Source organism: Peromyscus maniculatus, chromosome X, assembly GCF_049852395.1.
Source record: "Peromyscus maniculatus bairdii isolate BWxNUB_F1_BW_parent chromosome X, HU_Pman_BW_mat_3.1, whole genome shotgun sequence".
Lineage (NCBI taxonomy): Eukaryota > Metazoa > Chordata > Mammalia > Rodentia > Cricetidae > Peromyscus > Peromyscus maniculatus.
In genome coordinates this window covers 42,048,049-42,120,137 of record NC_134875.1, presented here as the reverse complement: position 1 = coordinate 42,120,137, position 72,089 = coordinate 42,048,049, and the positions used below count along the sequence as shown (strand labels likewise).

Below are 72,089 nucleotides of genomic sequence, written 5' to 3'. Positions count from 1 at the left end.
AACACTTATTCTTTCTTATGAAGGTAGCATTACTTTGCCCTTAAAACTCGGGAAAAAGCAGTATAGGAAAAAACAAAACGTCCACAAAAACATGACAACCAAAAAGACTCAAATGACATCATTTTTACTAATTATTTTTTTATTCATTTTACATACCAACCACAGATCCCCTCTCTTTCCTCTTTCCACTCCCTCCAGCCTTCCACACAAACCCATCCCCCATGCCCTCCTCTGAAAAGGTAAGACCTCTCATGGGGAGTCAGCAGAGCCTGGTACATTCAGTGGAGGCTGGTCCAAGACCCTCCCCCTGGATCAAGGCATTGCAATGCATCCCACCATGGGTAGTGGGCTCCAAAAAGCCTGCTCATGCAGCAGGGATGCATGACATGAACAAATGTGATTCACCAACATAGAAGTAGAATTATCTACCACAACGATTGGGTTTATTGTAGGAATATAATGCTCATCCATTAAAAAGAATGAATGTATGTAAGCTGCAATATTAAGAGACTAAAGAGGGAAATTATTGTCATATCAATTGATGAAGAAAAGTTTTTTGACAAAATGTGATGCCTGCTCATAATAATCCCAAGAAACTCAAGAAAAGAGAACTTTCCTAACTTGATAAATTAATAAAAATTACACAACTGGTGTCATATTTACAGAAGAATAAGTCAAAGAACCATAACTGCTGTCGTATTCTAATTTTGCATAGTACAGGAAGTGTTAGCTTGTGCAGTTAAGTCAAAGGATGGAGAACGTAGGAGTTGAGGTACCTGTACCCAGCCCCTACCCAGGGTTCCTTAAGAGAAATGCTTCCAGGAGCGAGGGAAGAAGATTTCTATAATAATTTCATACACACAGGCAAATGCTCTTCGTTCTATGTGCTCTTTACTCTTGTGTTCTTTGTTTCATCCATCTTTATTCTTCTCTTCATTTTTATTCTTCTACCCATTACAAATTCCCGAGTGCATATATGTATACACACACACACACACACACACACACACACACACACACACATTCATTAGTAACTTATTACTAAAAACTGCAAAGCAACTCTCAGGGGCAAGCATTCTGATAAGAGTCACAATTGGCAAAGACTTGGTCGGTTCAATTGGTGAGTGAAAACAGCTGCAAATTGTAAAATGTTCTGGCTCATCTCTTAAAGGGATAGCTACAAGGGTACAAGAGAAGAAACTAAACAAATAAGAGATTTAAGGAAAAGGCAAAGAATACGTGTACTATTCTATATTTCTTAAGTGTGGTTAATAATATCTGGACATGGTGAGTCAGTTAACAGCCTTTTCCTATTAATTACCTGAATCTCAGGACCTAAACAGTCTACTGAGTCTAAAATCTTGCATTAAAATTTGGTGTAGAAGTATATACAAAGTGTTCATTGCTTTTTGAATCGGATTGGGGAGGTGCCAGTGGAGGAAGCTGAGGGCAGCATAGGTGTTATTGATCTCTTGAAGGGTATAACACGGCCAGACGCCTGCACTATCACTTCTAGTTTGCTATAATTCTTCTGAAGGGTTTGGATCCAACAAGGCCAGCCACCTGCTGTTCCACTCTGTAAAACTTCCACAAGGACATTTCATTTGGCCAATTTGCCTTGTCAGTGACTGAGGATGGAGAACAAAACTTCCAAGTGTCTACAGTCCACATGGAACAATAGATATAGTTATGAAGCGTATTTTAGTATTTTTCTATTCATCAAACTGATACAGCGACATGAGAAAACATCTTCTTGACTATCCACAATTATGTGTGCCCATAAGATTGAGATGTAATCATGAGAGTACATGTACACATTACATGAAAATGCATGGTGATGGAGAGCTACCACAGCTGTTATTGCACAAGAAACTACAGATGGGAGCAACAGTACTGATAGTCAGTGGCCAACAAAGCCTTCGATGAACAGTATACTCCATCTGAGAGACTGGTGGGTCGACCTGATGAACACTAGTTGTCACCTGCTGTATACTCCCATGGCCTTTTACTGCCAGCAGCTGTCAATAAAACATACTAATGGGAGAATAGAGAAATTAGGTAAACTCTAATAGTCCTTCTTGATTGTCAACTTGATGGGAGTTAGAATCACCATGGAAATCTCTCTCCTAACATGACTTTGAGAAACTTTCTAGACTGGGCTAATTGTGGTGGGAAGACCTATTCTAACTACAGGAGACACCATTTAGTAGGCTGGGGTTCTGACTAATTCAAAAGGAGAAAATCAACTCAACTCCAGCATTCATTTCCCTCTCTGCTTCCTGTCTACAGATACAAAGTGACCTCTAACATCTAGTTGCTGCTACCATGACTTCTCTGTCATCATGGACTGTGCCCTGAAGTGATGAGCCAAATAAACCAATCTTCCTTAAACTGTTTTTGTCATGTATTCTGTTACAAGAATTGCAAAAGAAACTAATACACTATTTCTTTCTGCAGAAAACAAAATATTTTCAAAGTAAGTTCGCTAGAGTCTACATAATTATACTTCTACCATCAATATGTAAATTCAGTGGGATCACAAAATCAAAGATTAAAATTCTGTTGTGTATCTTGTGTATTGGCAATAGTAGATGGAATCCAAATAAGTAGCGATATTTATAATCACTCAAAAATAAAATTAAATACTTAGGGTTTAATTCAGTAGACATATAAGCTAAAAACTTTGATAAAAACAGAAAAAAACATACATAAATTTAAAGGTATGCAATGCTTAAAAATTAAAAGATTTGATATTGAAAAAGATAAAGTTTTCTAACAATATATACATATTAAGTACATTTCATATAAATATCATAACAACATTGTCATAAAGAGATTAATGAAGGAAAGTAAAATATAGAGGCAGAATTATTTGTATCACTGAAATATTTTTGTCTTCTACTTGATCCAATCTACTGATAGAGCTTTCCTCCTGCGTTTTCTTTTCAATTCCTCTTAATTTTTGCTCATTTTCTTCAGTATTTCTGTCTCCTTCCAGAAATCAGTTTTCAAATCCTGAACTTTCTTCGTCATTCAATTCATGATTTCATTCATTTCATTTGTATTTGTTCAGTAGTATGCTTCTCGTGAAAGTGTAGAGTTTGGTGCATATGTGTTTAACATTGTTGTCTCCTTAGTCTATTAGTCTTTGAACAGAATGAAGTATCATTTATCTCTTCTGATTCACCTTAGTTTGAAGTCTATTTTGTCAGATATTAGGACATTGTTCTGGCTTGGTTTTTTGGTCCTATTTACTTGGGATAGTTTGTTCCACCCTTTCCCTCTTAGATGGTGCCTGTCTTTGAAGATAAGATGAGATTTTGGTAGAGATAGATTTTGGTTTCTGATCCCTTCAACTAACCACTTGTTTTCATTAGGTAGTTGAGGCTAAAGGTGTGTGTTGTGTGTTGTAGATGTAACCAACCGTCTTATTAAATAAGAAACACAGAAACAATGTAAAAGAGAAAGCCGAGAAGTCAGAGCTCAGAGCTAAAATCTCACCCTTCCTCCTGCTGTCCCAGCTTCGCGAAAAGAGACCTACTTCCTGTCGGTTCGTATTTTTAAAGTATGTTGTTCTGCCTTCTCATTGGTTGTAAACCCAAACACATGACTGCCTCGTCACTGTCTGAATGTACAGCTCCCTAGGTCTTAAAGGCATATGTCTCCAATGCTGGCTGTATCCCTGAACACACAGAGATCTTATGGGTTTAAAGGCGTGTGCCACCACCGCCACACTCTTGCTATGGCTCTAATAGCTCTGACCCTGAACACACAGATATCTATGGGATTAAAGGCGTGTGCCACCACCGCCACACTCTTGCTATGGCTCTAATAGCTCTGACCCCCAGACAACTTTATTTATTAACATACAATCGAATTAATATTTCAGTACAAATCAAAATAATATTTCAATACAATTAGATTACCACCACATTTCCCCTTTTCTATTTTAATAAAAAGAAAAAAAGCAAAAGGTTATGACTAACAAAAGAAAAACTATATACAAAAGTACAATAACTATATACAATATATACAAGTAATAAATACCTAAACAGGTATTTGACGAATCAGAGAAAATAATTCCATTATCTATCCTATTTTGATAATTCCAAAATGTATCTAATGTACTTTCTATCCTAATTAATTTTCAACTATAACTAACTAATCTTCAACCATAACTAACTAATCTTCAACTCCCTCAGAGACCCAAGAAGGGAATAATATTAGCTAACAAAAATAAAAACAGGAAGTGCATGCAAGCAACTTCCAAAAAAAATTTTGTGAGTTGACAGAAACAGCCAGCTGCCTGGGCAGTCACCTGAGGTTTCTCCGCAGTGTTGGGGCATCATCTTCAGCCTATAGGCTTAGTGTATCTGACAGACTCATTTGTGAAGTAGGATGTACACAAGATCAACAGTTCAACCTCACATTGGGTGAGAGCAGTCCACGTACCAGAAACACCTGAATTCCACTAGTGTCCTGTCATGATTCAGGATTTTAAATTCTGGAAATTGTTGACAGTTTTTTAATTCAGCTGTCCATTCTTCTTGGCTGTGTATATATGGCTTCATCTCAGCATCCCCTTCTTCTCCACATCCCTCTATTAAATGCCAGTCTACTTTTGAGAGGCATGAGCTTTCAGCTGCTGTTCCATTGTACAACAGAATCCATCGGCCCTCTGCCTGTTAAGCTGCCTTCGAAGAAAAGGGCACCGTACCTTTTCCGGATGCGAAGGCCACTTCAGGGATGGGGCCATATTGTCCTGGCCTCAGAAGATGCCTTTTGATAAAGCCATAACCACACTTGTTTTGGCAAGAATCAGTAGTCCCTTGTTTCGTGATCTGTCTGTCCATTTTGTCCTGTTGATTCGAGGATACTTTGTTGTCCAGTGGCTAACTTTTGCCAGAATGAAAGTTGACTCCATATGCAGTTTCTTCAATGCCCATATTTTCTCTAAAGTAGATTGGTACTGCCAGGAGCCGACATGTCTCAAAAAAGAAAAATTTTCTAAGTTATTAAAACATTTTAAATGCCATATTCTGTAGATCTCTGAAGGGTTTGAAGATGACCTGTCTAAAACATCTCTGCTCAATTTTTAAAACATATCTAATATGACTACAAGTTCTATGATAATGTCTAACTACTAGCTTTCATTTCTTTATATCCTAATAGTTGATAATAATAACATTCAAGGATCAGAAATTTGCATTACATTGTTAAATGGATGGAATAAATACAATTAGAAATATACATATAGCATTTTCTAACAATATCAGTTTCAAATTTGTGTACAATATAAAACAATTCAATCCAATGTAAAGTATTTAAAACTAGTAATTGTCTTTTTCTTTTCTTTCTTTCTCTTTTTTTTTTTTAAACAAGAACTTTAAATCTAATCTCCTTTGCTTAGCCTTTTTCTTAACCCTTGACAATAACTTGTAACCAACCTCCCTAAATACTGAAAATTATCCCAGACCCAAAACCCATTAAAAAGACCAAAAAACCACCCGCCCCACACCACCTCTTTGGGAATGTGGGCGTCGTATTCTTAAAATTGCTTCCTGCTGGGTATGGGCGAAGTTTTCTTTATCCTGAAAGAAAAATTTTAGGTTAATTGTCAAATTCTAGGAGAGGTAACTATATCCTTCATTATCCAGTCTGTGTATAATGCCAAAGTTGAGGGTTTATCTCAAGTCCTTATTCAAGCAGTCTTTGAGACTGGATCATCTCAGCTAGTCATCTCAAATTTGCTCTGAGCACCTTGTAGTTCAAAGCTGATCTGTGGATGATGTTTGTCAGCTTAATGATATTATTATTGTCCACGTGGAATTGTTGTTGTTGTGGGGCCCCATCTTCTTTCTGGAGACTTCAGTTGATGTTAGGCCAGGCCGTGATTTCCTGCAGAAAACTGATAAGAGACTCGAACACAAAAACATATATATGCAGCTAGCCTTTTTTCTAGAATTAGTTAGTACTCTATGTGACCATTCATATCTTAACAAAGTTTAAAATGTATATATATATATTAATCTTGTAAATTTTGATATAAAATTTATACTTTGAGAACAGTTTAAAGAATCAGAATAGAATCAAAGAGTTGAGATTAGTAATAGAATAGTCCCTTAATTAATTTTGCTTTTGTCCTGTACCATAGCAGAAATGGCTCTTATTCTGGCATGATACAGGGAGTTTGCATTTTCCTTTTAACAACATGCTTGATTTTATGAAGGAGAGAGCCATTCTCCAACTCCAAAGTCAGCTTTAAATTTTAATTGAACTGGGACTGTTAGAAGACCAATAGTGTTAAATCTTTAGAGAAAAGCAGAAACAAACATTTAGGAAGACATAAAATTTTTTTAGATAATATATACCCATACACCGTTTCACTCTGTTTCTTGGGATAGATGATTTGTCCCTTTTCTTCAGTTGTCTCATTTGTCCAGTGTTCTTCAGATTCCTTAACCTTCATTCTCCTAAAAGACAAAAACAAAAACCTTTCCCCAAGACTAATTTTGGGGATGTTTCCTTTTGACAAGTTATTATCTGATTAAATGAAAAGGCATGTGTTATTGATACAAGTTAGTTTAAATTGGATGTTCATGCTGGTTGATGAACTATCACCTCCTCTAATTAAGAGGTCTCTCTTGTTCAAATCGAACCTTTATCAATTTTGATGGTACCCACAGCTTATCTTCTCCTGTAGAAACAAAAGCAAAACCACGTCCCCAATGTAATACATACCCTGGTTTCCATTCTGAGGTCAGCACATCCTTAAAGTATATAGGCTGATTTAATTCTGTAGTTTTTTCTATTATCCAATGTCTCTCTGCAGCTGTTGTTCCTTTCTCATTGGCATTCAGAAAATTAAAAGTTAGAAGAGCATTATGCAGTCTATTTCTGGGGGTTTTTGTTACCCATTTCTGTTTATTTAGCATATCCTTTAGAGTTCTGTTTGATCTTTCTATAACTGCTTGACCTGTAGGATTATGTGGTATGCCTGTAATATGCTTTATATTGTAATAAGCAAAAAACTGTTTCATTTTAACAGAGACATATGATGGAGCATTGTCAGTTTTGATTTGTGCAGGTATACCCATGATGGCCATAACTTCTAGCAAATGAGTGATTACAGAATCAGCTTTTTCAGAACTCAAAGCAGTTGCCCATTGAAATCCTGAATAAGTATCGATAGTGTGGTGTACATATTTCAATTTTCCAAATTCTGCAAAGTGAAACACGTCCATCTGCCAGATTTCATTTCTCTGAGTACCCTTTGGGTTACATCCTGCTGGTAATGGCGTCTGATTGTAGAAGGAACAAGTAGGACATTTCTTTATTATTTCTTTGGCTTGTTGCCAGGTTATGGAAAAATCCTTTTTTAAACCTTTACTATTAACGTGATGTTTTTTATGAAATTCTGAGGCCTCCAGCACATTTCCTATCAATAATTTATCAATCTCTTCATTGCCTTGTGCTAGAGGGCCTGGCAGACCAGTATGGGATTGAATGTGAGTTATATATAAAGGATGATTCCTTTTCCTGATTGTATCTTGTAATTGAATAAATAGTGAAGTTAATTCTGAAGCATCAGGGATAAATTCTGCAGTCTCAATATGTAACACCACTCTTTCAGCATACTGAGAGTCAGTTACTATGTTGAGAGGTTCTGAAAAATCCATTAATACCAACAGAATAGCATACAATTCTGATTTTTGCACTGAATTATACGGACTTTGAACCACTTTACTTAAATTTTCTGATTTGTAACCTGCCTTTCCTTCTTTGTTGGCATCTGTATAAAATGTACGAACTCCAGATATGGGTTTTTGCCGTACAATTCGAGGCAAGATCCATTCAGCTCTCTTTATAAGATCAATTCTATTGCTTTTGGGATATTTGCTGTTAATTTCTCCCAAAAAATTACTGCAAGCTCTTTGCCAAGGTTCACTTTCTGTCCATAATTTTTCAATGTCCTCCTTAGTTAATGGTACGACAATTTCTGCTGGGTCTATGCCTGCTAATTGACGAAGTCTCATTTTTCCTTTGTAAATCAAGTCAGAGATTTTTTCCCCATAAGTTTTTAATTTTTTATTTGGTTTATTTGGTAAAAATATCCATTCCAATATAATATCTTCCCTCTGCATTAATATTCCAGTAGGAGAACGCCTAGAAGGTAAGATAACCAAAATGCAATCCAGCTTTGGATCAATACGATTCACGTGTCCTTCATGCACTTTCTTTTCTACCAAGGCTAATTCTTTCTCAGCTTCAGGTGATAATTCTCTTGGACTATTTAAGTCCTTGTCACCTTCTAAGGTTTTGAACAAATTAGTCAGTTCATCATTTTTTACCCCAACAATAGTTCGTAGATGAGAAATATCTCCAAATAATCTTTGAAAGTCATTAAGAGTCTGTAGTCTATCTCTCCGAATTTGCACCTTTTGGGGTCTAATTTTTTGTAGCTCTATTTTATATCCTAAATAATTAATAGAATCTCCTCTTTGTATCTTTTCAGGAGCAATTTGTAATCCCTAGCGAGGCAAAATTTTCTTTACTTCTTCAAACATTATTTCTAAAGTATCTGCATTTGAGTCAGCTAGTAAAATATCGTCCATATAATGATAAATTATAGATTTAGGAAATTTTTTACGTATCACTTCCAATGGCTGTTGTACAAAATATTGGCACAGAGTTGGGCTATTCAACATTCCCTGTGGGAGGACCCTCCATTGAAATCTTTTAACCGGTTGAGAATTATTATAAGTAGGCACTGTAAAAGCAAATCTTTCTCTGTCTTTTTCTTGTAAGGGTATTGAAAAGAAACAGTCTTTTAAATCAATAACTATGAGAGGCCATCCTTTTGGTAACAGAGTAGGCAAAGGCATCCCAGATTGTAGAGAACCCATTGGCTGAATTACTTTGTTAATTGCCCTAAGGTCTGTTACCATTCTCCATTTACCAGATTTCTTTTTAATAACAAATACAGGAGAATTCCAAGGGCTGGTTGATTCTTCAATATGCTGAGCATTTAACTGTTCTTCTACCAGCTCTTCTAAAGCCTGGAGTTTCTCTGTTGTTAAAGGCCATTGCTGGACCCATACAGGCTTGTCTGTTAACCATTTTAAAGGTAGAGCTGTTGGTGTCTTTGGAAGATCATCAGTTATTGTGCCCTGTTCTTGTATAATATGGATGGCTGGTGACCACTCATTAGAACAATATCTTCTAATATTTCTCTCAGTAACATGTGCTAGTTTATGATTTGTTTCTGAGATTGGAGGGATGTTAATCTGAGTATCCCATTGTTGCAACAAGTCTCGACCCCACAGGTTCATAGTTATGTTACCCACATATGGTTTTAATTTTCCTCTCTGTCCTTCTGGACCTATACATTCGAGCCATCTTGCACTCTGTTTCACCTGAGATAATGTCCCAATTCCTAACAGTTGAACGTTTACCTCCTGAAGAGGCCAAGTTGGATGCCAAAATTCTGGTGCAATTATGGTAACGTCCGCACCTGTGTCTACCAGACCAGACAACAAAACACCATTTATTTTTATCGTTAATTTTGGTCTTTGTTCATTAATAGAAGTTTGCCAAAAAATTTTCTTTATGTTTTCTCCTGAATTTTCTATTCTCTCTGTTTCATCATTCTGACCAGCATGATTTATTCCAATAGGCATTTGGTTATTTAATCGCTCTCCAGAGCAGGCATTTCCTCTATGGCTGCCGGAAAGGTTTGAACTGGATTTGCACTGGGGGCCTGCCTGAGGCCCCTCTGGGAGTTTCCCGAAGACTGAGGCAAAGGATTACCCTGTCTGTCCTTAGTTGATCTACATTCGTTGGTCCAGTGTTTTCCCTTACCACACCTTCTGCATACTCCAGAAGGAAGCGGCATTCTGTTGCCATTGTTCCTTGAAGAAACATTGTTTCTGGAAATGACCTGTCTACAGTCCCTTTTCAAATGTCCTTGCTTTCCACATCCAAAACATCTAACACTCCTCAAACCTTTTGAAATTACTTCTCCTACCCATGTATCATCATGCTCATCAGCTTCAACATTAATTGTTTCTCTAATCCAATCTTCCATAGGTGCAGATCTTGCCCTTAATGGCCTGATTATTCTTTTGCATGCTGCATTCGCATTCTCAAAGGCCAAAGATTCAATTATTGCCTTACCAGCTTCTGAATCCGAGACCGTTCTCTTTACTGCTGAAGCCAGTCTTTGTAAAAAATCTGTAAAAGACTCTTTTGGGCCTTGCTTCACCTTTGTAAATGACTCAGATTTTTTTCCTGGTTCCTCAACTTTGTCCCATGCATTCAAGGCTGCCGTTCAACATAAAATTAGGGTTTGGACATCATATAAACATTGTGCTTGTGCTGAAGCATATTGGCCTTCGCCCATAAGCTGATCCTGGCAAACTTGTACTCCTTTATCCCTCCATTGTTTTTCTATGTTTTTAGCCTCCTCCTTAAACCAAGTCAGAAATTGAAGTCTCTGGCTGGGTTCCAGAACACCTTGTGCGAGGTCCCGCCAGTCCTGTGGTACTATCCTATTATATATTGACCAAGTGTTTAACATTTGCTTTACATATGGGGAATGCATGCCATAAGATACTATTGCCTCCTTAAACCTTTTTAAATCCAACATTTCAATTGGAGCCCAAGTATTTTGTGTAGCCATTTGATCAGGCATCTGCTGTACTGTTACAGGATAAATTAAGGGTGACTGTGTGAAAACAGGCTTTCTTTCTGCAACCTTATGATCCCGACTTGAAACAACTTCACTGTTAATTTCTTCTGTCTGAATTTTTACAGGTTTAACAAGTTCTTCTAACGCTGTTATCCTGGCACTTAAATTGACTATCTTTTTAAATATTAAAATGTGGATTATTATAGTGATGAGGTGCATAATTCCACCAATACTAATATTATATAGTTGTTCCATTGCCAGACTGCCTAAAATTTCGAACAAAAACCAATTTTCTTCCAATGTACACATAAAACCCATTTGTTTTTTAATGTGGAAAAAAATTCTCTTTTAGATAGTTTCCTTTAAAATATCTGATATATTATGACTTACCAAATCTGCGTAGAACAGTAGAAATCCGAGGGGATTTTCAAAGCAGCCACCTAGTGTCCCAGGTGTAAATCCAGAGAGAGAGAGAGAGAGAGAGAGAGAGAGAGAGAGAGAGAGAGAGAGAAAAGAGAGAATGCACAAGAAAGCGTAGCCGGCTAAAGCTTAAATGCAGCCACGTGTTCCCTCTTGTGCCGAGTCAAGGCTTGGGTCTGGCTTCCTTAAGCTCCGACCACGTGCGTTGGCTTTACAGGCAGGGCCCTGTTCGGCAGGGCAGGTCTGAGTTGTTTGTAGCACCGGCTTTAGGCAAGCTGCTCACAGACCTAGGCCCGGGCTAGAAGTTGCTACCCGGACTAGGACGCCAGCAGCTCGGACTAAGAAGCCGATCGCCGCCGGCCGCCGTGTGCCGCCGCCGCCGCCGCGGGCCGCCTGCCGCCCTTGCGGGAAAGCGGACCTGCCGCCAAGCCAAGCAGTTTTTAATGGATTCTTGTCACGTTGGGCGCCAGAAGTAGATGTAACCAACCGTCTTATTAAATAAGAAACACAGAAACAATGTAAAAGAGAAAGCCGAGAAGTCAGAGCTCAGAGCTAAAATCTCACCCTTCCTCCTGCTGTCCCAGCTTCGTGAAAAGAGACCTACTTCCTGTCGGTTCGTATTTTTAAAGTATGTTGTTCTGCCTTCTCATTGGTTGTAAACCCAAACACATGACTGCCTCGTCACTGTCTGAATGTACAGCCCCCTAGGTCTTAAAGGCATATGTCTCCAATGCTGGCTATATCCCTGAACACACAGAGATCTTATGGGATTAAAGGCGTGTGCCACCACCGCCACACTCTTGCTATGGCTCTAATAGCTCTGACCCTGAACACACAGATATCTATGGGATTAAAGGCGTGTGCCACCACCGCCACACTCTTGCTATGGCTCTAATAGCTCTGACCCCCAGACAACTTTATTTATTAACATACAATCGAATTAATATTTCAGTACAAATCAAAATAATATTTCAATACAATTAGATTACCACCACAGTGTGTTTGAGTTTATATTGTTGTTTTTTGCTCTTCTTAGTTTTATCTCATAATATCATAGTTATAGCTGTATTTTCTTTCTATAGCCTCTTGGCTATGCTCATTCCTCTCTTCAGTCCCAAGTATTACTTCCAATATTTTCTGTTGAGCTTGTTTGGTGTACACACATTTCTTCAGCCTATTTACTTCATGGAAGGTTTTTTTTTTTATGTCTCTTTCAACTGTGGTGGATAGTTTTGATGGGTACAGTTGTCTGGGTTGGCATCTGTGCTCTTCTGGAATTTGGAGTATATTGCTCAAGGCTCTTCTGGCTTTCAAAGTTTCCACTGAGAATCATCTGTCAGTCTGATGGGTTTTTCCCTTGTTTGTGTTTTGTCTCTTGCAGCTTTCAATACCTTCTTCATTCTCTGTATTTAGTGTTTTTAATAACATATGTCACAGGGAGTTTCTTTTCTCGCCCTGTCTGTTTGGTGTTCTGCGTGCTTCTTGATTCTGTGAGGGTTTGCCTTTCTGTAATTTTGGAAAGTTCTTCTATGATGCCATTGTCCTTGAATTCTTCATATTCAATGCCTATTGTCCTGGTTAGTTTCATGTCAACTTGACACAAGAGTCATCTGAAAAGAGAAAACCTCAACTGAGAAAATGCTTCCATATGATCCAGCTGTAAGATATTTTCTTAATTAGTGATTGATTGTGGGAGGGGTCAGCCCATTGTAGGTGGTGCTATCCCTGGGTTGGCTGTTTTTGGTTCTATAAGAAAGCAGGCTGAGTGAGCCACAAAGATCAAGCTGGTAATCAGCACCCCTCATGACCTCTGCAGCAGTTCCCGCCTCCAGGTTCTTGCCCTGTTTGAGCTCCTGTCCCAACTTCCTTCAGTGACTATGATGGGAAACTATGAGCCAAATAAACCCTTTCCTCCCCAACTGTCTTGAGGTCATAGCATTGCATTGCAGCAATAGAAACACTAAGATACTTATAATTCATTAATTTTGCCTTTCTATAGTGTTATAAAGTTGTACATAGACATTTCGTCTTTTTATATTTTTTATATTCTTTGGTCTAATGCCTCTAACTTAAGTCCTGTTAATCAACTTTCTACTTGATTCATTTTATTTGTAAGGTTTTCCCCTGAGTTTTCTAAGTGAGTTTTTGTGTTTTAATTGCATTTTCATTTCAGCTTGAGTTGTCTTCACTATTTCTATGTCTTTACTGAACCCAGTTTTCAAATCCTGAATTGTCTTTTTTATTTCATTCAGTCATGTATTTGTGTTTTCTAGGACTGCACACTGGAATTAATTTCTATCCTATTTCAGGCCATTGATATTTTTGTTTCTTCTTAAAACTCCTCAAAGTATTTGATCAGGTTCATGATTGTTCTTTTAAATGTTGTGCCCTGGAGTTCATCTAGATATTTCTAATTGAAGAACACTTCTATAGTACTAGTAGGTTTGGGGAGGACATAGTGTCTTAGCCTTTCATATTGTTTGTGTCTCTGTGCCATAACCTGGTTGTGTGGAATATATTCATTGGCTGGGTGTCTGATGTGAGATTCCAGCCTGCCTCAGTTGAGTGAAAGTTTGGTTCTGCTTGTCAAGAATGGTAGGCCAGTCCTTCAGATATGTGGTGTAGATTTTTATTGGAAGAATTGGGTAATTCCAATTCAGTGATAACAAAAAAGCATGGGAATATGACTATTGGATGGGTTTGTCTGGGTGTTTAGTCTGAGCTTCCAGAGGTAGACCTGGGAGTGTGAGGATGGTGCAGAATGCAGGAATCTGGGTCACTAGACTGTACTATTGTTTAGGCTGCACAATCCCACTGAAATCTGGGAAGGTGAGGTCATGGTGCCATTGAGTGGGAATCTGGGTTACTCTCCTGGCTGGGTTGATGAACAAGCTAAGAGACCCCAGCTATTCTTGGGAGTGTGAGGGGAATGTTGAAGGGTCATTCACCACCTGGGCAGACATACACCTAAGCAACCTTAGCTAGGCCTTCTGGGAGTATGAGGACGACACTGGAGGGCAGGAATACAGTCACTCACCAGGATGAGCTGGTGCATTCAGCTGTGTAGCATGAGCTAGCACTGAGAGTGTTATCTGTTTTCTGAGGATTCCATGCATGCAAACAGTGTACTATGATCATCTACTTTAACTCCTCCCCTAACCTCCCCAACACCCCTCTCCCAATGTCATGCCTTTCTTTGATACCCCAAAGTAAGTTCAGTTATTGCTGCCCATATATGCATGGGTACAGGGCCATCCACTGGAACATGGAAAACCTACCAGTGACCACACATATATCCAATATAGTTTTTTAAAATTTCTTATTCTTTTTATTTTATGTGCATGTTTGTCTGTGTACTATATGCTTGCCTCATGCTCACAGCTTCCAGAAAAGGTCACTGGATATCCTGCAATTACAGAGTGTTGTCAGCTGCCCTGTGGATGTTGGGAATTGAGCCCTATGTCCTCTGGAAAAACATCCATTACTCTTAGCTGCCATCTCATCTCTCTAGTCCTTTCGAAATTATTTAACAGGCAAAATTACCTGTTGGTGATGACAGAAAGCAGCATTTTCCCTTTGGGGAGCACCGACAAGACAGGAGAAAGTATATATCACTTCTCTGGAATAGTGGAAATGTACTTTGTTTCAATTTAGAGGATTTTTATCTCCATATATACTTTTGTAAAACTCATTTACATGTCATTTGTGAGCACAAAATGACTCAAATATGATGGATATTTCCTATCATTGGTGTGGTCTTATTTAAAGCACTATAAGCTAAATGTATACTTTCACTGTTCTCCTTTCAATTTAGATCAGCTGAATAGATACTGTGGGTAATGTTAGGAAATAATATGGGTCCAAAACTTTGGTATAGCTAAAATCTGAAACAGAGTTTTAAACTAAGTTGATTTTCTACACTAAAAATGGAAAACCAAACTGACATTCTTTCATGACAGATTACTGGATAACACTAAGGAACAAACCTCAGTTTTTACTCAGTCATTCTCATTTTCATGGTATCTATAAATTTTAATTTGTAGTCATTTGTGTGTAAGGTTGTCAGAAGTATGTAGAGCATGGCTCAAGTGAAGACAACTATAAGATAAGCAGATATCACTAAGTAGTGTTTCATGCAAATTTCTAATTTTTTATTTTATTATTTCACAGTGTATGGGTATTTTGCCTGCCTGCATGTCTATGTACCACATGTCTGATATGTCCATGGAGTTAGAAGGCAGTGTTGGATCTCTGCAAATTGGAGTTATCATTACAGATAAACTAATTTTCTATTCTAGTATTAACACAAGAGGCACAGACAAGGAAAAACATTTTCAACTCTAGGGACATATCAAGTCACAGCTGTGAATTGGCACTGACTAGGGCTAACCTCAAAGGTAGATACAACCAATGGTGTTTTTTTTTTTTTTTTTTTTTTTTTTTTTTTTTTTACTATTGATACAAAACACAGCTCACATCAAAAAGAGAATAAGAGAGTTTACTCTGAGCAAAAGAGGAAGCAGACACAGACTCAGGTTGACCCAAATTACCTACTTTAATAAGGAAGTAGTTACATAACCTTTTTATAGTCACAAAACAAAAGTCATATATCAGGGTATTTATCAAGTACATTGGCAAGGACATCAGGTAGGAGGCTTATAGGAAAGCAGAGAAATCTTTCCTAGAGACTTCAGATGCTATCTAATGACATTTTTAACTTGTAGGTTTGTGGAAGGTGATGACCTTCTAAGGAAATATAACAAAAGTTTTACTCGATAATTACAAGAATATTAGGATAGATACAAGGAAAGGCAATAAATAGCTAAGAGGACTCAAGATAACTCGGATTATTTGATTTGTTTTGGGACATTTGAACTCTAGTCACAAAGTTCTAATCAGTCAATTCCTTCTGGTATCTTCCTCAACACAGACGTAGCAATTTTCTTGGGAACTTGATTTCATATTACCTACTTCATAGGATTCCACAAACTTACTATAGCAGTCTCCATCTCAGCAGATCAGGAAAAAACCCACAATTGGTTCAGTAATAAATATTTCTTTTCATTTATTATATATATATATATATAATATTTTTAAATCATTTTGAAAGTGAGAAAGGTTTGAAAAATATTTCCAATTGTGAATGATCTCATAAGATGTATTTCTTCTGACATGACCCAAGGATCATGTAACATGAGACTGTGAGTATAGCCTATGATAGGTTACCATGAAGTGGAAGGATGGCCAAAGTGGATGAAAGGAAACAAAGACTGGGAACAAGGGATTAAGCTTAGATGTTAAAGTATTTGCCATTTAAACAAGAAGACCTAGGTTTGTATCACCAGAACCCCTATAAATTCTGGATGAGCATGGATGCCCATCTGTAATTCCAGCCTCCAATGTTGGTGGCAGGGAACCCTGGAGGAGCCGGGCCACCTAATGTAATAGAAGAAGACTCCAGGATCAATTTGGACCCTCCAAACCCTCTTGTCCATGCACATACAAGTTTGCCAAAACACTTAAGGCCATGCTTGCATGTCCTCACATACTGCAAATATATACATATGAAAAAAGAGAGAAAAGAAATTCTGGGGGCAAGAATAATTTTGTCTGTTTCCTGATTTCTGTATGTAGTTCTATTTGAAAACTATCTCAAAATAAAATTATAATATAGATTGTGGCAATATATATCACAAGGCACATGCGATTATACAAATCGATATCAAATGGCAGTGACCTATTAGTACCATCTGGACAGTTGTAGGGTAGCTGCAAATAAATATATTGTCAATCATCAAGAAACGTCTTAGTTGTGTTACATTGTTCAGGTTCTTATTCTACAATCTCAACACACACCTTGAAAATATTCTCTGACTCCTACCTATTTCCCACATCCTAAAGATAATATTTGAATGGACAGAACCTTTCCTTAGTTAAACACTTCTGTGTTTATGCTGCGGGGGCTATCTAATCCAGACCTTGTGTGTGCACTATGCAAGAAATATACCACTGAGCCACTCCCCTACAACACCAGCAATGCAGGCACATGGACAACAAGCAAACAAATTAGTCCTAAATAACTCCTTAAGATACACTGTTGTTTCTTTCCCTTCATAATTCAAATCCCACACATTCTTTCAAGTTCAGAGAAGTGTGATATTTCTGTCTTTAAAGCAGGCAAAGTGGAAAATGAAGCACTCTTTCCTCATTCACTGCCACCTTCAGTTTTATAAGTTCCTCCAATTCCCATGGGAAACAAATATGTATCTTGCTCTGATAGCCTCCACAGCTATGGCAATTTGGGTTTTCAAAAACGTCATGAATCTTAAACACCCTGTCCTAATTGCTCCGTAATAACATTCACATCTTTCAGATTACATGTTGACAATAAAGGTTTGGAAAATATGGCTACAATGTTCATAATCATAGATGACCGAGACTGCTGATTTTTCTGCCTCTCTGAATTCAAATATCTAGCAAAGTTTAAAATGTTGCTTCACTTGAGTATTGCTTGTGATTTCCAATCATCCTGATCCACCTTTGATGTTTTCCTCTTACCCAAGAGTTTCACAGCACTCAAGAAGCAGAAGCAGAAGGATCTCTGGTCTAGATGGCAAGGTCAAGGACAGCCATGGTTACATAGAAAGACCATGTCTTAAAACAGCAGACTATCAATCATGTCTTCTAATAATTAATGAAATGTCTGGAACCCTTAACCTCAGAGCATACTGTTCATTCTTGCTCTTTGCTTGGAAAAGTGTCTCCCTTAAGGATCCTGCATATTTGTTTTGTCTCCACTTTAAATAGAGTATTGAAATAGAGTTAGGAGATCCAAACGTAGAATTATCTTTTTATTTTCTCCATTGCAACATTAATTAATCTTGAAATGAAAACACCAATTAATTTTTTAACTTAACCAAGTACTACATGTATGCTATATGCTAAAATTTCAAAAAATGACTTTCAAAGTTAAAGTTTACATCAAATTTCAATTACAATAATTTTTAGGTAATATAACTTGAATTTCTACTACACCCAAATACCCTTTTTTTTAATTTAAACGTATTTTTTCAGAATTTTATCCCTCATTCTCCTCCCTCCAACTCAAACCATGTCCCCCATTCCTTCTCAAATTATTGATTAAAATTGTTTAATATAACTTTTATAGACTATTACTGCTATACGTCCATATATACATACATACACACATCATCATCATCATCCTGAGTTCATTTAGTATTGCTTATATATTTATATGTTTAAGGTTGACCACTTGGTAATGAACAACCAATTAAGGGGCTCATTCCTGGGAAAACTGGCTACCCCTCTCCCCACAGCCATGGATTGACTAGGTCTTCATCTATGGGTAGGGCCTTGTGAAGTATTCTTTCTCCTCTGGGGTCTATGACCTCACCAGTAGTTGGCTAGGATTCCAGGACCAGGCATGAATTCCCTCCTGTTGAGCAGGCCTAAGTGCAATTAGAAACCTAAAGCTGTTGGCTCAGCCGAAGAGAGAAGTGCCACTATTGTACCATGGGAACTACTTTGTAGACTAGTCATTATGTCATTGTTGTGGTTTGTAGACTTGTAGCTGGGTAGGGCTATTGATCGCTATTCTCCTTTGGCAGCTTGCATAGCATCTTCACATATTGCTTTACCCCCAAATCTGTTTTCTTTTTGTTTTGTTTTGTTGTTTGTTTGTTTATTTGTTTGAGATAGGGTTTCTCTGTGCAACACTGGCTGTCCTGGAACTCGTTCTGTAGACCAAGCTGGATTTGAATTCAGAGATCCACCTGCCTCTGCCTCTGGAGTGCTGGGATTAAAGGCACGCACCACTATGCCTGGTTACATAACTCAAAAATCTTATATGACCCTCTAGAAGCAAAAAATAACTTATTGGAATGTGATAATTTATATATAAAAACTAAAGTAGCTGCATGGCAAAAAATTATCTTAATATTCGGTGTTTCATCTAAATTTAAGATATAACTATATTTTTAGCCTGATGGTACTATTCTGAATTAAGATTTGTATAATTAAATAAAATTTAAGAAGATGGTTAATTGAAATATGTGATAACATAATTAATTTTTCATTGCAGTTAACAAAGTATCAAGTAGCACTTTAATTAAAATTATATTTAATTTATTTCTATGACAATTACATTTTCTATTATAGCCATTTCTGTGGTGTTTCCACAGATGAGAAATATTGCATGAATATATTTTAAAAGATAATTGCATTTGAATAGTTGTGTGGTAATAAATGAATAAGTACTATCCATATGCCTGGGAATTTTTTAAATATGAACTTGGAATTTTTCTAAATGTCCTAGAAATGTTGACTATTAGGATTTTAACGTCCTCCTTACAGACATTTTCTTATGGGAATATGTACTTGGTCCTTACAACTGGCAGAATATCATCAAATATTTCTTCAATATCTATCCTAATTGTTCTCCTAGAGGAGTCAGCGCTGTAGATTAGAGCTCAAGTTCCAGGAATAATACAAAAGTCCCTGTTTCAACTCTTTACACATGCACATAGAAAGAAGGGCAACTTCTTGATATTTTAAAAGTTCTGGTTTTGCTTTTGTTTCTACAGGAGAAGAAAAGCTATGCATACCATCAAAATCGATAAAGGTTCAATTTGAACAAGAGAGATCTCTTAATTGGAATCATGACCATCCAATTAAAATTAACTTATACCACTAACAAATGATTTTCATTTAATCAGATATAACTTGCCAAAAGGAAACCTCCTCAAAGTTAGGCTTGGGGAAAGGTTTTTGTTTTTGTCACTCAGGAGAATGAAAGCTAAGCAGTCTGAAGAACACTGGACAAATGAGACATTTAAAGAAAAAGGACAAATCATCCAGAATAAATGTCCCAAGGAATAGAATAAATTGACCTATTGGTATATCACATATAAAATTTCGTAAGTCTTCCTAAATGTTTGTTTCTGCTGTTTTCTACAGACACTTAATACAAATGGTTTTTTTGTAGTCCCAGTTCAATCACCAATTAAATCTGGCTCTAAACCCAAGCATGCTTGTTAAAAGAAAATGCAATATCCCTGTTTCATGTCAGAAGAGCCATCTGCAGGGGTCTGCACCAGGTCTTCTGCATATATATTATTGCTTCCAGTTTAGTGTTTTCTATGGGATTACTGAGTGTGTGAACAAATGGGTCTCTGATTCTTGTGTCTTCTCTTGGGCTCTTTTCCTCCTGTTTATTTTTGTGAAAGATAACATTACATTTAAAGTTTAGATTTACTATGCTTGAGAGACCAAAGAGCAAAAAAATGCCTGGAACATGCAAGACCCTAGCTTGTACAAGCTGTGTGTGCCCTAGGAGCTCACCCTCCCCCCATTTTTCTAAGACATTGAAGACTGTCCTTAAATTGACTGATCCTATAAAATCTGCTGTTCTAGCAAGATAATAGGTCATAGGACTAAGTACTATTTCTGTTTTGGTAATCAAACTTGCTTACTCTGCTCCATGACTGGGACAACTGCAAGACATATATGTTAAAATTAGACCATGCTGTCATGTAGACAGAATACATGTAATCTTGTGGTTTTGGCTTTATAAACCTTGGATTAAGATGACCAGGGGCTGCAACTTGGGAGAGATCTCAGTTGCAGTCTTGGTGTCATGAGCAGCTGGCACCAGTATTTATTTAATAAAGCCTCTTCTTATTAAAATTTATTCATGGTCACAGTGAATTTCTGAATGACCCCAGACTCACCAAATTTTGTTCAGTTCTAACATGTTAGTTTTTGTTTTACTTATTATGTTATTATTTATTTATTTGTTTGTTTGTTTATTTAATTATTTTGGGTTTTTCAAGACAAGGTTTCTCTGTGTATCCCTGGCAGTCTTGGAACTCACTATGTAGACCAGACTGGCCTCGAACTCACAGAGATAAATTGGCCTGCCTCTGCCTCTCAGGTGCTGGGATTAAAGGCTAACCAGAGCAATTGGGCCATGGGACACCAACATGGTCTCAGGTGGCAGACCAGACCTCAGGCATCTTCATGCCCCTTTGTGGTAACAGGAGCCATAGACATCAACTCAGACCCTGGCTGCTGTAGGGACATGGACCCAGCCATGGCCCTCAGAAGCTACTTAGGCCCAAATGACACCTAGGCCTTGGGTGGTAGCATAGGCTGCTAGGCTATGGAGGCTTGGACAACAAGTCCACAGGTTGTGTCACAGACCCTGGGCATCCATGTGGTTTTGGTGGCAACACAGGACACAGACTTTAACACAGAACGCGGCTGTAGTAGGACATGGACCCAGGCACAGTCCTCTGCAGCAACATAGCCTGGATGTCCCAAGGCCCCAAGTGGCGGCACAGGACACTTATATTGGCATGGCCCCAAAGGCAGCATTGTCCAGGGACACCAACATGGCCCCAGGTGACAGGCCAGACCCCAGACATATGCATCGCTTTCAATGGTAGCAGGAGCCATGGACATCAACATATAGACCCCACTGCAGTAAGGCCATGGACCCAGACATGGCTCTCAGGTGCAGCTCACTCCCTGATGTCACCATGGCACAGGGTAGCAGTATAGGCCACTCATATCAGTATAGCCCCTGAGGTGGAATGGTCCTTCAACACCTACCTGTCCACAGGTAGCAGCCCAGACACTGGGCATCCTGTGGCCTTTGTGGCAACATGGCCCATGGATGTCAACACAGACCCCTGCTGCAGTAGGACCACGGACCCAAACATGGCCCTTTGCAGCAGCCTGGGCCCAGGTGTCATCACTTCCCTGGGTGACAAGCAGGCCACCCACCCAAGCCGGCTCCTCACCACCTTTCCTTCTTCCGTTCCACCTCTTTCCACAGCACATGAACAATTCTGCCTCTCTTTTTCTCCCATTTCTCCACCATACATTTGTTCATCATAATGGCACCCTCCTGCCTGTCAATGTCTTTAGTCAGCCCAGGCCTTCCTTGAGGACCCAGGCTGGCCTGTGGGTGGCTTCTACCCACCTGAGCTGTTTTCTAGTGACAGACAGAAAGGTAGATATGTCCAGATGGATGGGTAAGTGTCGAGGAACTGGGAGGAGTAGGGGCAAGGGAAACCATAATCGGGATATATTATGTGACAGAAATGTCTATTTTCATTGAAAGAAAAAAGAAAGAATTGTTGTGACCCCTCCTCAAATAAAAAGTAATCATCACCATCAATACTTTCTGTGCCCAACTTCTCCGTAGATTCTCCATTTGCAGGGTTACTACTGAATTCCTTGCTCAAAGGATCTAGTAAGCCTGAATCAAGAAGGCTTATGTGATCCACTGCTTCACAACTAACATGTGTAGGGAATAGTCATCTGTGCAAGTAATACTCATGACTTAGAAATGTCTCCCCCCCAAGAAACAGAACTTGACATTTTGTTTAAGTGGCATTTCCTGAAGAGTGTACATATATATACTACAAAAACCCAGAAAGCAAATGAAATTAAATAACTTGGAAATTCATGATTTTATTGTTAACATGAGTGCTGAATTTTAGTTAAGCTGTTCATTGAATACAGGTGTCACCAAATTTCCATCTTGCCCCTGAACATAGATTACACTCTGGGGATTGCCATCCCTTTCCTTAAGGAGAATGACTTTTTCAATACGAGGAGGTATGCTCTGTAATACGACAGACCTCTCTCTCTTCCTCTCTTCTGCTCTCCGATGGACAAACCATGTCTGAAATCAGAGGAAGACAGGGTTGGATTTAGCATTGGCTTCCACCCCAGAGCCAAGAGATAAAAACCACTTTAAGACACATAACGTTCACTTTCTATTCAGCTCATAAAAGCAAATATCAGCTGTGTGTCAACTTCTGCAATAGGCAATGATTCTGTCTTTTTCCAGCAGTATAAACACTTCAGTGGTTTCTTCTTTATTGGATGGAACGCTTAGATTACAACTTGTTCCAGGTCCTAGATGTTAATTCAATATATGGTAACTGGGTAAAGGAGAGTCTTCATTCTGACTTTTGACCATCAGCTGTAGAATACCCTCCTCACTAGTGATACATTCCTCTTGTTTGGGCAGAGATTGTAGATCACCAAATGTTAGCACATTTTAAAGGCGTAGGGAGGGGAACAGCATTCTGTTTGTAAAAGCAGTCTTCAGTATGAAGTAATTAATCAACAGAAACAAGCATGGGAGAGTTTCAGAAACAAAATAGCATTCAAGGGTTCCAAAGGGATTGTGGTGCTTGAAATTTCTGGAGAGCGAACAGGTGGTAGGCAGAGATGGCCTGGACAATGGTTTGACATCACAGCCTCCACGGTTTGTGAAAGTTGACTACCTTAACCTAAATGACCTACAGGACACTGAAACCTTTGCCATCTCCAGGAGTTCAGCAGAAAGGGTAACTTCCACCCACGGTAAATCTGAACAGTATATTCTTTCATGATATACAAAGTTCTTCAATATCAGGATGAAGAATACTATCTCTACTTCAGCTACATTTCCAGAATCCTGTCCAGCACAGAGGGCACACTAGGTCCTGCTGTGTCACCAGGACATCTAAACCCCATCTTTCTTCAAAAGGCAAAGAGTAAGATGGTCCACAACAGTGTGGGGAAAGTAGTCATAAATCAGCTCTTCCAAAATATGGTCTAGCTATGGAAGTACAGTCACAGTTATCTGTTAGATTTCACCATCCTCTCAGGCTCCTAGTGAATGAGAGTCTACTGTATTGGGAAGTTCTCAAACTGCACATTTGTGACTCCATGTACTTTCCCTCCCTGCATATTATGTGGATGTATAGTCTAAAGAAGACCAACCAAAGGACCAGAAGCCCTACTACCATCATGATACCTCCAATATATCCCAGTGGTTGACTCATGTGGGCTCACATTAAGTCAGAGTTCCCTGTGTTTGATCCCTAAATCCTATCTATTACATTTGTAATAGGAAAGGGGAAATCAGAAATGAGGCTTTGGGAAAGTCACACTGAAGAGTGTGCAAACAGGAGACCATGGGTGTTGTCTATTGTGTCCTGTGTCCACCTTCTCTCTGTAGCTGAAATGCGTCAGCCTCGCTAGAGGTGTAGTGTATCATCCTCTCTAGAGCTGCAATGCATCAGCCTCTAGAGCTGCAGTGCATCAACCTCTCTTGAGCTGCAGTACATCATTCTATAGATCTGCAGTGGATCAGCCTCTATAGAGCTGCAGTGCAATATCCTCCCTAGAGCTGCAGTGGATCAGCCTCTCTAGAGCTACAGTGCATCAGTCTCTGGAGCTGCGGTGCATCATCCTCTCCAGAGCTGTAGTGCATCAGTCTCTAGAGCTTCAGTGCATCAACCTCTCTAGAGCTGCAGTGCATCAGCCTCTCTGGAGGTGCAATGCATCAAAGGAGGGGCTTGGTCCTGCCCCAACTGAATGTACCAGGCTTTGTTGACTCACAGTGGAGCCCTTACCCCCTATGAGAAGTGGATGTGGGAGTGGATGGAGGAGGTGAGGGGTGAGAGCAGGAGATGGGGAGGGAGAGGAAACTGTGGTTGGTATGTAAAATGAAAATATCTTAAATAAAAAAGTGCCAGGACAAGTCTTCCCAAGACCTGAGGAAGGCTGTAGATTGACTGTTCAATGGCTTTGCTTGGATTTACTGACCTTCACTTTGACTTCAGGAATATTCAAAGCTTGTGCAAGTTCCTTCCTGTGGAAAGAAAACCACAAATGTTTAGTGTGCAGTGTTTTACATGAAATGCAGAGTCATATATGATTACTACACTTTTTTTTTAATATTGCCATCCTCCCTCATTCCCCCATTTAACTTTCATTCTCAGAACTAGTCTTGCTTTTGAAATGGTTTTACCTCTTACGAAAGTTTTTAAACAATACAGATGAATAATTTTAACACCCTATTAAAAATTAAAAATAAATGCCAAAGTGTATCCTGAGCAAATTATACTAATTTAAAAAATAGCACCAGAGGAAGGGAAATGGAAACCGAAAGGAGTTGATGGATATGTACACAGTCCCTGAAAAGATGACGAGGCTACTGGTGAGGTCACCCAACAAAGTGTAAATCCTTAACACTGGTGAACTTTACACTAGTGAGTATTTTGGCACACTATACTCATGTCTCTATATTTTACAGTAATTAAAATATGGCAGGAAACTCGTGGTGTTGACTATGTACACTTGTTTCGGGTCAACACTACACATTAATACTGACTTTTACCCCTAAACAAGGCACCCTCCTGTACCCACCACTGAGGGAGAAGACAGCAGTGGCATAGGGAGGGATGATAGGAAACCAGGGCCTGGAAGAACAAAAGGACATCTCAACCTGAGACAACAGGGAGGTTGGGGATAGCTCGTGGTGCCAGACACATACCTGGCCAGCGAATCTGGGTACTTGGTTTCTTTGAACAATTTTTCCATTTCCTCCACCTGCCACAGTGTGAATTTGAATGTTGTCCGCCGCCGCCTTTGTGAGGAACGGCGCCTCGGAATCCTAATCACAGCCTCAGCTGAGACGTTCTGGCCCTCACGGACCTGGTGACCCCCATTATTTAGGTCAATTACGCAGCAGGGGTCACCTCCACTAGGGTTGCCACCCACCATCGCCAAGGCAGCCTCTAAGGTGGGGACCTGAGCTATTTCCTCACCATTCTCATTCTTGCTGGCCATGACTAGTAGTGGGCCGAAGCCACAGAGAGAAGTGGGGCCCCAGGAATGCCCACACTCAAAGCCTATTGTTCGGTCAGTCTCTACTACTGAAGAGGCGTCAAGAGAGGGACTGAGGAAAGGGTGACGTCAATGTGTCCTTCTGCGCATGCTCCACACTCCACATTCCTCCAGGTTGACGTCAACACGCTCCTCTCCAGATGGGTGCCATAAGCTTTTTTCTCCCTGACTGACTGCTCTGGGCTTTTTGAACTCCTGCTGAGGTAGGTGGTATTTACTTTGGTGCACAAATGGTGGGTGTGGCCCAAAGATGAGGAACTGAGGGAGCCACTGTGAACAGGCATGTGAAAGGTCCTGGGAAATTAAAACTTACTTCTATGGCATGTGTGCAGAATGAGTTTTAGCCTGCTTCTGCATGCATGTGCATGCTGCCTGTTCCTCCTAGGTTGTAGAGATGACACTGAAGGGTGAATTGTGTAGCATTGCAAGATAATTGGGGAAGAGAGATGGGAGAAAGGTGGGAACACACACTGACCACAGGATCCTTGCGTGAACATGTAGAAAATTTCTGTGGACCTCACCCTCCACCTACTACTGCTGCTCAGAGAATGGGCTTAGAACTAACTAGACATGATCAGCTTAGTGGCTGCTAGTACAGGAGTCCCTGGTAGTACATTGAATGCTAGCTAGCCATTCTTCTTCAAACTCAGCATCAAGATCTTGGCACTGAGTTTGAATATAATTCTAGTTAATGGCACTGTCGAAAACCAAACAAAAGACACTCCTTCTCCTCAAAAGAAAAAATGATCTGCTTAAGAAATAGTTACCTCAGATTGTAATAATTTTATAATTTCTGTTAAATTCCACATATAATATTTGCCTCAGTTCTTATCACTGAGGATGTCGATGCAGTTCCTTATTCTGTTGGATGGAAGGCAAATACATAAATATTCAGGCAGTGTTTAAAACAATACTTGGAATTAGCTCTTCTTGGAAAATCTGGTAGAATTCTGCACAGAAACCATCTGGTCCTGGGCCCTTTTATGGTTGGGAGACTTTTAATGACTGTTTCCATTTCCTTAGGGGTTATTGGTCTATTTAAATAGTTTATCTGGTCTTGATAACTGGTTTTAACTTTGGTATGTGGTACCTATCCAGAAAATTGATTACTTCTTTCAGATTTTCCAATTTTGTGGAGTACAAGTTTTTGAAGTTTGACCTGATGATTCTCTGAATATCCTCATTGTCTGTTGTTATGTCTCCATTTTTATTTCTGATTTGGATGCTCTCTCTCTCTCTCTCTCTCTCTCTCTCTCTCTCTCTGCTTTTTGGTTAATGTGGATAAGAGCTTGTCTATCTTGTTCATTTTTTTCAAAGAACCAACTCTTTGTTTCATTGATTCTTTGTATTGTTCTCTTTGTTTCTATTTCATTGATTTCAGCTATCAATTTAATTATTTCCTGGTGTTGCTTCCTCATGGGTGACTTTGCTTCTTTTTCTTCTAGAGCTTTCAGTTGTGCTGTTAATCTCTAGTGTGAGATTTCTCCAGCTTCTTTATGTGGGCATTTAGTGCTATGAATTTTCCTCTTAGCACTGCTTTCATAGTGTCCCATACGTTTGGGTATGTAGTACATTCATTTTCATTGAATTCTAGGAAATCTTTAATTTCTTTCTTATTTCTTGCTTGACCCATTGTTGACTCATTTGAGCATTATTCAGTTTCCATGAGATTGTAGGCTTTCTGTAATGTTTGTTGTTGTTGAAATCTATCATTAAGCCATGGTGGTCTGATAAAATACAGGAGGTTATTCCAATTTTTTGTATCTGTTGAGATTTGCTTTGTGACCCAGCTTGTGGTCAGTTTTAGAGAAGGTTCCATGGGGTGCTGAGAAGATGATATGTTCTTTTCTGTTAGGGTGGAATGTTCCATAAATATCTATTAAGTCCATTTGAGTCATAACTTTTGTTAGATCCCTTATTTCTCTTTTAAGTTGCAGTCTGGCAGATCTATCCAGTGGTGAGAGTGGGGTGTTGAAATCTCCCACTACTAGTGTGTGGGGTTTGATGTGTGATTTAAGCTTTAGTAATATTTCTTTTACAAATGTGGGTGTCCTTGTATTGGGGGGCACAAATGTTCAGAATTGAGACTTCATCTTGGTGGTTTTCCCTGTGGTAAATATGTAATGTCCTTCCCGTTCTCTTTCAATGGATTTTTGTTTGAAATCTATTTTATTAGGTATTAGGATAGCTACAGCAGCTTGCTTCTTAAAACTATTTGATTGGAAAGTCTTTTCCCAGCCTTTTCTCTCTAACGTAATGTCTGTTTTTAAAATTGAGGTGTGTTTCTTGTATGCAGCAGAAGTATGGATCCTGTTTCTGTATCCATTCTGTCAGCCTGTGTCTCTTTATAGGTGAATAATGTTCATTGATATTAATGGATATTAATGACTAGTGACTGTTAATTCCTGGTATTTTTGTTAGTAGTGTTGTGTTTCTCTTCTTTTCTATTTGTAGGTGTGGAACTGTCTATTGCCTGTGTTTTCATGAGTATATCTAACTTCCTTCAGTTGGATTTTTCCTTCTAGTGCTTTCTGTGGGGCTGGATTTGTGGATAGGTATTGTTTACATCTGTAGATGTATCCAACCATCTTATTAAATAAGAAACACAGAACCAATTTAAAGGAGAAAGCCGAGAGGTCAGAGCTCAGAGCTAAAATCTCACCCTTCCTCCTGCGGTGTCCCAGCTTCCAGAAAGAGAGCTATTTCCCCGTGCGTAAGTCGTTTCATAGTCATTCTGCCTTATCATTGGTTGTAAACCCAAACACGTGACTGCCTCATTAAGGTCTGTATGTACAGCCGCCCAGGTCTTTTTTTTTTTTTTTTGGATTTTTCGAGACAGGGTTTCTCTGTGTAGTTTTGCGCCTTTCCTGGGACTCACTTGGTAGCCCAGGCTGGCCTTGAACTCACAGAGATCCGCCTGCCTCTGCCTCCCGAGTGCTGGGATTAAAGGCGTGCGCCACCACCGCCCGGCTAATTACAGGTATAGAGTTCCTGTTTTTTTTTTTTTTTTTTTTTTTTTTTTTTGGTTTTTTTTTTCAAGACAGGGTTTCTCTGTGTAGCTTTGTGCCTTTCCTGGGACTCACTTGGTAGTCCAGGCTGGCCTCGAACTAACAGAGATCCGCCTGGCTCTGCCTCCCGAGTGCTGGGATTAAAGGCGTGCGCCACCACCGCCCGGCCTCAGCCGCCCAGGTCTTAAAAGCATATGTCTCCAATGCTGGCTGTATCCCTGAACACACAGAGATCTATGGGATTAAAGGTGTGTGCGCCTACCGCCAAACTCTGTCTATGGCTCTAATAGCTCTGACCCCTGAGCAATTTTATTTATTAAAATACAATCAAAATCACATTTCAGTACAATTAGAATACCACCACATACATCTGGTTTTATCATGGAATATTTTGTTTACTCTGTCTATGGTGATTGAGATTTTTGCTGGATATAATAGTCTGGGTTGCCATCCATGGTCTCTTAGTGTCTGTTTAAGTCTGTCCAGGCCCTTCAGAGTTCCATTGAGAAGTCAGGTGTTATTCTGATGGGTCTGCCTTTATAAATTACTTGGCCTTTTTCCTTTGCAGCTCTGTAGCTGGAGAGTTTTCTCTCCGGGTCCCACCAAGCTCTGGCAGTCCACTTATAAAATAAACACACAGACACTTATATTATTTAAACTTTTTGGCCTAATGGCTCAGGCTTCTAGCTATCTAGTTCTTACATCTTTAATTAATCCATTTCTATAAATCTATACCTTGCCACGTGGCCCGTGACGTACTGTCAGCTTCATGGGCTTCTTGTCTTGGTGGCAGCTGGCAGTGTCTCCCTCCACCTTCCAGTTCTCTCAGTTCTCCTCTCTGTTAGTCCTGCCTACACTTAATGCCTGGCTACTGGACAATCAGTGTTTTATTTATTGACCAATCAGAGCAACACATTTGACATACAGACCATCCCACAGCACAGCTCTTAATAATTTTTCTTTATTCTGTATGTTTATTGGTTTGATTATTATGTGGCAAGGGGACTTTTTTTGGGATTCAGTCTATTTGGTGTTCTGTAAGCTTCCTGTACCTTCATAGGCATTTCCTTCTTTAAGAAGGGAAAGTTTTCTTCTATGATTTTGTTGAAGATATTTTCTGTGCCTCTGAGTTGGCATTCTTCTCCTTCTTCTATCCCTGTTATTCTTAGGTTTGGTCTTTTCATGGTATCCCAAATTTTTTGAACATTTTGTGTTACAACTCTTTTGGCTTTAGTGTTTTCTTTGACTGGTGAATCTATTTCCTCTATTGTATCTTCAATGCCAGATATCGGTTCTTCCATCTCTTACATTCTGTTGCTTTTGCTTGCATCTGTAGTTCCTGTTTATTTACTCAGATTTTCCATTTCCAGTATTCCATGATTTTGTGTCTTCTTTATTGCCTCTACTTCAGTTTTCAAATCTTGGACTGTTTCATTCACCTTTTTAATTGCTCTTTCTTGGCTTTCTTTAAGGGATTTATTGAGTTCTTCCATTTTTATTGTTTGTCTTTTCTTTCATTTCTTTAAGGGAAAATTTCATTTCCTCTTTAAAGGTCTCTATCAATCAGGGCTGAAATCAATGAACTAGAAACAAAATATGCAAAGATTCAAAGAAATGAAGAGTTGGTTCCTTGAAAAGATAAAGAGACAAATCATAAGCTAAACTAATCAAAATAACTGAAATCTCCTAACCAATATAATGAGAATTGAAAAGAGATGTTAAAACAGTATTGCCTAGTTCTGTCCCATGCAGGTTCCCCAGCTGTCAATCTAGAGTCAGTGAGCTCCAACTAGCATGGGTCAGCTGTCTCTGCAGGTTTTCCCACCATGATCGTGACCCCTTTGCTCATATAGTCCCTCCTCCCTGTCTTTGACTGGACTTTTAGAGTCTTAGCTGGGTTCATCTTGATAGGGGGAGCCATTATGGGGTCAGGGAGAAACCTGGTGCTAGGGAAATTCCCAGGAATCCACAAGGACGACCCCAGCTTAGACTACTAATGATAGTGGAGAGGGTACCTGGATTGGCCTACCCTGGTAATCAGATTGGTGAAGACCCTAATTGTCATCATAGATCCTTCATCCAGTAACTGGTGGAAGCAGATGCAGAGATCCACAACCAAGCACCAGGTCGAGCTCTGGGAGTCCAGCTGAAGAGAAGGAAGAGGGATTATATGAGCAAGGGGGGGTCAAGATCATGATGGGAAAAATCTACAGAAACAACTGAACCAAGATAGTAGGAACTCACAAACTATGGACCAACAGCTATGGATCCTGCATGGGACTGGACAAGGCCCTCTGCCTAGGGGGGCAATTGTGTAGTTTGGTCTGTTTGAGGGGCCCCTGGCAGTGGCATCAGGATCTATCCCTGGTACATGAGCTGGCTTTCTTGAGCCCATCATCTGTCTTGCTTATTCTTGATGCAGGGGGGAGGGGCTGAGATCTGCCCCTACTGAATGTACCAGGCTTTGCTGACTGACTCCTCATGGGAGGCCTTACAATTTTGGAGGAGGAGATGGGAAGTTGGGGGAGAGATGCTGAGGGGAGCAGGAAGAGTAACAAGAGGGACATCTGTGGTTGGTAGGTAAGATTATTAAAATTTTAAATAAATAGAAAAAGGTATCTCTTTCCTTGCTCACCCTCTCTTTTCCCCCACCCCCAGCTCAACTACCTAGTTCCCTGATGTTCTCTTGCCACCTTCCCTTACCTCTCCCCATGCTCGCTATTTTCTCAGGGGATCTTATCTATGCCCCCTTCCCACAATGATCCATGCACATCTCTATTAGGGTCCTCCTTGTTACCTAGTTTCTCTGGGGTTGCTGACCTAGGTCCTCTTAATGTGGGTTACAGATGTGTGGCTTGGTCAGTTTGTGGTACTACTGGCAGTAGAACAAGGATTTATCCATGGTGCATGAACTGGCTTTTTGGAGTCCATTCCCTATGCCTTGGGATACAATGATACAGGGGGAGCGGGATTAGTCCTGCCTCAATTGAAATAATCTCCTGTATCTTATCAGACCACCAGGCCTTAAAAGTAGACCTCAACAACAACAAAAATTATAGAAAACCCACAAACTCATGAAAACTGAATAATGCCCACATGAAACATCAATGGCTCAAGGAAGAAATAAAGAAAGAAATTAAAGATTCCCTAGAATTCAATGAAAATGAAAGTACAACATATCCAAACTTATGAGACACTATGAAACTAGTGCTAAGAGGAAAATTCAGAGCTCTAAATGCACACCTAAAGAAGATGGAGCAATCCCATACCAATGAATTAACAGCACACTAAAAGCTCTAGAACAAAAAGAAACAAACTCACTGAGGAGAAATAGACACCAGGAAACAATCAAATTCAGGGCTGAAATCAATGAAATAGAAAACAAGAGAACAATACAAAAAATCAATGGAACAAGAGTTGGTTCTTGAAAAAATCAACAAGATAGACAAATCGATAGCCAAATTAACCAAAAGGCAAAGAGAGAGCACCCAAATTAACAAAATCAGAAATGAAAAAGGAGACATAACAACAGACAATGAGGAAATCCAGAGAATCATCAGATCAAACTTCAAAAACCTGTACTCCACAAAAATGGAAAACCAGGGAGAAATGGACAATTTTCTGGATAAATACCACATACCAAAATTAAATCAAGACCAGATAAACCATTTAAATAGACCAATAACCACTAAAGAAATAGAAACAGTCATCAAAAGTCTCCCAAGCAAAAAAATAGCCCACGACCTGATGGTTTCAGTGCAGAATTCTACCAGACACTCAAAGAAGAACTAATACCCATACTCTTCAAAGTGTTCCACACAATAGAAACAGAAGGAACACTACCAAACTCTTTTTATGAGGCTACAATGACCCTGATACCCAAACCACACAAAGATGCAACAAAGAATGAGAACTACAGACCAATCTCCCTCATGAACATTGATGGAAAAATACTCAACAAAATATTGACAAACCGAATCCAAGAATACATCAAAACAATTATCCACCACTTCCAAGTACGATTCATCTCAGGGATGCAAGGATGGTTCATCATATGAAAATGTGTCAATGTAATACATCATATAAACAAACTGAAAGAAAAAAAACACATGATCATCTCATTAGATGCTGAAAAAGCCTTTGACAAAATCCAACACCCCTTCATGATAAAGGTCTTGGAAAGATCAGGAATACAAGGAACATTCCTAAATATAATAAAGGCAATTTATAGCAAGCCAGCAGCAAACATCAAATTAAATGGAGAGAAACTCAAAGCGATACCACTAAATTCAGGAACAAGACAAGGCTGTCCACTCTCCCCATATTTATTCAATATAGTACTAGAAGTTCTAGCTAGAGCAATAAGACAACAAAAGGAGATCAAAGGGATACAAATTGACAAGGAAGAAGTCAAACTTTCACTATTTGCAGATGATATGATAGTATACATAAGTGACCCCAAAAACTCTACCAGGCAACTCCTACAGCTGAGAAACTCCTTCAGTAAAGTGGCAGGATACAAGATCAACTCAAAAAAATCAGTAGCCCTTCTACACACAAATGATAAAAGGGCTGAGAACGAAGTCAGTGGAACATCATCCTTTACAATAGCCACAAATAATAAAAAATACCTTGGGATAACACTAACTAAACAAGTGAAGGACCTTTTTGATAAGAACTTTAAATCTCTAAAGAAGGAAATTGAAGAAGAAATCAGAAAATGAAAGGATCTCCCATGCTTTTGGATAGATAGGATTAACATAGTAAAAAATGGCATTCTTACCAAAAGCAATCTACAGATTCAATGCAATCCCTATCAAAATCCCAACACAATTCTTCACAGACTTGGAAAGAAAAATACTCAGCTTCATATGGAAAAACAAAAGACCCAGGATAGCTAAAAGAATCCTATACGATAAAGCAACCTTTGGAGGCATCACCATCCCTGACCTCAAACGCTACTATAGAGCTATAGTAATAAAAACAGCTTGGTACTGGTATAAAAACTGACATACAGACCAAGGGAATGGAATTGAAGACCCTGACGTTAATCCATGCACATATGAACACCTGGTCTTTGACAAAGGAGCCACAACTATACAATGGAAAACAGAAAGTATCTTCAACAAATGGTGCTGGCATAACTGGATGTCAATATGTAAAAGATTACAAATAGATCCATATCTGTCACCATGCACAAAACTCAAGTCCAAGTGGATCAACGACCTGAACATAAATCCAATTACACTAAAATTACTAGAAAAGAAAGTAGGAAGTACTTTTGAATGCATTGGCACCGGTGACCATTTCCTAAATATAACACCAACAGCACAGATTCTGAGCACAACAATTAATAAATGGGACCTCTCAAAATTGAGAAGCTTTTGCAGAGAGAAAGACACTGTCAATAAGACAAAAAGACAGCCAACAGAATGGGAAAATGATCTTCACCAACCCCACATCTGACAGAGGATTGATCTCCACAGTATATAAAGAACTCAAGAAACTAGACATCAAAATACTAAACAGTCCAATTAAAAAATGGGCTAAAGAGCTAAACAGAATTCACAAATCAAGAATCACCATTGGCTGAAAGACATTTAAAGAAATGTACAACATCCTTAATCATCAGAGATGTGCAAATCAAAACGATTCTGAGATACCACCTTACACCTGTCACAATGGCTAAGATCAAAAACACCAATGACAGTCAATGTTGGAGAGGATGTGGAGTAAAGGAAACACTCCTCCACTGTTGGTGGGAATGCAAGCTTGTACAACCACTGTGGAAATCAGTATGGCGGTTTCTCAGAAAATTAGAAATCGAACAACCTAAAGACCCAACCATCCCACTCTTGGGCATATACCCAAGGAATGCTGATTCATACCATTAAGATACATGCTCAGCTATGTTCATAGCAGCACTATTTGTAATAGCCAGAACCTGGAAACAACCTAGATGCCTGTCATCTCAAGAATGGATGAAAAAAATGTGGTACATATACACAATGGAGTACTACCCAGCAGAGAAAGACAATGAAAGCATGAAATTGGAAGGCAAAAGGATGGAACTAGAAAAAATCATCCTGAGTGAGGTAACCTAAACCCAGAAAGACAGTCATGGTATGTACTCACTCATAAGTGGGTTCTAGATATAAAATAAAGAGCAATCAGACTACAACCCACAGAACCATGGAGGCTATATATATAGCATGGAGGTCCCTAGGACAACTGTGGCCTATAATAAATTTCAGTTTTACTCAATTACTGAGCAAACCTCAATGAAACATCTCACTATTAAGATAAGAATACATACTCTGTCAAGGTGTGAATAGAAAAATTAATTAATTTAAAAAAATAAAAGAAAAAATTTTGAAATATTTAACAAACAAATATTTTACTAAGGTCAAAAAAAGGGAGACCTAGGGACTGATCAATCCTCTCCACATTCCATTCTTTCCCTTGTTTTATAAATTTTAAAATTTTTTATCAGGGGATTCCACTGGAGTTTATCAGTGCATTCTGCTGGAAGATCCAATGCAGATAAGCACTGGAGGGCTCCTGTTGCAAATCACCCTCTGGAGTGATGGAAGGATCTTTCTACTAGCACGTGGAGGAGACCCGATCTAGTGTTGGTGTGGCCCCGGAGTTTGGTTTGTGTCTTTCCTCAGGAAAATGAGGTTCCTCTTTCGATTCCTGAGCACTGAATGTGCCCTGTGGCTGCTGATGAAGCCCAACATGACAGAGACCTAATGTGTCTCCATGAAAAAATCTACCCTTCTGATGCCAATAGAGATTGAGAGCCCAATATGGCCAGCTTTGGCAAGCATTAATGTAAGCCTAGGAACTGTAGCCATGAGATTGGATTTTCCAGAAGAGCTGCCAGCTAAAGTCATGCTGGGATCAAGAAAAACGGGCCTTGTTGGTTCGTGTTCCTAGAATTGTATCCGTGACAGTGGGTGTGCACACAATCCTGAAGAGAATCTGACATTTCTGCTGCCACTGTTGCTGTTATAACAATGGTGCACACTGCTGCTACTGTTTCTGGGATTACCATTTCATAATTGCTTACTACAGCTAGCACTTTGGAGACCCTAGCAGCAAAAGTAGCTACCACAGTTAGTTAATCTTTCATTTTATTGAGCGTGAGAAATTTAATTCATTAGTTATATACATCTCAATTGGCTTTGAAAATTATAAACTTATAAACAAAAGTTCCAGTTGCTTTTGGGATACTATCTTACAAGGACTTCAATGTACAGTATGGCTCATTAAGGAAGGGAATGGCTCAGTTGCCTTTAGCCTACTGGCTATGGGTGATATAAGACCTCTGTTGGTCTTTTCTGTATCAAACACACAGATTGCAAGCCCAGTGCCAGTTTGAGATCTTGGGCAGCAATTAACCATGCAGCTCACACATGATTGAGCCAGTATGATAATGAGTATTCAGAGACGGGTAATACCTCGGGGGCACTCAACATCCTAACACAGAGCTCCTGTGTGGCCTGGGCTGGCATCTCCATGATGCATAAGGTGACCTGCTGACGTCCCACGCAACCCAAATCAGAAGCTCATTTTTTAATAAAAGGGGGACCTGCAGGGCCCTGGCTCCCGTTCGGGTAACTGTTGCCTTGCTTGCAGACCTTGAACTTCATGTCCTCCCAATGCTAATTCCCTGCCAGATTCCACCATCCTGTCTGCTTAAGGGAAGTTCCTTGTGTGTGTATCCTAAATAAAGGGCGTTAACAGCTTAGGTGCAAGATTATAAAACACCAGTAGTGAACTTCTACCCTCTGGGGTCCTCCCATTGTGCTGTAAGCCTGTATTTAACCTCCTACCCCGTTCAAGAAATGACATTCAACATTTAAAATTAATATATATATTTATAATAATTACATTTATAAAAAATTGATTGAATACTGTAAATGTAATCTATGAATACCACAAATGTGATTAATATCATGAGTGTAAGTAATGAATATCATGAGTGATGAGTGTAACTTAAAAAAATAAATAAATAAATAAATGTACAAAACAATAATGTTACCATTGAATGAGGGCTTGGAACCAGGGGCTAACTGATTGTAATTAGCCATAGAGAAGCCAGGAATACACATAGGGAAGTTGGACAGGAAGGAGGAGGGAGGGACTTGTTAATCAAGAACTCTCTTTGACCTGGGACATGTAGGATAGAAGGTGTGCTGGATGGGTCTCCAGTAAGAAAGGGAAGGTCAGCTGGTCACTCCTCCTGTGCTTCTTTGTGGTAATCATGTGTTCCCCAAAATATTGTGCACCCTAATAAACTTATCTGGGGTCAGAGACAGGACAGCCACTAGATACAAAGGCTGGAAAATGGTGGCACACACACCTTTAATCCTAGCACTCCAGAGGTAGAAATCCCTCTGGTTCTCTGTGAGTTCAAGGCCACATTGGAAAGAGCCAGGCATGATGACACATACCTTTAATCCCAAGAAATGAGCCTTTCATCCCAGGGAGTGTTGGCAGAAAGGAAAGATATATAAGGCATGAGGACCAGAAATTAGAAGCATTTGGCTGGTGAAGCTTTCAGGCTTTGGAGCAGCACATTTCAGCTGAGATTCATTCTGGATGAGGACTCAGAGGCTTCCATTCTGAGGAAACAGGACCAGCTGAGGGGTGGGCAAGGTGAGATAGCTGTGGCTTGTTCTGCATCTGATCTACCAGCATTCACCCCAATAACTGGCCTCAGGTTTGATTTTATTAATAAGACTCTTTAAGATTCATGCTACACTTCTTTGATCTATAAGGTTTTGACCCAATATCTGATTCTCTAGTTTTCATTGGCAATGGACCCATTTAGCAAAACACAACATTCTCTTGTCATTTCAAGTTCTTTGCGCTTAGGGTAATACAATTTTTATAATCATTTATTCATTCAACAAAAAATCATAAGTACTCACTATTTGTTTTACTATCTTTAAAATGTTGAGGTTATTTAAATCATCTCAATTTTCCAGGAAGTATATACTTTTCCCTATTTGCCTGCTCTTTCCTCGTATGTTTAAACATTTTGTTTTCATTAAGCTATATTTAACTATATTTTATGTTTCCTATCTAATAATTCTAATGTATAATGATCCACTAGCCTCAATTATCTGTTGTCTTTTTCAGTCTTGTTACTTAATTAGGTAAGAAATTTTTTATATATAACATGATCATTTCTCAGAAAAATTTCAATGGAATGTTTGAGGGCTGAGAGAAAGGACATTCCTCTAAAAGATTTTAGTTTTCTTCTGTGAGTCTGGAATCTATATGAATGAATTCTTGGTTTGAGGTTTTGTGGCACAATTAAGTTAGTGTGAATTACACTTACTCTTATGTACCTCTTTGTGGTAATGAATTCTGAGGATTTATCTTTGTACTCACCAACAAGGTTGATACTAGCAAGTTTACGTGTAGTTCTCCAGGCTTCTCTCTTGGGTTTGGATTGTCCATGAGGGTTTAATTCTTAGTTTGCCTTAAGCTGGGGTAAATTTGCCTGTCCTAGTCTCATGTGGGATCTTCTCTTGGGCTTTTAAGCCCTTGAATTTCCTCATGATTCTGAGAGTTACCTCAATGTCACCCAATTCTCTTGGAAGCAAGTCAATTGAAGTTCTGAGATTTTACCATCATTCATTGCTTAGCCTAAATATTCTTCTAATTATTTTGTCAGTATGCAGGTATCTGTGGAGACTTAAGGTTGTTTTTTAGTACTTTTATGTTTTGCATTTGAAGGTTTATCCAGGTCATCTAATTCTCTATCCAGACCATTCTTTTTTAATCCATAAGGGAACTGTTGGTTTTAGACTGCTTCATCATAAGATTCATCCTGTTAGAAGTCTCACTCTGAAATATCCACCCTTAATTATTTTCATCAAGAAAGATCTCATTAAAGAGAGATTAATTGATTTAACTCATCCTGTTTTCTGACAATAATTCAATAGACACAAATACATTAATAAGTATTGATTTATTGGCTAAATATCAAATTACCTGACATTGTTATTCAGCAAACAGGAGTATCATAAACTCATACTATCAAACGTTTTTATAGCCTCAAATGAAGAGAAATATCAGATTTCAGAAGCTTTCTGGTTGTAGCAACACCTGCGTTACTACCCATTCACCATGGCTGAGGATTAAAAAGAGAGACAAGACAGCGGGTCTTTCCTCTCAGTAGAATGCCCCTTATTGATGGAGGGTGGAGACCTTAAATACAGACTTACAATACAGTGGAAGAACATGGGAGGGCAAAAGTTTGCTATGGATGTTTTACATTCTAGCACTAAATCAACATGCAGGATACACAAACAAGGAACCTGCAGTAAGCTGTTTAGGAGGAATGAAACCGTCAGGGAATTAGCATAAGGAGGACATCTGATCAAGGTCAGCAGGCAAGGCAACAGCTCCCCAAAACCGGGAGCCAGGGCCCAACAGGTCCCCCCTTTTTACTAAAAACTGAGCTCCTGCCTTAGGCTGCATGGGACGTCAGCATATCATCTTACCCATCATAGGGAGTACCTGCCCAGGCCCCACAGGTCCCCTGACTTGGGTGGTGCATGCCTCCAGGCATTACCCATCATTGAATACTCATTTATCATACAGGCTCAGCTATGTATGAGCTGTAGGGTTAACTGCTGCCATAGATCTAAAAGTGGCGCTGGGCTTGCAATCTGTAAGTTCGACACAGGAAAGACAAAAGTCCTAACCCGCCCATAGCCAGTGCATTAGGGCAACTGAGCCATTCCCTTCCTTAAGGAGCCTTACTGCAAATTGGAGCCCTTGTAAGATGGTATCCCAAAAGGAAGTGGACTCAAGTTTTATTAATTTTATAACTTTTAAAGCCAATCAAAATGCATATTACTGCTGAATTAAATTTATCATACCCAGTAGAATGAAGGAGTAATTAACTGTAGTAGCTACTTTTGCTGCCAGGGTCTCCACTTTACTAGCTGTAGAAACCAAGTGTGAAATAGCAATCCCAGAAACAGCAGCAGTGGCTGATATCGCTGTAGTAGCAGCAACAGCTGCAGTGAAGTCAAGATGTATTTTGGAGCATGGGAGCACCATCTGTGTCTACAGCCATGGTCCATTGGCATGGACCCAACTCCAGGAACATGAACCACCAAGGCCCATTTTCCTTCATCCCAGCGTGACTTAAGCTGGTAGCTCTGCAAAAGAACACCTAAGAACCGCAAAGAAAGACAGAGACAGCATACAAGCAGCAGAAGTAACAGTCTCGTTATGGTTACATTTCAAGCTCACAAATGTTAAGGTATCTTTCAAAGGGGGCTAGATGAATTCCAGGAGGCAATAAATGTTGTACAATGCCATTCCTGAAAAGGTAGGTGCTACACCAGCAGGAAGAGGATTCCAAACACGAAAAGGCTCTTTTGGCATGGTACTGTTAACAAATGGAGGTCAGTGACCATACTACCAAATGTCAGGGTTGCCCTTTAATCTCCAAGGTGCCTGAGTTACATGTTCTTAAACATTCTTGAAAAAGCAGTTACCATACATTCCCTTCTGAAGAGTCCAACCACATGGCTACAGTTCCTAGGCTTACATTAATACTTGTCAAGGTTGGCCGTCTTGGGCTCTCAATCCCTACTGGCATCAGAAATAATATTTTAAACTGCACTGTTTTTCTTGTTAGCTCAGTTAATTAATTAATTAATTACTTTATTTATTTATTACTTTATTTATTTATGTATTTATATATATATTGTATATTTATATATTTCTTTGTCCACTTCCTCAATGATCTCTAAACCCTGTGAGGGAAGGTTGAGGTACCTAGGTTCCCTTTAAGGCTGAGCATTCTTCTGTCTCTTATTCTCTGCACCTTGGCCAGTTGTGGGCCACTATGTTAACCACCATTTACTCCGTTTCAAAGCTCCTTAGATGAGGAATAAGAGATACATTGAGCTACAGCTGTAATGATAAGTCAGTTTAATACTATGTGCATTTACAGTATAACATAACAGTAGTAAGTTCTGCCCTAGGGCCTATGACTGCTAGCTGTATGTTCTTGGTCTGATAATGGTGCTAGTATGGGTTTCCTCTTGTGGAGAGGAACTTAAATCCAATCAAAAAGTGCTTGGTTACACCAATACTATTTGAGCTGCTAATACACCAATGGCCATGTGTTATGCTCATCATTGTTGTAGCTCAAAGGTTTCATAGATAGGTGTGACTGATGATGACTTTTCTCCTTTGGTAGCCTGCATAGCATCTTACAGCACATGAAAAGAAGCCAGTAGGGATTAAACATTTAGATCATTACCAACTTGATTCTGCCATGTTCAATGACTCAAGTATGGGTAACTTCAACAGTAGGGTTAATGAAAATAAAAGGCCAAATGTTATGACATTATGATTTTTCCTGTTATATAAATTAATTTTAATAAATTTTACATTTGTTCAATATGTTAAATAAATATATTATATGCTTGTAGTTTAAGGTACTTTAATTTTTCACTAGTGAAATTTATTAGAATATTATGATTTTTTTGCTATTATGTAAATTAAGTTTGATTCATTTTAAATTTGTTCACTGTTAAATAAATATTTTATGTGCTTCTATTTTTTGCCTTATATTTTTTAAATGTTTATCTACATTTTATTTAATTTTAAAATTTTTAGAAATGAAAATACAATCACATTGTTTCCTTTTCTATTTCTTTCCATTCCATATCCTCTCCTCCTGGATGCCTCTCAAATTTATGTTGTCTTTTCCTTGATCATCACATGCACACACACACACACTCAAACACACACACACACAAATATATAAATACAATGTTCCCAGTCTATTTCGTGTTGCGTGTATATGTATTTGACTTCAGAGCTGACCACTTGATATTGGTAACCTGTTAAAACGGTGATCCCTAGGGAAGACTAATTCTTTAACTGTCTGTAGTTTTTTGTTTAGAGGTGGAATATGAGATTTCCCCCTTCAAGTTAGCATGTTGATTGGTATTGTCCTTATTCAGGTCTTGTTTAGGCATTCATATTGTTGAAATATCATGGTTGAAGTTTCCCTTTCATTTCTGGTTCCTACAGTCTTTCCTCTTCCTCTTCATGGTGCTCCTTGAGGCTTAGGCGCAGGAGTTATGTATGGGCATGTGTGTATCTTGGGGCTAGAAACCCCACTATCACTTGTTCTCTGAAGGTGAGTGGTTGTGGTATTCTGCAATGGTCTCTCTCTGTTGCAAAGAGAAGCTTTTTTTGGTGAGGGGTGAGAGCTACACTTTTTTGTAGTAATTGAAATTCACTTAGGAATTGTACTGATTTAGTCAAGTGGTGGTACTGCATTCTCCTGTATGACATATGCCCCCACTAGCCCCAGCTAATTTCCTAGCTTTCAAGTACCTGGCAGGATATCCATGGTGTTGAGTAGGCCTAAGTCGAATTAGAGAGCTGTTGGTGCGGTTTCAGCAGCATCGGTGGAACGTACCTATTGGGGAGTTCCGATGACGAATTTTTAGACAATAACAGATTCTTGAGCTGAGCCATAAGTGTGGTTGGAAATTGAAAGTGAACCGGAAGGGAAGTAGGCATTTCTGTTCGCAGAAGTCCAGTGGCTTCCAAAACAGATGAAATGTGGTCTGAGGGATGGTGTGACTACAAGCGACTTCCAGGAAAACAAGCGCAGGGACGGTATGACTACAAGCGACTTCCAGGAAAACAAGCGCCTCCTTGGAACCATCCCAGTGATGGCAACCATAGATTAATCAATGTTGTGCCAAAGAGACCGCCTGTGGAAGACAAGAGATCTTCTCTGCTAGCCAAACCCAAGGAAGGAGGCTACAGTAGATACTACTGTCATGTTGATTACCAAGAATGGGGGAAGGGCCGCCGTTTTACTCAGGATCCAAGAAGAGCCCCACCCTACAAAAGGGGCCATTATGGCTACCGATGGTCAAGAGATGAGTATTCCACAAGCCAACAGCCTCAATACAGGGCCATGAGAAACGGCTTTAGAAGAAAACGTTTCTATTCTTCCCATTATTCAAGACAACGGTCTCCCCATAAACGGGGCGCTCCTTTTTTGAGAGAATCACGAGTGGGCGGGAAGGACTCCCTACACAGCAGATTTGGATCCAGTCTCAGCAGTAGAAGCAGGATGCGCTCCTTCCATCTGTCTTTACGTAGATGTAAAGAGAGAGCCATCCAGTTTTTGAAAACATCAAGAGATACTGTGGCTGGTTGAAAATAATCGTTCGTTAGAAAAATCTATACAGTTTGCAATGAAGCAGAGTTTGCATGAAATAGGTGAGCAACATGTTGAAGAACTCAAGCATTTCATTATGGAGTATGATAATTCTACTCCAGATTTTGAAGACCCTTTTTAGAAGAATTAGGGCTCGGTTCAAAAAATTGTGTAAAAGCTTCTAGATTTCTTACCTTTGGATTGTTTGCTCACCCTTGATGCATGGGGGTGAAGCTTGGTCCTGCCTCTACTGAATGGAATTACTAACCCTTTTGGAGGAGGGGATGGGGGGAGGGTTTGCTGTTCCCCAGTGGAAGTACTAACCCTTTTGGAGGAGGGGATGGGGGGAGTCTTGGGGAGAAGGAGCGAGGAGATGGAGGAGGGATGTGAGGGTGATCTGTGGTTGGTATGTCAAATGAATTAAAAAATTAAAAAATTATGCCAGTTCATGTACACGGGATAAGTTCTGGTCCAATTGCCAGGGGAGAGGATGAGGGGAGCTTGGGGGGGAAGCAGGAGAAGGGGAGGGAGGGAGAACAGTGATTGGTATGTAAAATGAAAAAACATAAATAAAAATTTAAATAATAAAAGAAACGTGGCAGAAGACAGCAAGGCCAGCTGAGCTCCCCTCGCCTTGTAAGTCAGTCAGTGAACAAGTGAAGAGACATTTAGGACATCCCACTCACTTCTTGATCCTTTCCAGCATAGCACTGAGCCACAATACACAATTTGTAACAATAGGTACATTACAAATCATGGTTGTAATTACTGCCCAATTTCATTATCTCCTTTTTTGAATCAGGGTTTTCCCGTCTAGATAAAGCTGAATTGAAAACCATGTGTAGTCTGGCCTCAAACTCACAGAGATCCCCCTGCCTCTGCTTCCTTTATTCTGAGATTAAAAATATGTGCCAGCATCTTCAGTATTCTGTTGGTTATAGCCAAGATGTAAGTGCTGCTGTTGCATACACTTTTTCATTTGGTCCTCCAGCTTACAATTAAAAAATGACATGGAGACATATTATTAATTATAGGCTCAGCCTATCGCTTATGCTTGTCCCACTAGTTCTTATAACTTAAATTAACCCATTTATATCAATCAATGTTGTGCCTCATGGCTTTTTACCTCTCTTCCATCTTGCACCTCCTGTTTCCTCTCCACGTCCCCTGGTGTCTGTTACACGCCTAGATTCATCTCTCTTGCTCTCTTTCTTCCTGGAAGTCCTGTCTAACCTCTTTCTGCCTAGCTATTGGCCATTTGGCTCTTTATTAAAGCAATCAGAAGGTGCCTTGGCAAAGACACATCTTTACAGTGTCCAAAATAATTATTCCACAATACATGCTTAGCAGTATTTTGCTAAGCTCTTCATTGTGGTACTTTGGTGTCACAGCTGGCTAGGTGTATTTCTTGTTTCCTTCCCTTGGCTGCTTGCACAGCACCCAGGACTATGAAAACTAGTCCTCAGGGTGCAGACTTTCAGATCAGATCAAGCTTGGATCCTTTCAGTCCTGTGTCTGAAGTACATGGTATTTTCAGTAACAGAGACTTACCTCCAACTTCTGTGACACAGCCAAGGGCAATGTCCATATCCCATATTGTAGCAGGAAACTTAAAAGTTCTTATTAATAAAAAAGAAACCCGGGACTAGGTATTAGGGTGAATGCTGAAAGATCAGAGAAACAGAAGCCACAGCCACCTCAGCTTGCCAATTCTCAGCTGATCCTGTTTCCTCAAACTGGAAGTCGCTGAGTCCTCATCTGAATGGATCTCAGCTGAACTGCACAGCTCAAAATCCTAAAACCTTAACCAGCTCTAGTTCCTGGTTTTTATGCCTTATATACTTAGCTGCTTTCTGCCATTACTTCCTGGGATTCCATGGTGTGAGTCACCATGCCTGGCTGTTTCCAGTGTGGCCTTGAACTCACAGAGATCCAGATGGATTTCTACCTCTGGAATGCTAGGATTAAAGGAGTGTGTGCTACTGTTTTCTGGCCTCTATATCTAGTGGCTTTTCTGCTTTCTGACTCCAGATAAGTTTATTAGGGTACACAATACTTTAGGGAACACAATACCACCACATTTCCCCCCTTTTTTGTATAAAATTAAAAAAGCTTATAACTAATACAAGAAAAACTATATCCAATAAGTATATACAATATATACAGTCAAGAATTACATTAATGATGTCTATCCATTAACATTTAACAGATTCAAATGAAAAACTCCATTAATATATAACAATGTCCAGTCCATTAACATTTGACAAATTCAGACAAAAAAAATTCATTACTTAGCCTATTTAAAACAAGTAGCTCCTTTTTAAAAGTAGATTCAATAACAGACCTTTATATCTTATCATCTCCATATTCTATCTTTTTTATAATAGATTCAATAATCTACCTTTTGTCATTTCTATATCTTCCCCTTTTCTTTTTAGAGTAGATTCAATGGTCTACCAATTTATCCTATTATTTATTTTTTTCCTCAGAGTAAATTAAATGATCTACCGCATATCTATATTTTCTTTTTTTTCTTTTTTTAAACAAAAACTCTGAATCTAATCTCCTTGTTCAGCTTTTTTTCTGACCACGAACAATTAACAACTTGTAACCAACCATCATAAGCAATGACAATATCCATAACTCATTAAACAACCAAAAACCTCCCATCCCAAATCTTAGGAATGTGGGCATCATTTTCTTAAAATTACTTCCTGCTTTCTGGGGGGTGAAGACATCTTTAGGGAATCCTGAAAAGAAATTTTGTGGTTAATTGTCAAGTCCTGTATCATTTGTCCAGTTACTGCATAATGAAAAAGTACAGGGCTTGTTTCAAGTCCTTGTTCAAGTAGTCTGTCAGGCTGGATCATCTCAGCTAGCCATCTCAAAATTGTCCTGAGCAGTTTGTAGTCCAAAGTCGATCTTTCTGTGGTGTTAATCAGCTTAATGGCTTTACCATAGTCCACATGGAATCATTGTTGTGGGGTACCATCATTGTTTTGAAGATTTCAAAGTTGCTTTTAGGTATGGTCATGGTTCTGTACAGAATTGTGTGTGTGTGTGTGTGTGTGTGTGTGTGTGTGTGTGTGTGTGTGTGTGTGTGTGTGTGTGTGTGTGTGCCGTCTCTGTGGTTTGGAGTAATCACAGTCTGATAAATGTCTGTCTCTCGGAACCATGAATGTTCTACCCTAGAAGACAATATCTTCACAGCAATTTCTCCCCACCATTTGACTTGCCAAATTTTTCCAAACTGACCTTTGCTGATGCTTTCTTGTAACACAATGGTCCTGGCAATTCTTCTCTGAACAAACAGCAGTAAACCATTCATCCCAGGTAGCAGAGTTCACCGCAGTCACCAAGACGATGAGAAGCAACCAGCAACTCAGAGCAGCAGATGCTGCCTCCATGGTCCCACTGCCACTGTTTGTAGCTGGGCCCCGGCCAAAGCTTCTGCTTAGCAAGCCTCCTAGGCCAGCCTCAAACTCCACATCCTCCTGCCTCTGCCTCCGTTAGCAAATCCTATGGGAATGTACCACCACAACCAGGTTTCATATTCACATCTGAAGTTTTGGAGGTTGGAATCACAGAAGAATGAGAACAAATGTGCCATTTGACTTTCTGTGTCTGGGTTAATTCACTTAATATAATATTTTCTAGCTCCATCTCTTTGCCTCTAGATTTCATTTTCTTTACTGATGAATAGTATTCCACAGTGTATATGTACTGCATTCTCATTACCCATTCATTAGTTGAAAACTACTTAGGGTATTTCCTTTTCCTAGTCTATGTGAACAGAGTGGCAATGAACAAGACTAAACAAGTATCTGGAGTAGGATGTCAAGAACTTTGGACACATGCCAAAGAACTTCTTGGCTTGCTCATAAGGAATGTTTTTGCCTGGATGTGTGTTCACATTACATGCATGTCATGCCCACGGAGATCAGAAGAGTTGTCAGATCTTCTGGAACTGGAGTTAAAGAATGGTGTTGTGAGCTTCTAGGTAGGTTATGGGAATTGAGCACTGCAGGGAGTGTAGAAGCATCATGTAGCCTCTGTCTACACAACCAAGCTCCTGGTTGTGTCCACCAAAAATATCTCAATCATGGCCTATTGTCCCCTGGGATAAAAAATGAACCTCAGCTGACAAGGACTGGGTTAGGATGCCCTTTTAAGGTTTTGCGTGATTAATAACATGAAGTCCAGTCCTTTTAGAATCTAGTTCTATGACAACATTACAACATAGTTTGGATAAACATGATGACATACACCTGTTGTTACAACACTTGGGAGGCTGAGGCAGAAGCATGGTGAATTCTAAGACAGCCTCAGCAGCTTGGGGAATCCATGTCAGAAAGGAAGGAAGGAAGAAAGAAATAAAGAAATAAAGAAATGAAGAAAGGAAGGAAGGAAGGAAGGAAAGAAGGAAGGAAGGAAGGAAGGAAGGAAGGAAGGAAGGAAGGAAGGAAGGAAGAAGAAAGGGGCTTGGCACTGGTGATCCATGCCTTACATAACACCCAGTAATCAGAAGGTAGAGGAAAGTGGATCCCTGTGTGTTTGAAGCATGCCTAGTCTACAGAGTGAGTTCCAAGACAGCCAGGGTTATACAGAGACCCTGTCTCAAAAAAGATAAAGATAAAGAAAGAAACTTAGTTATACGTTCTATCTGAAAGTTTGACAAGGACTTTATAAATACAGTGCAATTTCTAAAGACATAGAAATATAAGAGTGAAACATTTGATAAATCTCCTTTGGGGTGACAAGGTTTTTTTTCTTTTATTTATTTTTTGTTGTTTCTGGAATTCACTAGTTAGGAATCTGAACAGAATGAGTAAAGGTCAGTGAGAGATACTGCCTCAAAAAATAAAATAATTTGAAAATCTGGTAAATAGAAAAACTACATTAAGCAGAAACAGCCAGGTATGCTGGCATTTGCAGGTGGTGTATAGCCCAATCATTGAGAAACAGACTGAATGATCAACAGGAATGAACCTACTTTGTCTTTACTATAAGATGGCTTTCAAGCCTAAGATGGAGGCAGCCTGGTTCATCAGCTGGGGAGATGGTTCAGCACTTAATAGCCCTTGCCACTCTTGCAGAGAAGCAGCATTCCCTTACCAGCACACAAATGGCAGGCAGCTCCTAGGGGCCTAAACCTCCAGTCCAGGTGATAGGATGCCCTCTTCTGGCCCCTGTGTGAACTGCATGCCTCTGTTACATTTAGGTGCCTGCAGGGGAAAATATTCAAACTCATGAAACAAAACAGATAGTTTTAAACATACAGAAAACTTAAAAAATAATTAGCACATATATGTTTATATGATGACTGTTTTACCTGAGTGTATATTAGAGCACGGTGTATGTGCCTGATACCCACAGTAATCAGAAGACCTAGTCAGATCCCCAGGGACTAGAGTTACAGACAGCTGTGAGTCACAATGAGGATGCTGGAAATAGAACCTCAACCCTTTGGATGAGCAGCCAGGGCTCTTAACCACGAAGCCATCTTCCCAGAGCGCCCACATCCACCACATTACTATTGTTTTGTTTATTTATGTATTTATTTTTGTTTATTTAGACAGAGTTTCTCCGTGTAATCCTGGCTGTCCTGGACTCACTCTGCAGACCAGGCTGGCCTAGAACACAGAGATCTGTCTGCCTCTGCCTCCTGAGTGCTGGGATTAAAGGCATGCAGCACCACTGCCCAGCCACACATTATTTTGAATTAATTATCTAGACAAGCTTTTGTGTGTGCCAGGCTAGCCTCTGAATCACTTGGGGGACATTTGAAACTTCTGATCCTCCATGACTCTACCCTTTAAGTGCTGGATTTATAAGCTTGTGCCACCATGCTTTGTTTACTTGGGTCTGGGACAAGCACGAACTACAGGAGACCCTGTCTCAGGTGAAAAAACAAACAAAAGTGGCTTTATCTGGGACTGGGAGGCTTGGACCAAACCTATGTATGTGTGTGTGTTTCTGTGGGAGGGGTGTGGGTTTCTGTGTGTGTGTGTGTGTGTGTGTGTGTGTGTGTGTGTGTGTGTGTATCTTGTGGCTACAAACCCCACAATCACGCGTGCACACACACAAAAACCTATGTTAAAGATTCTATGAATCTAATTAGTTTGTTGGAACTTCTGGTACTTAGGAAGAATAGGAAGCATGCAAGACCTGAGACAGATTATCTTGGGCTGTCTTTACCCCATTAAGAGCCACCTAATGTTCACCTCTGTAGGACCAATTACTAAATGGTCTTATTAATTAAAAAAAAAAAACAAACCCGGAGACGGATATTGGGATAAAAGGCTGAGAGATCAGAAAAGCTGAAAGGAGCGAGCCATGTTCTTAACACTTGGAGATCCTCTGCCAAAGAGAACTACTTCCTGTATACCCATGCCTATAGGCCTTTCTGTTCTGACATGTCATTTCCTTTCTCTGCCCAGCTCTGTCACTTCCTGTCTGTCTGTACAGACCTGCAGACCCTTATGGTTAGTGCTGGGATTAAAGGTATACCCCACCATGCCTAGCTCTGTTTGCAGTGTGGCCTTGAACTCACAGAGATCCAGACGGATCTCTGCCTTCCAAATGATAGAATTAAAGGCTTGATCTACCATTGCCTGACCTCTATGTTTAATATAGTGGCTGGCTTTTTCCTCTGATCCTCGGGTAAACTTTATTGAGGTACACAGATTAAATATCACCACATTACCACTTTTTATTGTCTAAAATAAAAAAATAAAATAAAGTTATTTCTAATATAAGAAAAACTATATACATTAAGTACAATAACTATGAACAATATATACAAGTAATAAATGCATCGACAATGTCTGTTTCATTTGCATTTGACAAACTCACTGAAAATATTCTACCATCTATCCTGGTTTTGTGCATCCAAAGGATTCTATCCAATTTACCTTCTACCTGAATTTGAATTACCAGCACTATCTTTAGATGTCTTTCAAACTTTCACACTTTACACCTCTTAGTGAATTTCTTTTTTTTTTTTAAAGATTTATTTATTATGTAGACAGTAAGCCTGCAGGCCAGAAGATGTCACCAGATCTCATTATTAATGTTTGTGAACCACCATGTGCATGCTGGGAATTGAACTCAGGACCTCTAGAAGAGCAGCCAGTGCTCTTAAACTCTGAGCCATCTCTCCAGCCCCATTTTCTGAATTTCTTAACAAAGAAATCTATAACTATAACTATCTAATCTTCAACACCCTGAAAGTCCCCATAAGAAATTAAGATTACCTAGGAAGTGCAAATATGCAAATTCCAAAAAATGAGAGTAATGACAGAAATAGGCAGCTGCCTGAACACTCACTGGAGTTTTCTATGCAATGTGGGGATATCATTTTCAGTCTACAGGCTTAGCACATCTGACAGACTCCTCTGTGAAGCAGGATTTTCGAAAGAGCCTTCCTACCTTGTCTTGGCAAGGATCAGCACTCCTTTGTTTTGTGTCCCGCTTGTCCATTTTGGATAGCATACTGTCAGCAGTTGATGTGAGGGCACTTTCTTGCCCAGTGGCTAACTTTTGCCACAATGAAAGTAAACTCCATATGGAGTTTCTTCAATGCCCATCTTCTCTGAAGTAGATTGGTGCTGCCAGGAGCAGAAATGTCCCATAGTCATTAAAAAATGAAAAAATTATGTTATTAAACATTTTAAATGTCTTATTCCATAGATCTCTGAAGTGTTTGAAGATAATCTGTATCTGTCTACTTAAATTATATTTCAGTTTGACCTTGTAAACATACTTAATATGACTTCAAGTTCAATTGTAATGACTAACTACTAACTTTCATTTCTTTATATCCTAATAGTTGGTAATAAAAAGTTTTAAGGACTTGCAAATTGCATTACATTGTGAAATGAAGTGTATAAGTACAATATCTTGAACAAGATTACAAATATACATACAGTATTTTCCTTTTTTTTCCTTTTTTTTTTTTTTTTTGGTTTTTCAAGACAGGGTTTCTCTGTGTACCTTTGTGCCATTCCTGGAACTCAGTTGCTAACACAGCCTGGCCTCGAACTCACAGAGATCTGCCTGGCTCTGCTCCTGAGTGCTGGGATTAAAGGTGTGAGCCACCACTGCCCAGTTACATACAGTATTTGCTAACAAAATCACTCTCAAATTTGTATCTATATATAATTTTTATACAATATACAAAAATCCAATCCAACATTAAATATTAAAAACTAGTAGTTGCCTTCTAAAAGTAGATTCAATAATGGAAGTAGATTCAATAACTGACAATTTATCTACATCATATCTATATCCCTTCTTTTTTTTTCTTTTCAATAAGTTGCCCTTCGTTCTATCATCTCTATGTCTTTTTTTTTTCAGAGCAGATTCAATAATCTACCTCATATCTATATTCTCATTTTTTTTACTTTTTTTCTTTTCTTTTAAACAAGAACCTACCTACAAAATTTATCTAATCTCCTTTGTTTAGCCTTTTTTCTGACCATTAACAATAACAACTTGTAACCAACCATCCTGAACAATGACAATTATCAAAAATCCATAGACAGACTGAAAACCACCCAACCCACCTCTTGGGAATGTGGGCATTATGTTCTCAAAATTAATTCCTGCTGTTTGGGGGCAAAGGCATCTTTAGGGGATCCTGAAAAGATAAATTTTGACTGAATTGTCAAGTCCTGGGAGAGGTAGCTATATCATTTGTGTCATTTCAACAATAATGAAAGGCAACATTTAGTCTGCTAATTAAAAAAAATTAACACTGGGAGGTGGTAGCACACATATTTAGTTCCAGTACTTAGGCAGATGCAGGTAGATCTCTGGGTTTGAGGACAGTCTGATTCTACAGAGCGAGGTCCAGGACAGCCAGGGTTACACAGAGAAACCCTGTCTCTAAAAGAATAAAACAACAAACAACAACAAAAACGTTTAACAAGCACAGAGCACACGTAAGAAAGAATTATTTCTTTTGGTTTCTTGGCTCTGTAGTAGAGCACAGGTGCCATGAAGACAGGAAGGTGAAATGGGAAAAAACATAAGTGGGGAGGGCAATGATGGGGTGGAGGGGTAATGTATAGGGTGGGAAAGCCTGCAGGAGAGTGAATGGATAATGACTTCTTTGGTGTTTGAAAGAATCCATAGGCAGATCTATTTCTCATAGGCTTTCTTAAAAATGCATATACAAAATATGTACATGTAATTTAATTGGAAATATCCCATCCTGGGGAACAATGCCCTCCCCTGGAAGCACAGACTAAGGAGACAAAATCTGGTGCCAGGTGTGTGAAACCTCCTTTGAGTTTTGTGGTTTGATGGTCCAAGAGATTTCCTCAGACAATATAAGCTGTTGCCATTGGTCTGGTTGCCTGCCAGAACTTGAGGACATGACCCTCCTGAAGAGCAAGCAACCACTGCTCTTCCAAAGGACCCAGGCACAGTTCCCAGCACTTCTGTGGCAGTTCACAGCCATCTGTATCTAAAACTCCAGTTCCAAGGACTCCAGTGCCCTCTCAGTTCCTCTTCTGTCCTCTGTGGGCACAAGGAATGCTTGTGGTACACACACATACATGCAGGCAAAACACCCAAAGGGGTGAGGTGCCACAACACTTTAATCCTTATTAAAACTTATTTAAGCTTGTTTTTCCCGTAAATGCTAATTTCCCGTTACATGGTTCCCTCAGTAACCCTTTGTCTCACTTAATAGAGCTAAAGATTTTCTCAGGAAGTAGAAAAGAAACCCTGGAGGCTTTCCCAGGTCCACAGCTCCCGCCCCTCTGAGACTCTGGGGCGAATCTAGGAGAGATCAGTTATCCGCTGGGCGGGGCCAGCACTCAGAGTGACAGGAGTTTCTTTTTTCCTTTCCTACTTGCGCTCAACTAAGAGCTGGAAGAGTGGGAAGGAGACCCCCACAGAGGGCTGAGATCCGACCACAGGACGGCCAGGCCTAGATCACGTAAGATTCCTGCATTATCCCCACCTTCCTGGTACCTTGAGCGATCTCTCTGAAGCCAGGGCCTCTCCCTTGACTGAGTGTGGGACCCTGAACCTGGGAGCTTTGGGAATTGGCGATTGCTGGGACCCTGGGGCAGGTGGAGGAGACACCACGTGGGATGGCCTTTTTCATGCGTTTAGGGACCCTTGAGTTTGTGCACTGGGCAGCATCCGCAAAGCCTGGTGGAAGGGCTTCGTGGACCCGGAATCACGTCCCTGGTGTAGAGGAGGCTGTGGGAGGCCAGAGAGGACTCAGGGACTTAGCACTAAGCAGCCCTCCCCCCACTCTCTGCCTGTGCACAGCCAGTTAGGCGCCGGAGTTGTGGTGGTTTGAGCTAAGTAATCGCTAAAGTGTGGCCGCCCTGTTCAAGGCTGAGGGGGTTCCCCAAATTTAGGGCAAGAATGTTTGCTTTCGTGTATGTTTCAGAGAGAAAAAAATTACTAAAAACAGCTGCATTTCTGAGTGTGCATTGGCAAGTTCTCACAAAATTTCAGGGACTTTTTTTTTTTTTTTAGCAAGACTAGGTATCTTTGTGTAGCCCTGGCCGCACCTGGAACTCCCTCTGTAGACCTGGCTGTCCTCCAACTTAGAGATCCCTCTTCCTAAGTCTCCCAAGTGCTGGGATTAAAGCCATCCACCACTGGCCAGTCACATTTTCACTGGTCTAGACTCTAGAGTTTTGTGAACTGGAGAAGATATGAAATCAAGGTTATGAATACTTTACAGCACTGATTTCGGATACCAGGACCTTGAACACGTGAGGAAAAGCACTCTGCCAACAACCACTTGCTCCCTGGGATATTAAAGCAATAATGAAACTTAAAATTTAAAATTTTTAATAAGAAATTCTTTCAGATACCAAAGTGTATAATAATACATAATATGCCTAAGAAGAGCAAGTCCTATTTAAAATACAGTTCAAAATGCAAATTATTTACAAATGAGAGCATTGTCTGTATTTGTGGGTGTTCCTCTGTATCCTTGTATTTGTTTTTACTCATACTGAAGCATAAGCCTCCAATGCAGCATTATTTAAAACTTAAAGTTTCTGAAGAGATTGATATCATAGTTCCTACTTATTTACCACGATGAATATTATGTTCACATATAGCCATAGGTATTTTTTTCTTTGCTGTGTTTTTACTCAAATGTAGGTATACTTATGCTTCCTCCTCTATCGTCTAGAATGATAATGAATGACATAACACACAAAATAATACAAAAGAAGTTACCGCTCCATTGAGTTTCTGCATCCCTACAAGGTTTATCAAGGATTATTCGGTAAACCAGGCATGGAACTAGGAACTTCCTGTATGTAGCCATCGATCTTTCTCAAGTTTGTGTATGCTCCAAGGTGATTTGATACCGGAATAGATTTAGGATCTCTTCCTCTATTATTTTTCAAACTGTCTTGTCCACGACATCCTCCTGCTATCATCACCCAATGATAAGATAAGAGGACTCTTGTAACACATTCAGCACGGCAGAATTATTTTTGAAGTTTACTTTGTCTTTTAAATTTATGTGTGTGTATGACTGTGTATGTGTGTGTATACAAAGTGTGTATGTGCAGTGCATGAGGCACAGTATACACGGTGGTCAGAACAAATATTAACAGTTAGTTAATTAGTTAGTTAGGGAAAATTTCATTTCCTCTTTAAAGGTCTCTATCAATCAGGGCTGAAATCAATGAACTAGAAACAAAATATGCAAAGAATCAATGAAATGAAGAGTTGGTTCCTTGAAAAGATAAACAGACAAATGATAAGCTAAACTAATCAAAATAACTGAAATCTCCTTACCAATATGATGAGAATTGGAAAGAGATATTAAAACAGTATTGCCTAGTTCGGTCCCATGCAGGTTCCCCAGCTGTCAATCTAGAGGCAGTGAGCTCCAACTAGCTTGGGTCAGCTGTCTCTGCAGGTTTTCCCACCATGATCGTGACCCCTTTGCTCATATAGTCCCTCCTCCCTGTCTTTGACTGGACTTTTAGAGTCTTAGCTGGGTTCATCTTGATAGAGGGAGCCATTATGGGGTCAGGGAGAAACCTGGTGCTAGGGAAATTCCCAGGAATCCACAAGGACGACCCCAGCTTAGACTACTAATGATAGTGGAGAGGGTGCAAGAATTGGCCTACCCTGGTAATCAGATTGGTGAAGACCCTAATTGTCATCATAGATCCTTCATCCAGTAACTGATGGAAGCAGATGCAGAGATCCACAACCAAGCACCAGGTCGAGCTCTGGGAGTCCAGATGAAGAGAAGGAAGAGGGATTATATGAGCAAGGGGGGTCAAGATCATGATGGGAAAAATCTACAGAAACAACTGAACCAAGATAGTAGGAACTCACAAACTATGGACCAACAGCTGTGGAACCTGCATGGGACTGGACTAGGCCCTCTGCATAGGGGGGCAATTGTGTAGTTTGGTCTGTTTGGGGCGCCCCTGGCAGTGGCATCAGGCTCTATCCCTGGTGCATGAGCTGGCTTTCTTGACCCATCATCTGTCTTGCTTACTCTTGATGCAGGGGGGAGGGGCTGAGATCTGCCTCTACTGAATGTACCAGGCTTTGCTGACTGACTCCTCATGGGAGGCCTTACAATTTTGGAGGAGGAGATGGGAAGTAGGGGGAGAGATGCTGAGGGGAGCAGGAAGAGTAACGAGAGGGACATCTGTGGTTGGTAGGTAAAATTATTAAAAATTTAAATAAATAGAAACAAGTATCTCTTTCCTTTCTCTCCCTTTCTGTTCTCCCACCCCCAGCTCAACTACCTATGTTCTCTTGCCACCTTCCCATACCTCTCCCCATGCTCGCTATTTACTCAGGAGATCTTATCTATGCCCCTTTGAACAATGATCCATGCACATCTCTATTAGGGTCCTCCTTGTTACCTAGTTTCTCTGGGGTTGCTGAACTAGGTCCTCTTAATGTGGGTTACAGTTGTGTGGCTTGGGCAGTTTGTGGGACTACTGGCAGTAGAACAAGGATTTATCCATGGTGCATGAACTGGCTTTTTGGAGTCCATTCCCTATGCCTTGGGATACATTGATACAGGGGGAGCGGGATTAGTGCTGCCTCAACTCAACATGCCAGACTTTGTTAACTCCCCATGGGAAGCCTTACCCTCTCTGAGGAATGGATAAGGGATGGAGTGGGGGGAAGTTGGGGGGGTGAAAGAGAGGAGGGGAGGGAGGAGGAACGGTGGTTGCTATGGAAAATGGAAAAAAAATCTTTAAATTAAAAAAATTAAAACTTAGAAATCATTGCATGCAATTTCCAAAGAATTAATAAAAATCAGGAAATATTAACATTAAAAATTAAATCTGAAAGAAAATAAAAATGAATGAAAAAATTAAAGAAAAAATAAAAGAGCTCAAAAAACATGTTCTGTGTGCCAGGACCTCAGCAGAAAAATCCCTCTGCTGGGAAACTCCAGGCAAACACCAAGCAGTGGAAATAGAATGTCTTAGGGTCAGTAATCATATCATACTGTCGTTTTCTGCTGTGATCTCACATGGTACTTAAAGATATTTAAAAGAATTTCTACAACATCATATCATAAAAAGTAAAAAACAAAATTAGAAAGACTCTCCCAACTAAAAACACCCAGGACAGGGAGATTCAACACAGAATTCTGCCAGACTTTCAAAGGAGAATTAACACTAATACTCCTCAAGTTGTTCTATAAAATAGAAAAAGTAGTAACACTTCCAAATTTGTTTGACTAAGCCAGCATTTCCCTGATACCAAAACCAGTCAAAACCCAACAAAAAAGAGAAGTATATAGGCCAATCTCTCTGATGAACATAAACACAAAAATTTCCATTAAAATATTTGCAAGCCAAATTCAAGACCACATCCAAAAGATAATTTGATTTCAACCCAGAGAAGCAGGGATGGTTTGATACATGTAAACCAGTAGATTTAATCCACCACAGAGACTCAAGAAGAGAAGCCTCACAAGCAGCTCATTAGATTCCGAAAATGCCTTTAAGAAAATCCAACATGTCTTCATGACAGAAGTCCTCGAGAATCTAGGGATGGAGGGTTGATATTTCAACCTAATAATGACAATATATAAGTCCCCTGTCAACTGGTCTGAGGTCACAATTGTAATTAAAACAAAGATTATGTGAATGTTAAGTTTATATTTGTAAAGTCATGGTTTTTGTACAAAACTTCTGCCTTTTCTCTTTGATAGCTACAGAATTACACTGGCATTATAGGCAGGGTGGTAATCCTACAGATGTTGCAACTGGGTTAAGGGAAAATTATTTGTTAATATACTTTGTAAGAATACACTCACATATGCAGGATACACCCACACAATCCAACACACACACACACACAGACACACACACACACACACACACACACACACACACACACACACACACTACAAGCCCACAACAAACATCATGATAAATAGAGAAAAACTGAAAACATTTCTGCTAAAATCAAGAACAAGACAAGAATGGCCACTCTTTCTACTCTTTTTCAATAAAGTACTTGAAGTCCTTGGTGTAGCAATGAAATAAGGCTATACAAGGAATACATATAGGAAAGATAAAAGTCTAATACACCTATTTGAAGATATGATTCTACACATAAAAGATCCCAAAGACTCCACAGGACAAATAGAGCTGAAAAATATATCCAGCAATGTTGTAGGATACAAAATTAAAAAAACAACATCTCTAGTTTTCCTGTATATAGATGAAAAATATAACAAGAAACCATAAAAACAATCCATTCACAATAGAATCAAAAATATCTTGGAATCAAGGAAGATAAAGACTTGTACAATGAAAACTTTACACACTGAAGAAAGAAATGAAAGACAAAACCAAAATCTGGAAAGACCTCTCATGCTCATAGTCTAGATCAGCTGCTCTTTAAGAATCAGCCCAATAGCACCAATTTAAACAAGAACTCCTAGTGAACCAAGACTAAAAATTAGAACAAGAGAGGCACTCTCAGACACAGACACCACCTGCATGGAGCAGAGGAAGAGATGAGTAGACACCAGTGCAAAAATACAGGCAACAACATACAGACCTATATGGCAACATCAGAACCCAGTGATTCTATACCTGCAAGACCTAAACATACCATGACAGAAGAAACAGAAGAGATTAACCCTAAAAATGACTTTAAGAAGATGATAGAGGCCCTTAAAGAAGAAATAAAACATTCCCTCAATGAGGAAATAAAAACTTTCCTTAAAGAGGAAATGAAAAACTACCTTAAAGAGAAAATAAAAACTTTCCTTAAAGAGGAAATGAAAAACTCCATTAAAGAGGAAATAAAAAACTCCCTTAAAGAAATGGAAGAATAAACGAACAAAAAATGGGAAGAAATCAAAGAAAGCCAAGAAAAAGCAATTAAACCGATGAAAGAAACATTCCAAGATCTGAAAAATGAATTTGATACAATAAAGAAAACACATGCTGAGGGAATGCTGGAAATAGAAATCCTGAATATACAAACGGGAACTACAGAGATAAGCATAACCAACCGATTGCAAGAGATGGAACAGAGAATCTCTGACCCTGAAGACACAATAGAGAAAATAGATTCATAGGCAAAGAAAACACTAAAGACAAAAAAGTTGTAAGACAAAACGTCCAAGAAATTTAGGACACCGTGAATAGACCAAAACTAAGAATAATAGGGATAGAAGAAGGAGAAGAATACCAAGTCAAAGGCCCAGAAAATATATTCAACAAAATCATTGAAGAAAACTTTTGTAACCTAAAGAAAGAAATACCGATGAAGAGACAAGAAGCTTACAGAACACCACATAGACTGAATCCAAAGAAAAAGTCCCCTCGCCATATAATGATCAAAACACTAAACACACACAGAACAAAGAAAAATATTAAGAACCACAAAGGAAAAAGACCAAGTAATATATAAAGGCAAACACATCAGAATAATACCAGACTTCTCAATAGAGACTATGAAAGATAGAAGGTCATGGACAAATCTTATGCAGACACTAAGAGACCAGAGATGCCAACCCAGACTATTATACCCAGCAAAACTCTCAATCACCATAGGCGGAGTAAACAAAATATTCCAGGATAAAACCAGATTTAATCAATACCTGTTCAGAAACCCAGCCCTACAGAAAGCACTAGAAGGGAAAATCCAACCCAAAGAAGCTAAACACATCCATGAAAAACCAAGCAATAGATAATCCCACACCAACATACACCAAAGAAGGACAACACAACACAACCACAAAAAAATAACAGGAATTAACAATCACTGGTCGTTAGTATCCATCAATATCCATGGTCTCACCTCACCTATAAAAAGAAACAGGCTAACAGAATGGATAAGAAAACAGGACCCATCCATCTGCTGCATACAAGAAACACAATTTAACTTCAAAGACAGACACTACCTCCAAGTAAAGGGCTGGGAAAAAGCTTTCCAAGCAAATGGACCTAAGAAACAAGCTGGTGTAGCTATCCTAATATCTAATAAAATAGATTTCAAACTAAAATCAATCAAAAGAGATCAGGATGGACATTACATATTGATCACAGGAAAAATCCACCAAGATGAAGTCTCGATTCCAAACAGTTATGCTCCAAATACAAAAGCACACACATTCATAAAAGAAACACTACCACAGTTTAAAATGCACATCAAACCCCACACATTAGTAGTGGGAGATTTTAACACACCACTCTCACCAGAAGACAGATCTACCAGACTGAAACTTAACAAAGAAATAAAGGACCCAACAGATGTTATGACTCAAATGGACTTAATAGGTATCTACAGAACATTCCATCCTAACACAAGAGAATATACCTTCTTCTCAGCACCCGATGGAACCTTCTCAAAAATTGACCACATGCTTGGCCACAAAACAAATCTCAAAAGACACAAAAAAATTTGAATAATCTCCTGTATCTTATCAGACCACCAGGCCTTAACGGTAGACCTCAACAACAACAAAAATTATAGAAAACCCACAAACTCATGAAAACTGAATAATGCCCAACTGAAGCATCAATGGATCAAGGAAAAAATAATGAAAGAAATTAAAGATTCCCTAGAATTCAATGAAAATGAAAGTACAACATACCCAAACTTATGAGACACTATGAAACTAGTGCTAAGAGGAAAATTCATAGCTCTAAATGCACACCTAAAGAAGATGGAGCAATCCCATACCAATGAATTAACAGCACAACTGAAAGCTCTAGAACAAAAAGAAACAAACTCACCTAGGAGAAATAGACACCAGGAAATAATCAAATTCAGGGCTGAAATCAATGAAATAGAAAACAAGAGAACAATACAAAAAATCAATGAAACAAGAGTTCGTTCTTGAAAAAATCAACAAGATAGACAAATCCCTAGCTAAATTAACCAAAAGGCAAAGAGAGAGCACCCAAATTAACAAAATCAGAAATGAAAAAGGAGACATAACAACAGACAAGGAGGAAATCCAGAGAATCATCAGATCATACTTCAAAAACCTGTACTCCACAAAAATGGAAAACCAGGGAGAAATGGACAATTTTCTGGATAAATACCACATACCAAAATTAAATCAAGACCAGATAAACCATTTAAATAGACCAATAACCACTAAAGAAATAGAAACAGTCATCAAAAGTCTCCCAAGCAAAAAAATAGCCCACGACCTGATGGTTTCAGTGCAGAATTCTACCAGACACTCAAAGAAGAACTAATAGCAATACTTTTCAAAGTGTTCCACACAATAGAAACAGAAGGAACACTACCAAACTCTTTTTATGAGGCTACAATGACCCTGATACCCAAACCACACAAAGATGCAACAAAGAATGAGAACTACAGACCAATCTCCCTCATGAACATTGATGGTAAAATACTCAACAAAATATTGACAAACCGAATCCAAGAATACATCAAAACAATTATCCATCACTTCCAAGTAGGATTCATCTCAGGGATGCAAGGATGGTTCATCATATGAAAATGTGTCAATGTAATACATCATATAAACAAACTGAAAGAAAAAACCATATGATCATCTCATTAGATGCTGAAAAAGCCTTTGACAAAATCCAACACCCCTTCATGATAAAGGTCTTGGAAAGATCAGGAATACAAGGAACATTCCTCAATATAATAAAGGCAATTTATAGCAAGCCAGCAGCAAACATCAAATTAAATGGAGAGAAACTCAAAGCGATACCACTAAATTCAGGAACAAGACAAGGCTGTCCACTCTCCCCATATTTATTCAATATAGTACTAGAAGTTCTAGCTAGAGCAATAAGACAACAAAAGGAGATCAAAGGGATACAAATTGACAAGGAAGAAGTCAAACTTTCACTATTTGCAGATGATATGATAGTATACATAAGTGACCCCAAAAACTCTACCAGGCAACTCCTACAGCTGAGAAACTCCTTCAGTAAAGTGGCAGGATACAAGATCAACTCAAAAAAATCAGTAGCCCTCCTATACACAAATGATAAAAGGGCTGAGAAAGAAGTCAGTGGAACATCACCCTTTACAATAGCCACAAATAATATAAAATACCTTGGGATAACACTAACTAAACAAGTGCAGGACCTTTTTGATAAGAACTTTAAATCTCTAAAGAAGGAAATTGAAGAAGAAATCAGAAAATGGAAGGATCTCCTATGCTCTTGGATAGATAGGATTAACATAGTAAAAATGGCAATCTTACCAAAAGCAATCTACAGATTCAATGCAATCCCCATCAAAATCCCAACACAATTTTTCACAGACTTGGAAAGAAAAATACTCAGCTTCATATGGAAAACCAAAAGACCCAGGATAGCTAAAAGAATCCTATACGATAAAGCAACCTTTGGAGGCATCACCATTGAAACAAACAATCTAACAACACTGGAGATAGTGTCTTATTGATTTTTCTTTAATTGTTTTTTATTAGTTTTTTTTGACAGTTTCTTACTATGTGTTTGATCATATTTATCCCTGCCAACTATTTCTCAACTCATTTCCCCACTTTCCTACCCACTTAATTTTGTGTCTTCTTAAAATAACAACAACAAAACGTTTCTTTAAGACCAAAGTGTAGTGCCAGATATCCTTGGGTGTGTGTTGTTCAGCTGGAGCAATGTCAACTTCCCAGACCTACACTCTTAAAAGGAAATTGCCCTTCCTTTCCCAGCAGATAACACTTGTCAATAGCTCCTAGACATAGACCGGGACTGTGTGCCCACCTCCCACTTCCATGCTGGGATTTGGTCTGCCTTGGGCTTGCACAGGTTTGTTTTCTTTTTCATGGTGTTGCAGTTTGTGTGAGTTCATATGTGCATCTGCCCTACTGTGTCCAGAAGTTCCTTGTATTTCTCCACCACCTCAGATTATTATACTCTTTCTTTGTCCTCTTCTTCAATGATCTCTGAAGCCTGTGAGGGGAGGATGAGGTTCCCTTTAAGGCTGAGCATTCTTCTGTCTCTTATTCTCTGCACCTTGGCCAGTTGTTGGCCACTATGTTAACCACCGTTTACTCCATTTCAGAGCTCCTTAGATGAGGAATAAGAGATACATTGATCTACGGCTGTAATGATAAGTCAGTATAATACTATGTGCATTTACAGTATAACATAACAGTAATAAGTTCTCCCCTAGGGCCTATGACTGCTAGCTGTATGTTCTTGGTCTGATAATGGTGCTAGTATGGGTTTCCTCTTGTGGAAAGGAACTTAAATCCAATCAAAAAGTGGTTGGTTACACCAATACTATTTGAGCTACTAATACACCAATGGCCATGTGTTATGCTGATCATTGTTGTAGCTCAAAGGTTTCATAGATAGGTGTGACTGATGATGACTTTTCTCCTTTGGTAGCCTGCATAGCATCTTACAGCAAATGAAAAGAAGCAAGTAGGAATTAAACATTTAGATCATTACCAACTTGATTCTGCCATGTTCTATGACTCAAGTATGGGTAACTTCAACAGTAGGGTTAATGAAAATAAAAGGCCAAATGTTATGACATTATGATTTTTCCTGTTATATAAATTAATTTTAATAAATTTTACATTTGTTCAATATGTTAAATAAATATATTATAAGCTTGTAGTTTAAGGTACTTTAATTTTTCACTAGTGAAATTTATTAGAATATTACGATTTTTTGCTATTGTGTAAATTAATTTTGATTCATTTTAAATTTGTTCACTGCTAAATAAATATTTTATGTGCTTCTATTTTTTGACTTATATGTTTTAAATGTTTATCTACATTTTCTTTAATTTTTAAAGTTTTAGAAATGAAAAAAAATCACATCCTTTCCTTTTCTATTTCTTTCCCTTCCATATCCTCTCCTCCTGGATGCCTCTCAAATTTATGTTGTCTTTTCCTTGATCATCACATGCACACACACACACACACACACACACACACACACACACACAGGCACAAATATATAAATACAATGTTTCCAGTCTATTTCGTGTTGCTTGTATATGTATTTGATTTCAGAGCTGACCACTTGATATTGATAACCAGTTAAAAGGGTGATCCCTGGGGAAGACTAATTCTTTAGCAGTCTGTAGTTCTTTGTTTAGAGTTGGAACCCTATGAGATTTCCCCCTTCAAGTTAGCATATTGATTGGATTGTCCTTATTCAGGTCTTGTTTAGGCAGTCATATTGTTGAAATATCATGGGTGAAGCTTCCCTTTCATTTCTGGTTCCTACAATCTTTCCTCTTCCTCTTAATGATGCTCCCTGAGCCTTAGGCGCAGGAGTTTTGTGTGTGTATCTTGGGGCTAGAAACCCCACAATCACTTGTTCTCTGACGTTGAGTGGTTGTGGTTTTCTGCAATGGTCTCTCTCTGTTGCAAAGAGAAGCTTTTTTTGGTGAGGGGTGAGAGCTACACTTTTTTGTAGTAAGTGGAATTCACTTAGGAATTGTACTGATTTAGTCAAGTGGTGGTACTGCATTCTCCTGTATGACACATGCCCTCACTAGCCCCAGCTAATTTCCTAGCTTACAAGTACCTGGCAGGATATCCGTGCTGTTGAGTAGGCCTAAGTCGAATTAGAGAGCTGTTGGTGCGGTTTCAGCAGCATCGGTGGAATGTACCTATTGGGGAGTTCCGATGACGAATTTTTAGACAATAACAGATTCTTGAGCTGAGCCATAAGTGTGGTTGGAAATTGAAAGTGAACCGGAAGGGAAGTAGGCATTTCTGTTCGCAGAAGTCCAGTGGCTTCCAAAACAGATGAAATGTGGTCTGAGGGATGGTGTGACTACAAGCGACTTCCAGGAAAACAAGCGCAGGGATGGTATGACTGCAAGCCACTTCCAGGAAAACAAGCGCCTCCTTGGAACCATCCCAGTGATGGCAACCATAGATTAATCAATGTTGTGCCAAAGAGACGGCCTCTGGGAGACAAGAGATCTTCTCTGCTAGCCAAACCCAAGGAAGGAGGCTACAGTAGATACTACTGTCATGTTGATTACCAAGAATGGGGCAAGGGCCGCTGTTTTACTCAGGATCCAAGAAGAGCCCCACCCTACAAAAGAGGCCATTATGGCTACCGATGGTCAAGAGATGAGTATTCCACAAGACAACAGCCTCCATACAGGGCCATGAGAAATGGCTTTAGAAGAAAACGTTTCTATTCTTCCCATTATTCAAGACAACGCTCTCCCCATAAACGGGGCGCTCCTTTTTTGAGAGAATCACGTGTGGGCGGGAAGGACTCCCTGCACAGCAGATTTGGATCCAGTCTCAGCAGTAGAAGCAGGATGCGCTCCTTCCATCAGTCTCGATGTAGATGGAAAGAGAGAGCCATCCAGTTTTTGAAAACATCAAGAGATACTGTGCCCTCAAGTTCTTCATCCAAGGTGTTAAAAAGCCCCAGCTGGCTGACTGAGAAGGAACAGGCTGATGCTGCAAGCAAGAGGGCTAATGAAAATCCCAAGAAGTCAGAAGAAAATAACTTGGCTGAAATTTCCGAGTTTGAGATGGGATCCAAGGCACCACTACGTATCAACCAGACAGAAGAACCCGAGTCAAACACAACACCTGGCCCAGAATTGTGTGAAGACAGCCAGCTTAGCATTCGCTCTAAAGCGATTGCATCAAAAATCACTGAGATTGAGAAGGTTTACCGACAAGTCTGTGAAACTTTCGGGATGGTGGTGGAAAGGCTGGTTGAAAAGGATCGTTCGTTAGAAAAATCTATACAGTTTGCAATGAAGCAGAGTTTGCATGAAATAGGTGAGCAACATGTTGAAGAACTCAAGCATTTCATTATGGAGTATGATAATTCTACTCCAGATTTTGGAGACCCTTTTTAGGAGAATTAGGGCTCAGTTCAAAAAATTGTGTAAAAGCTTCTAGATTTCTTACCTTTGGATTGTTTGCTCACCCTTGATGCATGGGGGTGAAGCTTGGTCCTGCCTCAACTGAATGGAAGTACTAACCATTTTGGAGGAAGGGATGGGGGGAGGGTTTGCTGTTCCCCAATGGAAGTACTAACCCTTTTGGAGGAGGGGATGGGGGGAGTCTTGGGGGGAAGGAGCGAGGAGATGGAGGAGGGATGTGAGGGTGATCTGTGGTTGGTATGTCAAATGAATTAAAAAATTAAAAAATAAAGCCAGTTCATGTACACGGCATAAGTTCTGGTCCCATTGCCAGGGGAGAGGATGAGGGGAGCTTCGGCAGAAGCAGGACAAAGGGAGGGAGGGAGAACAGTGATTGGTATGTAAAATGAAAAAAAAACATAATTAAGCAGGGCGGTGGTGGCGCATGCCTTTAATCCCAGCACTTGGGAGGCAGAGGCAGGCGGATCTCTGAGTTCAAGGCCAGCCTGGTCTCCAAAGCGAGTTCCAGGAAAGGCACAAAGCTACACAGAGAAACCCTGTCTCAAAAAACAAAAAAACAAAAAAACAAAACAACAACAACAACAAAAAAAACATAATTAAAAATTTAAATAATAAAAGAAACGTGGCAGAAAACAGCAAGGCCAGCTGAGCTCCCATCACCTTGTAAGTGAGTCAGCGAATAAGTGAAGAGACAATTAGGACATCCCACTTCTACTTCTTTTTTTTTTTTTAACTGCAATCTGGTTTATTTCTATCTATTACAAATGTATAAAAGATCCTCCATCAACGCTGCTGATAGCAGCAGAACCTTGAGAAATATACTTTTGGTTTGCCTCAGAAAAGGAACACATATTGCACTGTAAAGTTTATAAAATTGGTGCAAAACATTGTGGTAATGTTACAATACCAGTTTTTAGAGTTCAGTGACTAATGGGGAGCTGATGGGATACATGCAGAACTGTGAAAGCGATCTCACTTAGCCAGCTGTACACGTAGACTGTAAATCTACATTCAGATCATTTCTGAACTAAGACTATCATCTCAGTTTATCTGTTGAGGTCAACCAGGAAACCCTAGAATATACCTTGATTTTTGCAAAAAACAAAATAGGGGGAGGGGTTTCTTCAGCATTTCAGTCCAGGAGTAACAGTATCCTAACAGGCAAAGTGTTCTCTCACTGTCAACATAGAATGAACTGCTGCTGGAGGTCAAGTTAGGCTTTAATTTGCATTAGCACTTACATGCATAGTAGTCCAAGTTGTTGAACTCATGACTTTAAAACGTAACTCTAAAAAAGTAAAATGGCCCTTCTTGGAAGACTAAAGAAAGACATCCAGCCACAGTTGTAAAAAGTCTCATCAAAACAATGTACCCTTTTATGAATTACACCTCAATTTAAAAAAAATAGCTCCAAATAAGAAGCAGCTCTGAAAAAGAAAATATACCTTAAGATATTTGGAAAAAAAAACAAGGTGAATACAGGTTCAAAAATAATTAAGGTACATTTTCCTAAGGCTACCTAGAATTAGGCTTTAAAGAATTCTACCATTTCAAGTTTACCACTAGTTACTAGATACCAATTTACAAACAAGATGTTCACTTTTTTTGTTCCTTTATCAAGAGAAAAATCTACCTTCAGACTCTGAGGGTGGTGATAGGGAGGGACTAGAAAACAAGATTCAAACAATCCCATGCAAATATCACATTTTTCAAATGGAAGAACTCCACATTGCACTAGAAGTTCCAATCACTAAGACACTTTCCATTGAAATTATTTAAGTACAAATACATGGCACCAAGGTTTAGGCCTAATATAGGCTTGAAAACCAAGTCCTTGTTTTCTGGAAGACAGGCCTCAAAAGTCCCAGTCAATTCCACATAACAATGCTTCAAAGATCAATTAGGTTTTCATATCCTTAATATTTTTGTGTTTGACTTCTAATCTTAAAGACTAGATTAAAACTTACCTCAATTCCCAGAAGGCATTGCTTCCCTTTGCTCTATGAAAGAATCCACCAAGACCTCTTCCTCAAAACCATCTAGCCCCCAGCCTCCAGCCTGTGCTTGTGATGCATCTTTCTCAACATCCTGAAAAGGTAATGTAGGTAAAATATGCTCATAAACATTAAGACTAGTTGTTAGAAAGACGTAAGGAGCTTTATAATTTAAGTTTTAGAATAGAAATACTTGCAGCTTGATCTGCACTGACAATGATTTTCGGAGCCTAGAATTCAACATTTACAAATTCTCATTCACACACACAAAACACACTATTATCACAAAACTTGTGTCTTGAGAGAATATTTTTATTCTTCAGAGTAGATTAAATGATCTACCACATATCTATATTCTCCTTTTTTCTTTTTTTTTTAAACAAAAACTCTGAATCTAATCTCCTTGTTCAGCTTTTTTCCTGACCATTAACAATTAACAACTTGTAACCAACCATCATAAGCAATGACAATATCCATAACTCATTAAACAACCAAAAACCTCCCATCCCAACTCTTGGGAATGTGGGCATCATTTTCTTAAAACTACTTCCTGCTTTCTGGGGCGTGAAGACATCTTTAGGGAATCCTGAAAAGAAATTTTGTGGTTAATTGTCAAGTCCTGTATCATTTGTCCAGTTACTGCATAATGAGAAAGTGCAGGGCTTGTTTCAAGTCCTTGTTCAAGTAGTCTGTCAGGCTGGATCACCTCAGCTAGCCATCTCAAAATTGTCCTGAACAGTTTGTAGTCCAAGGTCGATCTTTCTGTGGTGTTAATCAGCTTAATGGCTTTACAATAGTCCATATGGAATCATTGTTGTGGGGTGCCATCATTGTTTTGAAGATTTCAAAGTTGCTTTTAGGTATGGTCATGGTTCTCTGCAGAATTTTTTTGTGTGTGTGCCTTCTCTGTGGTTTGGAGTAATCACATTCTGATAAATGTCTGTCTCTTAGAACCATGAATGTTCTACCCTAGAAGACAATATCTTCACAGCAATTTCTCCCCACCATTTGATTTGCCAAATTTTTCCAAACTGACTTTTGTTGATGCTTTCTTGTAACACAATGGTCCTGGCAATTCTTCTCTGAACAAGCAGCAGTAAACCATTCATCCCAGGTAGCAGCATTCACCGCAGTCACCAACACGATGAGAAGCAGCCAGCAACTCAGAGCAGCAGATGCTGCCTCCATGGTCCCACTGCCACCTTTTGTGGCTGGACCCCGGCCAAAGCTTCTGCTTAGCAAGCCTCCTAGGCCGGCCTCAAACTCCAGATCTTCCTGCCTCTGCCTCAGTTAGCAAATCCTATGGGAAGGTACCACCACAACCAGGTTTCATATTCGCATCTGAAGTTTTGGAGGTAGGAATCACAGAAGAATGAGAACAAATGTGCCATTTGTGTCTGGGTTAATTCATTAATATAATATTTTCTCGTTCAATCTCTTTGCCTCTAGATTTCATTTTCTTTACTGATGAATAGTATTCCACAGTGTATATGTACTGCATTCTCATTATCCATTCATTAGTTGAAAACTACTTAGGTTATTTCCTTTTCCTAGTCTATGTGAACAGAGTGGCAATGAACAAGACTAAACAAGTATCTGGAGTAAGATGTCAAGAACTTTGGACACATGCCAAAGAACTGCTTGGCTTGCTCATAAGGTATGTGTTTGCCTTCATGTGTGTTCACACTACATGCATGTCATGCCCACGGAGATCAGAAGAGGTATCAGATCTTCTGGAACTGGAGATAAAGAAAGGTGTTGTGAGCCTCTAGGTAGGTTATGGGAATTGAGCACTGCAGGGAGTATAGAAGCATCATGTAGCCTCTGTCTACACAACCAAGCTCCTGGTTGTGTCCACCAAAAATATCTCAATCATGGCCTATTGTCCCCTGGGATAAAAAATGAACCTCAGCTGACAAGCACAGGGTTAGGATGCCCTATTAAGGTTTTGCGTGATTAATAGCATGAAGTCCAGTCCTTTTAGAATCCAGTTCCATGACAACATTACAAAATAGTTTGGATAACCATGATAACATACACCTGTTGTTACACTTGGGAGGCTGAGGCAGAAGCATGGTCAATTCTAAGACAGCCTCAGCAGGTGGGGGAAACCATGTCAGAAAGGAAGGAAGGAAGGAAGAAAGAAAGAAAGGAAGGAAGGAAGGAAGGAAGGAAGGAAGGAAGGAAGGAAGGAAGGAAGGAAGAAAGAGGCTTGGCACCGGTGATCCATGCCTTACATAACACCCAGTAATCAGAAGGTAGAGGAAAGTGGATATCTGTGTGTTTGAAGCGTGCCTAGTCTACAGAGTGAGTTCCAAGACAGCCAGGGTTACACACAGAGACCCTGTCTCAAAAAAGATAAAGAAAGAAAATTAGTTATAAGTTCTATCTGAAAGTTTAACAAGGACTTTCTAAATACAGTGCAATTTCTACAGATATAGAAATGTAAGAGTGAAACATTTGATAAATCTCCTTTAGGGGTGACAAGTTTTTTTTTTCTTTTATTTATTTTTTATTGTTTCTGGAGTTCACTAGTTAGGAATCTCAACAGAATGAGTGAAGGTCAGTGAGAGATTCTGCCTCAAAAAATAAAATAAGTTGAAAATCAGGTAAATAGAAAAACTACATTAAGCAGAAGAACAGCCAGGTATGCTGGCATTTGCAGGTGTGGTATATCCCAATCATTGAGAAACAGATTGAATCATCAACAGGAATGAACCTACTTTGTCTTTGCTATAAGATGGCTTTCAAGCCTAAGATGGAGGCAGCCTGGTTCATCAGCTGGGGAGATGGTTCAGCACTTAATAGCCCTTGCCACTCTTGCAGAGAAGCAGCATTCCCTTACCTGCACACAAATGGCAGGCAGCTCCTAAGGGCCTAAACCTCCAGTCCAGGTGATAGGATGCCCTCTTCTGGCCTCTCTGTGAACTGCATGCCTCTGTTACAATTAGGTGCCTGCAGGGGAAAACATTCAAACTCATGAAACAAAACAGATAGATTCAAACATACAGAAAACTTAAAAAATAATTAGCACATATATGTTTATATGATGACTGTTTTACCTGAGTGTATATTAGAGCACTGTGTATGTCCCTGATACCCACAGTAACCAGAAGACCTTGTCAGATCCCCAGGGACTAGAGTTACAGACAGCTATGAGTCACAATGTGGATGCTGGACATAGAACCTCAACCCTTTGGATGAGCAGCCAGAGCTCTTAACCACGAAGCCATCTTCACAGAGCGCCCCCATCCATCACGTTACTATTGTTTTTATTTATTTATGTATTTATTTTTGTTTATTTAGACAGATTTCTCTGTGTTGTCTTGGATGTTCTGGACTCTGCAGACCAGGCTGTCCTAGAACACAAAGATCTGTCTGCCTCTGCCTCTTGAGTGCTGGGATTAAAGGCATGCAGCACCACTGCCCAGCCACACATTATTTTAAATTAATTATTTAGACAAGCTTTTGTGTGTGCCAGGCTAGCCTCTAACTCACTGGGGGTCATTTGAAACCTCTGATCCTCCATGACTCTACCACCTAGTCATTTCCGGGCAATATATACTGCGTGACCAATGACCCTGTGGTTGTGTAAGCACGTGGCCAAGCCACGTGATCTATGAGCATGCGTGGAATAGCCGCATGGGCCTGTGTGCACAGATGGGACTTGGATTTTAAAAGACAGGCCCCATGTTCCCATCTCCCTTCACACAAGATTCCTTTCAGCAGGCCTGCTCACATCTATCCTTTTCTGCTCATCTTAATAAAACTCTTGTTAGTGGATTCTGTCATGTTTCCTTACTTTTCCTCACTGGGTAAGAGTGCCACTCAAAACCATCAGGAGGAGTCACAAGCTACCTCCACTTCCCACTCCTAACAGATGTAATGGCAGCCTGAGTTTTTACCCCTCCCCCAAGCATCCCTCTCCAGGAGAAGGCAATGGGGATATTGTGAATTTTCTTGCTGCCCTGGAAAGCAAAGAAAGACACCTCCTTGTCCAAGAAAAAGAACCTCATGGGCTCCAATGTTCTCCTTCCCCTCCTCTCTGATTTATCTATTTCTACGCAAACAGCCAGGAAGTGAGTAAGGGATAAACAAAGCCTGTGAAGTCAGGGCCTTTGAGCCAAGGCTGGGCACCTCAGCAGGCCCTTGGTCATTAGGGGAGCCTCAGCTGGGAAAGAATACTGGGGGTTGGGATTTTAGGGAATGGAGGCAGAAAACTCCACACTGATGGAGGTTCTTAAATGTCAGTTGAGGGGCTGCTGGTGTGCCTTGGCATGTCTGAGAACCTGGGTTCCATGCCAGCTCCTCATAAAATAAGCCATTTTAACCACTCCTGCCTTGGGATTTCAGTGCCTTTACTCTTTTACTTTCTACGGAGGATCTGGTTTCAAAAGGATACTCCTGATTGAGACATCCCTAAGGAAAACAAATTAAGGAAATATTATACAGAAGCCTGTTGCAAACAGGAGGTCCTTTCTGTTGTGATTTTGATGGTGTGACTTCCTAGGCTTTTGCTGGTGCTGGAGATAATGCCCTGCCCAAGGCCTAGAGATAGTAAACAACTGCTTGGGCTACTGCCTTTCACATGTAAAAAACCGGAAGCTAACTCACACTCCATCCCAACCCCTCAGGAGTATTTCCCTACCCTAATCTCCCTGGGGCCAGTTACTTGGTAAGTCTGGCCT

General features: G+C 39.5%; 1 protein-coding gene and 1 pseudogene across 2 annotated transcripts; both read left to right on the top strand.

Moving 5' to 3' along the window:
* The first annotated feature begins 34,558 nt into the window (after positions 1-34,558).
* Positions 34,559-43,066, top strand: LOC143271056 (periphilin-1 pseudogene; annotated as a pseudogene).
* Positions 43,067-64,381: 21,315 nt separating this feature from the next.
* On the top strand, positions 64,382-65,380 carry LOC143270800 (periphilin-1-like). Of its 2 annotated transcripts, none has more exons than XM_076561913.1 (2): positions 64,382-64,418; positions 64,602-65,380. In XM_076561913.1, exon 2 carries the CDS (start codon positions 64,667-64,669, stop codon positions 65,378-65,380), a length of 714 nt encoding a protein of 237 aa, XP_076418028.1. In that variant the 5' UTR covers positions 64,382-64,418; positions 64,602-64,666. The 2 variants fall into 2 exon arrangements, with proteins under 2 accessions (XP_076418028.1, XP_076418027.1); XM_076561912.1 differs by lacking the exon at positions 64,382-64,418 and having other exon boundaries at positions 64,667-64,924; positions 65,045-65,380.
* The last annotated feature ends 6,709 nt before the right edge of the window (positions 65,381-72,089 follow it).

Bases quoted from the DNA above. Each gene is read 5' to 3' on its own strand.
- LOC143270800 (XM_076561913.1), top strand. From the start codon at position 64,667: ATGAGAAATGGCTTTAGAAGAAAACGTTTCTATTCTTCCCATTATTCA.